Source organism: Neopelma chrysocephalum, unplaced genomic scaffold (assembly GCF_003984885.1).
Source record: "Neopelma chrysocephalum unplaced genomic scaffold, ASM398488v2 Primary Assembly neopelma1_43, whole genome shotgun sequence".
In the NCBI taxonomy this organism is placed as follows: domain Eukaryota; kingdom Metazoa; phylum Chordata; class Aves; order Passeriformes; family Pipridae; genus Neopelma; species Neopelma chrysocephalum.
In genome coordinates, this window is record NW_020897702.1 from 22,735,861 (window position 1) to 22,807,651 (window position 71,791).

Consider the following 71,791-nt stretch of genomic DNA (forward strand, 5'->3'; position numbering starts at 1 on the left):
TATACCATTTTCCTACACAACCCATCCTGCATGGCCTTGGAGTTTAGGGTTTGCAGCTAGCTCAGTGTCCCTCATTTACCCCACCTCCTGAGAATCTGCAGGCTGACAGCTGTGGGGTAGGAATAGATAACTTCAGAGACAAGCACATGTCCCCAAAACCTGCAGATAGAATTTTTTGAGAATTCACAGGCTGTTTCATGTGTCAATATGAGAGGAGCATAATTACCAGCTGAGAAACTGCAGGAAATAAGCCAAGATTGAATGAACGAAATGGAAAATAAAGAGAAGCACAGAGGACACACACATTTTAAAACAATTATGGAGGTATGTATTCACGTGCTCATGGGAGCCTGGGAATATATAAGAGATCATGACTGCAAAGGAATGAATTCAAGGACCAGCCTGTGGGGAGTATTTTTTTCCCTGTGACTTCAAACTTCTCTCGGAGCTCACAGAATTTTAGTCAGCTGGCATGCAATAGAGGTACGACTCCCCTAAGGAAACTCTTCCTCGGCTTACTCTGGAAAAGCTACTGGGAGAGCCTGGGAGGCAGAAAGCAGCAAGCAGAGGCGAAACCTCCTCCTCATTTTCCTCGAGCCACGGAACAGGTACGTGGAGATGCGTGTGAACGCGGGAGTGTGGTGGAAAGTTGAGCTTTTGACTGTGGGAGAGATGAGGGCTCCAGTGACTTAGAGCTGCAGCCTTTTAAAATTAACACAGATGAGGAAGTTACACTATAAATAAAATATTCTGTGTTTATGAACAGGCTGAAGAACTGGCTAAACACACTGTGTAGATGGCTTTATCCACACAGCTGTATATTTAATCCATAAGGGACTTGCACTGCAGCGAGTTAGATCCCTTATGTTAAGGAGGCACTGGTTAGTTTATAACAACACAGTTGTCATATGCAGAGTTTTTTATTCTTCTCTGTGCTTACATTAATGAAAAATGGGGACATGTTTGGGTATTTTTTCTTTCTTCACAGGACTTCAGTCTATTTATGGTACCACTGCATTATAGTGCTCTGAACTAGGAGTATTGCAGAGATCAGCATTGTGCACTGATTAAATGCCATTCGCCCATCTCTCCGACACTGAATCCTAATATAACCTTGGGCAAGTCACACAGTCCTGGGAAAAAATGACCAAAAGGCTGTTTGGTTCATCTGCTCTTCTTACTATCAGCACTGACATGGAGCTCTCCCTGTTGGGGCAAGAGGTGTGGGATGGCAGGGTTATTTTGCTACTCTTAAGATCCTGACAGTTTGAATGTCACCTTGGGTGAATGATGACTTACTGAGAGGGTTCTGCTGCATCTGGACTGTTATCAAGGCAATTAACATTTAGACAATACTTGGAACTGGTAAAGTTTTAGAAAATCCTAATTTTTATAAAAGTCACAGATAAATTTATAAAGCCAAAGCCTCTTGCATTTTTTATAAAAGTGCAGATATGTTTCCCTTAAATAGAATCAAAAGTTTGACTTTCCACAACAGTGGAAATCTGTTTGTGGTTTGTTTGTTTTTTATTTTAAATAAGATGTTATCATTTCAACTTTGAAATCAACTTATTACTGTAAAATGCTAAAATCCTTTCATTTTCAATAACAAAAATTCACAACTAGTCATCTCTTTTTAAAGCAGATGGTTACATCTCATTGACTGTATAGTTGCTTGACCTTTTACTAATACAACGATGGATGGTTTCAATGGGGAATATCAGTATTGTGCAACCAAATCTATCAGAAATAATATTTCTCACCTCCTTTTGTCTCCTGTCAGGTCATATAAATTAAATACACCTTTTCCCAAACACTGACTTAACTGTCAATTAAAATGAAAATGCTGAACTAAAAGCCTATTTTTCTCTTTTTTTCTGCACTAGGATAAGATGGTAAGAAATTATTCTGGTTTAGTTCCTGAATTTGAGTTTCCCCAGGAACTTTGGTCAACAGGGAAAGTATTTAATGGTCAGATAGTTTAATCTGCAAGTGTTACTTTTTGCTGATGTGTCTTCATTTTCCCATCTCCTGCTATCCCTTCACCCCACCCATCATTCAATAAGTCTCCAGGCCCGTGGGTTTCATGCAATTCTGGTTCATTTAAATTTTCTTTCCTGGAAAGAGGAGTATTAAAAAATGGTAATAAAATAGGGAATCTGGCTAAACTCTGTGTGTCTGATTAATTGAAAATGTTAATTTTTAGTGGGGAAATGCTGTTGGCTCAACATCTAGTACAGGTGCAGATGAAGAGAGGACAGAGAGAGAAAGGAGGAAGGCAGCAGCTTCAGAAAACAGAAGAAAAGCCATGTTGGGGTTACAAGAGATGTAGAATGCCTTATTTTGACATGTGGACTTGACATCAGAGAGGTATGAGGCTGCATCTGCCCATGAGACACTAAGCAATGGCACAAGCAAAATGAACTAGGAGAAGCAACTCCTGGAGATGTTGTAGGGTCTCAAGAGCTGGAGCTGTGCCTCCTTCTCAAAGGCTGTGGCTGAGGATGACATCAGCTATTTACTTTTTTTAATAGGACTAATATTGAAATCTCCAGCTCCCTGGTGGGACCAATCACCAGGGAGCTATTCCAGCTGAAAGGCAGGAATACTCATAGTGCTCCTGCTCCTGCAGTTCAGACCCACTTTCTGAGGCAAAAGCTTGTTTTTTTTACTTAACTGATTGTGAGATACTGGATCCGAATCTCACTGAATTATTGATATGGGTCGGAACCAACTCATTCTGTGTGTGTGTGTGTGTGTGTGTGTGTGTGTGTGTGTGTGTGTGTGTAAGGACTGGGCCTAGATCCGCAGGTACATGATAAGTCCTGCACATCAGGCCTGCTGGGAGCACATGGCAGAGCTGGAAGGCCTGTGGCCGACACGGCTGAGCCCATGGAAAGCACATGGCAGAGCTGAAGGCCATGCAGCTGAGCTGTCAGTCAGGGCAGACCTGCCTGGTAGCCCACGCACACACCATGCCCCTGGAGCCTGTGACTGGCTGCAGCATCCCTCATTCTGGCCTGGAAGGCACTGGAAGGCCTGGGAGGGAAAACTAAACTGAGACTCCATGTGAGCTCTCTCCTTTCTCCTGCAACCTGCACCATGTGAATCATCGAATCTTGTCAGTAACCGTTTTTTCTTTCCTCTGTCTCTTTCTCTCTTTCTTCTCTCTTTCTTTACCCTTTTAATCTGTTCTCTTCTTTTACCCTTTTCTTTCTCTTGTGGGTAACTTAAAACCAATTAATCGTATTTTACTAAAGTTGGTATATTGATTTGGTGAAATGGGTTTTTATGCTGGGTGTTTTAATGCAATGCTTTTTCTTGGTTGTATTTTACTCCTTAAAAACTGTTTGCCAAAATATCTTATTTTTCTCACTAAATTGAAATAATTTCTCTTAGAGAAAAGTGTGTGATTCTTTCTCCGGATGCAAATTCGAGGTTATAACAAACCAAAAAGGCTTTTTAAAAATCTTAAATAAAATGTATCTACTCTGGGCAGCTTATAGTTTAAAATCTGGAGCATAACACTGATGTAAACTCTTCTCTGAAGAGTTTGATTCATATGGCTCGACACAGGACTCAACCCAGAAGCAGTGCCCTAGAAAACAGCATTGTTATGGATGGACAGACTCTAAAAGGTCTGGAGGTTCAAGACACATAATAAACAAGACATATTTTTGTTTCTCTGAAACCTTTAGGAAGCTGCAGCAAATTACAGTCCAGCTGGTGAGAGTCAGTGGCTGGGATTTGCTTTTCCTTCTTGCTCTGGGCCATGCTGGGAAGAGGGTTTGGAGGAGAGGAGAGGTAGGTCTAAGGAGGTGCCCTTGTCTTCATGTGGCATAGGGTGTAATTCAGCTGATGTTGACAGAAACCAAGCAGGCAATGACTACTGAGGAGACCACTGAAAAATCAGGAAGGACCTGATTTCACACAGTAAAGGTGCAAACCCTTTGACATCAGTGGAATGGGAGAGCCCTTGCTATTTTGTGGGCAAAAGCTTGATTCTCCACTCTACCTGATGGAGATGAGACTGGCTGGCTGGGGCTCTGAGCAGCCTGGTCTAGTGGAAGTTGTCCTTGCCCATGGCAGAGAGATTGGAACTAGATGATCTTCAAGGTCCCTTCCAACTCAAGCCATTCTATGATTCTGTGATTCTATGACCCAGTCTGTCTCATGAAGGTGACACTTGTTTTGCAGACATGGCTTACCAAGCCCATACCATGCTAATATTTCAACACCACTTCAAGGTGTAAACTGTTGGGTAGCCCAAAGTACAAAAAAAGTGAAAATTGGAAATCAGCCAAATGCTTCAGGGTCTTTGAAACTGGTTGCTGTCAGATCCCCTTTAGAAACGGACAAAGATGGTAAGGGCAGCACTGATCTTTCCCAGCGCGGCTGGTGTCCTCTGAGGCTGTGATTTTAATGAAGGAAAGTCCTGAACAGCAGAATCAGTGCATGCCCTTCCCTCCTGCTTTGGCATTTGTTTCTGTCCAGGCTCTTCTTCACAGTTCAGCTGGCACAGCTGCTTGGCCACTCAGTAAAACAGCTTGAGGAACAGAGTTGGCTTATTAAAAAGTACAACCAACAAAACCTCTACTATTTTTATCCCTGCAAATCCAAATTTCCCAAAGTGCTCTGAACCTCCATGTGTAGAAAATGTGAAGTTACAATCATCCTGGTCACTCGCTGCTCTTCATTTCAGGCAAATTAATACTCCAAATAAAAATATCCTATTTAATTTTTTTTTTCTATTGAAGGCCTCAAATAATTGAGGTTTTCCTTGCGAAAGTGTCTGTGCATGTCAAGTGCTATTGTACACTGCTGACAAGGCAAACTCTAAACACAGAGCATCCAGAAGGAACTTAAACCTCTGGAGACTAGTCCTCAACTTTGATGAGAGTTTTCTGCTTATCCCAAGGGGATTGCAGATAGAGAGCTTAACTTCAGGAAGCATGCCAAAGGGATCAAGTGAAAAACAGCACTGCAGCCAGCTGCAACCTAGGGAAGCTCAAGACACAGTGTGCTTGGGGGAAGGTGATCAAAATTAGTCTGGTGAGAGTCCAGTCAAGGACAACCAGTCTGGGGATTGTGATAATCCCACTGACAGGCTGTTCTCCTGAAAACTTAATGTGGATTTGTGCTGGTTTAAAGGTAAACTGGCAGGAGAAATGAACCCAACTCAGAAGAGATTGTAAGTCAGAATTATAATTTAGTAAAAATAATACAATAAATACAATTATACAGATGAACAATTGGTTTTAGCCCACAAAACCCAGATGTATAACCCAGCATCCTGGGGCACTAACAGAATGGTGTTCATTGGCCCCCGTGCTGAGCCCCACATGATCCCTTGAGTCCAAAAGTAAAAGGAGAGGAAAAACCTGTTGGTGCAAGTGATGGCCGCAGTCCGGTCGAGATTCTGGTCTTCCTCTGGATCTCATGAGTGGTACCAGAAGTCCTAAAACCCCAAGATTATATACACTCAGGTTCAGGCAGGAATGCCCAGTACCTACCCCAGGGCAGGGAGTTCCACAATGAGTGATTGTGAGTTGTGAGTGTGAGGACAGGAACATCCTCCTATCTCACAGGCCTCTTAACACCCAGCTTATAGCCTGAGGGCTCAGGTGTGCTCTGGGCAGCTGCTGCAAATGGTCTGTTGTTAACAGTTTCTGGGAAAAGACATGGAGAGTGTAGAAGACACAGTTTGGGTTACACCCACACAGTGATGAACTGGTCCCAGCTGTTCTAACTAGGACAGGATTTTTCTGTCCATTGCACATAATCATGCCCTAACCTGTTGTTTTTTTCATAGCATCTTCATAACTAAACCAGCGACCTGGTCTAGAGGAAGGTCTCCCTGTCCATGGCAGATGGGTTGGAACCAGATGATCTTTTAACCCAAACTATTCTGTGATTTTATGATTCTATGATTTATGTCTCTCATTTCAGAGTGCATTGCAAAGCAAACGAGATGCTAAGAGCCCATCTCTGAACAGAAAAAGAGTTCTTTAGTCCAGGTAAGGTTTCTGAATTCTGGGCTTTATATTTATCAGCCATGAATTTTAAACTTTTAATCCTCAAGTGTTGTTTCCCTAAAAATGCAGAGAGAGATTTAGGTTTAGGAGGCTACAATGCCCCCAGGAATGTAACTCATAGACACAAAACCCTAAAGTAAACACATTGCTGTGCCTCACACATGCAGACAGACAGTGGCAGTGGCAATAACAAGTCACTTATTCCCCCGCGAAACCCATGGCCCAGTCGTGGCAGTTCCTCTGGCAAAAATCTCCCCGTTTCTCAACTCCTGTCCCAAGGAAGGGCTTCAGGATGTTGCACAGCAGGCAACTCCATTCAGAGAGGAGTGTGGAGAAAGACAAGCAGCATAATTAAAACAGACACTGTTCCAGTTAAGGTTATTTCACTAAAAATGCCTCTGTTCTGAACTTATGAGTGAGTGTCTTGGCATCCTGAGAAGCTGAAGAACAATTCCATTGGTGCCAGGACTGAATCCATTTTGAAGATCTGATATGGTTTTTAAAGAGATAGGAAGTGGTGTTTGAGGATGCAAGAAAACCTTGAAACAAAGTAGATGTGAAATATTCCATCTTTTTAGCCCTGAAGGCTCTAACTTGGCAGTTAAAAGTCTTGTATGGAAAAGGATCAAACTCCTGGGGAGTTTGGTTTGTGTTTTGTGTGTTCTCTTGTATTTAACTCTCCTTGGCACAGGAGGACATCTGTGTTAATTGTCTAAGCAGTAACAAAAATTACCTGTGGGAGAAATTTGGAAAGTGCTGCTGTTATTAGCTGCAAGCAACATCTATAAAGTAGTTTCAAGGTTATTATTGTAGTAGGGATGGAGACAAGTATTGTTCTGGAATGGGAAATGGGAAAACTGGGATTAAACCCTAGTTATTCCATGGTTTCAAATGTGTCTTGGGGCAAATGACTGTTCTTCTCTGCCTTTGCCCTCCATTTGTTAAGCGGACACGCTGACGTGATTTGCGTACCATGCTTTTTCCAGACATTAAATTGTTTCACACACTTAATAAGACTCCTTGGGGATGATGTTCACTGACCCCACTTATATTTTTCAGCTGGGGATGGGTGATTTTGAAGTACTGTGATGGAAAGCAGTGACACTGAATAGGTTTCAGAGTTCAGTCTTGCTCTCAGGTATGCTGGGATTTTTATCACAACTGCCAGTGGGAGCAAAGGGACACTGAGCAAGAAGCTGCTTCAAGTCTGGGAAAGCCTTAGAGCAGTAAAAGCTCCCTTAGGTTGAGCTGTTGCTACTGCTGCTCCCAGATTGTTTTTGTAAGCTGTGGTTACAGACATCAGTGCGAGCAGGCAGGGCTTAGTGGTGATGCTCTCTGACACCAGGGTAATGCGGGCCCTGTGAGCCCTGAGCTCCACACTGGGGAAGGGGGGGCTGTTCAGACCTGCCCAGAAGGTAGAGAGAAGAGGGACACAGTGCTGTGCCACACTAGGTGTTACTGAGGAAGGTCTACATGTTGTCCAGAGAAAAGCTAATCAGGAAAAGCTCCTCAGCTGGACAGAGAATTGAAAACCACTCTGGGAAGGGAATCTTCATGTTCAAGGAGCTTGGGGTCTATCATGACAGCTCAGGGGGAAATAGCCTTAAAAGATGTGTAGATGTGGCACTTGGGGACACGGTGTAGTGGGGGTCTTGGACGTGCTGGGTTAATGGTTGGACTTGATGATCTTACAGGGCTTTTCCAACCTAAATTATTCTATGAGGATTGGCTTACTTTACTCTGGTCAGAGTCCATGTGGTCTCATGTTGGAAGAGACCACCATGTCCTAGTGCTTCAGCATGTGACAGTCACCTTAGAAACACCTTGAGAGACAGCATCCTTGCTTACTACAGATCTGTCTTACACAGCAAGCCATTACATCAGATTTTTGTGTTTAAATACATCGATTCCCCAGTTGCTTTATAAACTTGAAATGCAGGAAATTTCAAAGCATGTTAAGACCCTGGAATGTGTCAGGTTTACTATTTAAGAAGCAAAGGGATGATTTATTTCTTTTTTAACTGATGGTGTGACAAGAGAAGACATTGCAGAGTGCATGGGTCACATGCACCAGCAGGGTGGTGTCCTGTTGCGGGTAATATCCTCAGCTTAATTCGTTGCATCTGAACAGAAAGCTTTTCCATTTGAGGGCTCTTAGTAAAGCCTTGTAAGCAGTGGTATGTTTGTCTTTTCTCTCCATCTCAGCAAACTAATACTCAAATGACAAAACTAATTTTCTCCTCTTTAGGGGGCATCCTCTCCTCTAAACATGGAGAATGAGGAACAGAGGGGGGAGACAGACAGTACAGGTTGTGGCATCAGCAATTCCTCCTTCCACAGGATGATTTCAGCGTATTTTGCAAACATTAATTGAAAGGTCAAGAATTTACATCATTGGTGTTGTTTTAAAGTGGAGGAGCACACTTCTGATACCGCTACTGACAACCAAAGACAAACTCCAAGTTCTTTCACCTTGGGGTGATGGATTATCATCCATCACTGGTTGTCATTGTGAAATGAAAGGAGTTTGCAATCTGCAAATAGAGTCGCTGCGGTCTAATCCTACCCAGTTTCTCTATTCCTAGTACACAACTCTATTCTCTGGCTGGGAAGGGGAGGAGTGGGCAGGTTCCCATTGTGAACCTGTTGGCAGTACTGTTCAGCAACTGCCATTGCTGTGAAAGACCATGGCCATCTACTGCTTCCCTCAAAAAGTGACTAAACAGAGGGATTTACACCAGCCAGGAATGATCCTCTCTTTTGTTTTCAGCCTCCTGATGCTCTCCAGGTAGAAGCCACTGAGTAACAGTCCATTGATGCAGGACTTTTCTGGCTCATGTACATGGGACTGGTACGTGTTTGGAGCTTGCCTGATCCAGGCTTGTTCCTGGGACAACTTAAGAGCTGTGCTAGCTAAGCAGTGCTGCATGGTTTCCAGTTGTGAAAGGGTGTGTGTCTCACTGGCTCTGCATGCAGGCAAGACCAGCTCAGATCTGTCAGCAAGAAGCCGTACAAATACAGGCAGAGTCCACATGTTTGCGACAGGCTGACATAAAGAAGTCATATCCTGAGCTCACATCAGTGCTGACCACAGCAAGAGACCTCATTAGTGTCTGTCTAGAAACAAGCTGTTTGGAGGAGGAATGCTTTCCTTTGGCTTTGGTTGTATTTTTCTCCCATTGCCCAGTGACAGGCCTCCCAATGGTTTTTACTCCTTTTGCAGTTATTTCTACGCTCTTTCCTGGAGTGTTTTCCAAACAATTAAACTCTGTTGAATCCGTTGATTCACACAAATCCATTCTATTTCATATTTGTCTCTTTGTAAAGCATCTGTGCCTGCCCATGGCAGAGGGGTTGGACTAGATGACCTTTTAAGGTCCCTTCCAACCCAAATTGTTCTATGATCTCCTTTCAGATGTACTTAAAAACCTGCCCTTACCTGAGATGTGTAAAAAACCCTAAGCTAGAAAACTAGTAAAAATGTTAGAAAACTAATATTTGGACAAAAAGTTCTCGGGCCATTCTTTAAGCTGCTTGTACTAACTCAACAAGGATGAACATGTGTCCTGGTTAGAACGGCTGGGACCAATTCATCACTGGATGGGTGTAACCCAAAACTGTGTATTCTATAGCCTTCCATGCCATTTCCCAGAAACTGTTGTCAGTAGAGGCCTGCGAGGTGGGAAGATGTTCCTGTCCTCATACCCTTTTATGGAATTCCCCGCTCTGATACCCTTTTATGGAATTCCCCCTTCTGAGGGAGGGACTGAGCATCCTCATGCCCTTTTATGGAATTCCCCGCTCTGAGGGAGGGACTGAGCACTCCCACCTGAACTGGAGAATATATAAACTGGGAGTTTCGGAACCTTTCCGCCACTCGTGGGATCCAGAGGAAGACTGCAGACCACCACTCTCAACCAGACTGAGACCACCACCCTCAACTGGACTGCAATCACCACTTTTGACCAGACTGCAACAGCTCTCCCACCAGCAGGTTTTTCCTCTCTCCCTTTATTTTGGACTCGGGGGGGCCAAGGAACACCACTTTTGTTCATGCCCCAGGGTGCTGGGTTATACATTTGGGTTTTGCAGGTTAAAACCAATTGTCTGTCTGTATAATTGTACTTATTGCATTATTTTAATAAATTGTTATTCTGATTTATAATCTCTCTTTTGAGTTGAGTTCATTTCCCCTGCTGGTTAACTTTTAAACCAGCACAACATGTAAAAGCTCTTTGGCACCCTGGGACTAGATGAGTAGAAAATGTTTTGGATGGAAGTGGAAACTGTTCCCAATGGTGGTTGTTTCTGCGTGGTGCCTGTTCACTTTGCTCAGAACTTCAAAAACCCCAAAACTCAGAACCCCAAAACTTCAGCCCAGCAGAAAGCACCTGAGCTGCCTCCATGGGGAGAGTGTGGGTAACTCAGTCTTGAGTGGTTGTTCTTCTCCATGATGCCAGACACACTGCCCAGCATGAGCATCTGGACTTCATTGGGTGGCCTGAGTATCATCTAGGCAGCAGCTCAAATCACACTGAGGCAAACCCATTAAATGCCTTGGATCTTCCTTTCAAGTGCTCACATAAATCTCTTTTCCCACCAGACTCAAAGGAATGCAAGGCTACACAGGTAGGTTGTTAAGCTCAGAGATGGGTTAATTTATTGCACTGCTTGTCTGTCTCCATACTTGATGATGATCTAGTGCTGGCTTTTGCATGTGTTGACCACCGTGTCCCAGCTGAAATCTAACAGTAATTAATTTTACCTGCAGAACCATGAAACTGTACATCATCATCACCATGGCAGTGGCGAACACAAGAATCACAGAAGGGACATCCTGTGAAATGGTAAGGCTTTACTCAGGCCCCTTGAAATCCTGAATGAGGCTGAGACCACCTTGTTACAGGCATTGTACAAACAGCTATAGTCTCTGAAAATGGGAATCCCCCAGGACCATACTGTCCATGATGGCAGAGATGTGATTTGCAGGGTTAGGGGATGGTTAGCAGGCCGTTGTTGGGCTGTGTCCTCATTGTAGGGACAGCACATAAAAGAGGTGGAGTGGGTGAGGTTGGAAGAAGGGTCATTATCTCTGTTTTTCTCTAAGGGGGAGCTGGCTAAAAGAAATCTGACCTGATTTCCCCAGGACCAGACAGGGATTCTGTGACTGAGACAGAGAAAGAACTTAGACCTAAAATCAACTCCTTTATATCAAGCCCATGTTCTTTGTGCTTTAAATAAAGTATCTTCTGTGAAATGCATCTGTACCAGCTCTTTCGTAATAACAGGGAGACTGACCTCCTCTGCCCTGACACAGCATTGCTGCCAGGAAAGTTGTACCTGACTTCTGCTGGAGGGAAATGAAGTGACAAAGCCTCTTGACCTAGTACAAAATTTGTTCCTTGAATTTTTGTGAGCACCTGGAACAGTACCATGAATGTTATTCACAGCTGAACTTTCGCCCTTCCCTATCAAAGTGCTTCTGATTGTAACAGGTCATTTAAGAATAACTTTTTTTCCTGAACATTGAAGCTGTTCAGCACAAATCCTCAAGAATTTCCAAAATAGGGAAAAAAATTATTTGCTAACTGTACACAACTCCCTTATGGGACTCATTCCATTCCTGTCCACCCTGACGTTTTGCCGCACTTCCTGAATTCCAAAGGAATTAAGACCTAGTGTATATAAAAAGATCTTGGGAAGGTGTCTGGGCAGCTCAACTCATTGGCTGGAGAAGGAAGACTGATGAAGCCACTGTCAACATGTCAGCTCACATCCCATGTATCATAGTCATATGAAGGCTGGGCAAGACGTGCAATAACCCAAGCAGATTTGTCCCATCTCATTTCTTGATGAGTCACAGACCAGGCTGACTGCTGAGAAGTAAACACATGCTTGTTTCCACCACTCCTTTGCTTTCGTCAAGCCAACAATCCAGGGCTGTGTGCAGCTAAACTGGGATAAATTTAGCTGTGACAGAAAACACTGCAGTCAAGGTCTGGGATGCTCATCTAATATAAATTAACAGCTCAGCATTGCTAATATCCTTTCTGATTGTCTTCCTTCAGACAATGTTTGGTCCAATGGAAGGTGGGTGTAAATCCAAACACAGCTTAAAGAAAGAGGGAGCTACTGGATTAGCTGATGGTCCATTGAAGTCCTGCATTATCGATTTTCATCACAGCCTTACAGTTTTACTTGGTACCTTCCCTGTGATGACACTCCAGAATAGCAAAACTCAGAAATGGAAACTTTCATCCCAAGTCTCCTGGAACAGGGATGAATCAGAAACTTATACCCTTCTCTGACTCACCACTGGTGCTCCTGTCATTGAACTAGAGTCCTAAAAGAGGAATTGAACACTCCCTACCAGACCTCCCCCCACAGGAGTGAGATGCACTGATTGTACCAGTTATGGCACATCTACTTATTGCAAGACAACAAGGCACAGCTTAAATGTCAGGAGCTTCTTCCCAACTGATGTTGCCTTCCACAGGCAGGTAGGGCTTCAACTAGATCATGTTTAATTCCCAAAGATGTTTCTGCTATTTTGTGTCAACTGGCAAAGGATAAGCTTTGAAAGAATTTATAGAAGGGAGGGGATTTTAGGGAATTCTATTTTACCTTGCATTGAGGTGATGCAAGAATACGAGCATAACTGGTTATCATAGGTCAGCTGATGTGGGGTACCTGGGCAAACTGCTAAGGTTTGGTTGTGTAGCTGGGGAGTTCTTCTGAGAACAGTCATGGACACCATTCAAGCACAGGTCATTGCCAAGTGGCTCCAGCTCAAATTCTTTGGTTCAAATGTTCATGAGTTGATAACAGAGAACACAAGTGAAGGCTTGGATCCAGTCACTTTTCTGTAGGGTTCTTACTAAGGTGGATGACAACTTCCACACAGTGCTGAGCAGTGAAGAATTGGAGTCAGAATCCAAATGATGCTCAGCTTTTGAACTGTTGGGTCATTTTTTGCCAGCACATGAATGGGACAAGACCCTGAAGGGGTCAAGTGCTCCTCACCCTGCAGTACTTCTTGCCAATGGATGTGGAATAAACTGATGACAGCAGTGGAAAAGATGATGAAGTCAGAACATGAGGAAAAAAAAGCCTGAGACTTTTTCAGTCTCAGGCTGCCAACCCATTGGGCTAAGAGGTGAGAGGAGGGGAGATACACCAAACAGATGCTGTTTGTTCCAGTCCACTGAGATGTACTTCATCTTTTCTTTCTACTGCTGATGAGAATGACATTCATGCTGTTTGAGTCTCAGGGGAGAAAAGGTGGTGCAGAAGATAAGAAATTTGGTGAGGATCAAAATAGTCAGTGAAAAGGAATGAAACAAAAAAAAGTAATGGGAGGGGAAATGTTTTAAGAACAAATATCAGACAGTGGGAGGTACAGATTTGATCAGTCTCTTTTATCACTGGGAAAGTTCCACGGATGTAAATTAAAGGCCAAATCCTGCAAGATACTTGGTGATCTGGGACATCGACTTCAGTGACTGGCATCAACAGGAGTTGGATCAGGACTCTGCTAAGATGCTCATTGCCCACAAGGAGTAGAGGGGGTTTAACACTTGTTGAGATCTGGCTCAAAGTGTGGGAAGAAACTTGGCATCTGCCTTAGGCTGCAAAGCACCTGTTGCTTTCTCACTCTGTATTTTTGTATCCTTCTGGTTTCTCCCTCTTCAACAAACCAAACAAGAAGAGGCTTTCTTCTTGTGCCTTGGAGCTAAGCCAACTCAGGGCATATTTTAGCTCAAAATGAGCAATTCTGTGGAGGCTTTGCAGTAAAGAAATAATTTCAGGGAGAAGCCAGAAGATTTCCTTCTTTTTTTCCTCATTTTTTTACCCGGGTGAGATTTAAGTGACTTGGACGGAAAAAATAAGGAAGGGGTTCAGGATTTAATAGTCAATTACTTGGGATCTTTGGGAAAAGATGTATCACATGAAGGAATGCGGAGCAGTCTGTGTATATCTAGAGTTTGGATAAGCACTTAACGCTTCTCTGGCATATTTTTGTGTGGTCTCCAAAATTCAGATGAAGCAAAAGAGATTCACAAAACACTGACTAGTGCTCCACTTCTCCTAAACAGATCTGCCACTTAATTCACCTCAAAGTTCACATGAAACAGAAGGGGGTTAATATTTTTGACTTTAAATGTTTCTTTAATGTCTGAAAAGCATTGTGTCATGGAATCTGGATTCTGCTTCTCCACTGAAATTAAGATTCAACAGATTTCTTTCTTTACTTCTTTCTTTTCTGATCTTTTCACAAACACTACATGCCCCAGACACCCAAATATATTCATAACAAGAGTTTTCCTCCAGTGAATTAAATGCTGCATAAGCCTTTCACATTCCACTTCCTCACACTGCTGTATGTTCTCCTTAATAACAAAATATAGCTTTACATTTATGCAAGGATGGTCATGTTCATGTTTCTGATCTTGCTGATGAACACACACTCTAAACTTTGGTCTGGGCACAGACTCAATCCTAGCTGCAATTAAACAGACTTGCATCTTGAAGATGAATTTGACTTTGATGGTTGTTTTTTTCACATATCTGCTGCTGAGAATTGGCCTGAAAAGGCATGACCCTCACTGCACATCACAGCTTTTTCCCTCTCAAAAGCTGGCTTTACATAATTTGTCTTTTCCATGTTGTATCATGGGTGTCTTATATATCTGGTTTCACAAGGTGTGCTCCCCATGCAAGAAGAAGGAAACTGGAGCCTTAGGAAAAGGGTAAACATGAATAGTAAAAGCAGAAGAGTTTAGAGATTTTCATCAGAAATGCTTCAGTTGTTGAATGATTGATTTGGTTAAAGACGCATTGCTTAACTAAGCCATGGCTAAAAGAAGACATAATCAAATATCTGAGGATGTGAATATGAAGGGGAGACGGGGTTTGGGCTATAGTATCCTTTTATGTTTTTCCACTTCTTTGCTTTGGGACCCATACTGCCAACAGAGTGAAGCTCCTCTAAGTAGTATTTAATATTGCAAGTGGAATTTGAAAAATCTAATAGAGTGACGAAAGTAAGAAAATTAAACATCAGAACTAAAATGAAGAAATAGTACTTGATTGCAATGAAAAAAAAGGGCAAAACTTCTTCACTTGGGACTATTAAAATGAGTCCAGGATAAAGGTACAAGAAGGAGAACAGTAGGTATCACATGCAGATAAAATGCTACTGTTGTAAGTCAGAAGTGTCTTTAAAATGAAATGAGCGCTGTTAGCTGCAAAGAAGTGTTAGGATTGTTGTTCTTGCTGTCTGAGTGCTCAGAGAAAGTGGTGTGATTGGTATTTCAGAAGAAAGATCTGCCTGGATGCTGAATGTTATTTTCCTCGTATTTACTGCAACCATATTTTTCATTTGTTGCGTGACAGCCCCTTTTCTCTCTTTTTCTGGCAGGCAAACTCACAGGCATTTTGCCACAACAGAGACCTCCACCAAATCCCTCATGAGCTCCATCTGAATGTAAACAAAATAGATCTGTCTGGAAATCTGATTCAAAGTATCCCTGAAATGCCGTTATCATTTTACACTTCCCTCCAGTGTCTGGATTTAAGCTCTAACCAGATAAGCTTCATCACGCCTGGAGTGTTTGCACACATGATGAGCTTGCTGGAAATAAATTTAGCCAATAATCACTTATATGAGCTTGCTCAGAATGGAACAGAGGGGATTGGACTCTTACCCAAGGTGGAAATGATGGACTTGTCCCACAACAGTCTGTACAATGGGATGGCTGAGTATTTCATTAAACAAGCTCCAATGCTGCAGTATCTTTCCTTGGCAGACAACAGTATTGTAATGATATCACACAAGATGTTTCAGGGATCACCCAGTCTTGTGGAGATAGATCTTCAGAGTAATATCATCATGGAAATAGAAGAAGGTGCTTTTGAGACTCTAGTGAACCTTTCCAAACTCAATCTCTCCACAAATTCAATTACTTGCATCTCTGATTTCAACCTCAGGCAGCTGGAGACACTTGACCTTAGCAGGAATAGCATTGAGACCTTCCACATCACAAAGTCAGATGATGAATATAGCTTAAGATGTCTGGATCTGAGTGAAAACAAATTGCTTCACTTCCCAGTCTTCCCTCAGGTAAATAAACTGGTAACTCTGAATTTATCAAATAATTTAATCCAGCTCACTGCTGAATCCCCTCAGAATAAAAAAGATTACATGGAACATGAGTGGCTAGATGCTTATTTTCATCTTCTTGATCAGAAGCAAAGGCGAAACATAAGTTCTCCTTATTTATCCCAGCTTGTATATTTAGACTTAAGTTATAATGAAATCAAATCCATTCCGGATAAATTCTTTGAATCAATGTTGTCCCTTCACACCCTTAATCTCAGTAAAAACTGTCTCCAAGCATTTTTAGTAACTTATGACAACGCGTTAACGTCCCTAACTGTCCTTGACTTGAGTTACAATGCTTTGCAGAACCTTCTCCTTGATGCTGGTGTGTTGTCCAATCTGAAGGAGCTTTATATTCAAAGCAATCATCTTCAGACCCTGCAATTTGACATCTTCTCTAGTCTTCCTAGCCTCAGACTGCTTAATCTACAAAGCAACAACATCAGCCTTTGCAGCATGTACTCCAGATTAGCTAAGCAAAGACTTGCTGGAGAGGAAAGTGGTTGTGTATCATTTGTTGATTCTCCTACTCTTCAGTACCTGTACCTAGCTGACAACATGCTGAACACCCTACCAGCACGCAGCTTCTACAGGACTTCTCTGATTGTCTTAGATCTCACCATGAACCCTGGATTGAAAATAGAACTTAAAGCACTATCAGGACTGGAAAAGTCTCTGGAATATTTGTATTTACATGGCAATAGCTTGGTGGATTTAAATATTGACTTGCCTTGTTTTAGTCACCTTAAACATTTAAACCTCTCTGAAAATCAGCTGAACTGGCTGCCTAAGTGGGGTAGTGACTCTCCACTGGAAGTTCTGGACCTACGGAACAATAAGTTCAGTACATTACAGAACAGCAACATTTTAGCATTAGAAAATTCGCTTAAAAACTTATATCTCACTGGGAACCCACTCGACTGCTGCGGAAACATCTGGCTTTCATCAATGATACAGAACAAAAATGTCCAGATACCCAACGTGGAGCACTTAACGTGCCAGTACACTCAGAACTTCGGGTATCAGGAAGAAATGTACATTTGGAACATTAGATCAGAAGACTGTGAAAAAGAGGATCTGAAGAAAATCAACATCCTTATTATATTAACGTTTGTATTGGTTTTATCTGTGATTATCATTGGTGCAGGTTCATTTTTTTGCTTCCGCAGGCAAAACTTCAGCCATCAGTTCAAAGCATAGAAACACAAAATGCCTTGAAAATTGAAGAAATTGGGTGCTACACTGGCAGTGTGTATAAATAGAGGATGAAACTCTCATCTTTGATTTTTAACTGTGGATTTTAAGATGGTTTTGAAGTGCCCCTGAACTGCACCACTGTAGTGGTCTGGGTTCCAGGGACCAGAAGGAGAATTTGCCATGTTTTACACTTGCTTCGTTCACATGCAGATCTGCTTAACAAGTTCATACAGTGGTAGAGGAGACCACTGTAAAGTGCTGCTGTTGTTTTGAGGGATGTGCAATTTAAACCAGACTGAAAGAAAAAGCCCTCTAAGGTCTTGAGACCTGAGACTTTCCACTAAGCTCAGAGCTCATTGATTACATCAGCCATGTAGGAAATCCCTTCTCAAAGTTATGTGCCTCCATCAGATGTTTTGATTTTGTCTGGTCTGAGCTTTGTTTTTTTCCTAAGTGGTTAGCTCCTAACACTTCTTAATCTGAAATCATACCAAAATATACCGGAGTGGGTCAAAACACAATCTTCACTCCTTGAGGTTGGTTGCAAATTTCCCAAGAGTTCCAAAACAACGAGAATTTAGCTAAAAAAAAAAATATATGGAAATTACAGTTGGTGTCTGTTGTGCTCGTGGCTGTCATCTAGAAAATCTAGAAAATGTTTGTTAGGATGTTGCTCCAGTCACAAGGGCAAGACATGAGAAGTATATGAGGTCAATTAGTCCTGGAATTTACTACCCACGAGGGATGTAGAAGAAGTCTCAAGCATGAAACAACTGCACTATATGTTACCCAGATCTGCTCAGAAGCTCACAGGTCCACAGTTCAACTAAAAGAGGAGAAATTCGCCCCTCATGTGCAATGCGTATTTAACTTGGTTTAATGTGAAGAAATTAATCTCCAGGGTGAACATTTTTTTTAAAAGAAAAATCTTGGAAATGAATTTCAACAGCTATCATTGGACTGAAATTTTTATATTTCTGAGGAAAACTGTTGGCAATTCGCTACATACAGTTGCATTTCAATGCAGAAGAATAATATATCTATTTTTAAGGGTCACAGGATTTAGTCTACAAAAAGGTACTTTAAAAATACCATTGTGAAATGATACACAGGGAACCTAGTCCTGAGACATTATTTAGATCAGATGTCCACTGTCTCTCCCTAAAGAGATATTATGGTCTATAGGATGGGCTACAAGAAAAGTTATGTAGATACTCATTCTATGATGGGTTTAATGTGGCTAACCTGTTCTGTTGCTAAAAGTTGACACTGACATACCTTGTGTTCTAAACCATGACAGAAAATTCACCATTTTGAAGTTAAGAAAAGCTCATCAACAGGGGGAAACTGACCTGCTAACAGGGTTCAATGGCTTGAAAGGAACTGTATCAAGTTTGCTTTTAATGCCAGTAAATGTACATTAAAACATACAAGAGTAATAGAGGTCAAACTGAAACCTGTCCAAGTAAATAACTCAGAGCCAAATTGCTGCTCCATACCTGTTCCTTTCAGCTGGTGAATGTCAAAATTAACACACTACGAAAAGGTGTATAATTCTATTTTAAATCATTTATGTAAGAAACTGGTTGGTGATTTTCTCTGTGGAATTTTGTACAATAAAAAAAATATCTTCGAACTTTGTAAAAAGCACAGGCTTGAGAATATATTAAAGCATCAGCTTGGAATGCACCATAGATTAAAAGAAAAGCCTTCATATTTTTCTATGGTATTCAGACTTTCACCTTTTACCTCCTGGTCTTGAAGCAGGGACAGCTGCTCTGTATCTCAGGGTATGACCAATGGAGATCAAGGAGATCTACTGAAGATGTAGGCAAAAGTTTGGAACAGGTTTTCCAGAGAAGTTATGGCAGCCCTATCCCTGGAAGTGTTCAAGAGCAGGTTGGATAGGGCTTTGAGCAACATGGAAGGTGTCCCTGCCCATGGCAAGGGGGTTGGAACTAGGTGGTCTTGAAAGTGCCTTCCAACCCAAATCTGTGATTCTGTGATTCTACAAATTTGCACAAACCATCAGCAGTAGTGAGGCCTGATCAAACATCTACAAAAGCCCATGCTAATCATTGGCTAAAGACCTTATTCTTGTAGGAAAATGTTTGCACAAGCAGCAGCTGCAAGGAAGCCTGATGCTGAAGTTAATGAGCTTTTCCTTTGGTGTGAAGGCAAGCTGAGCTGTGTGCCCAGATGTGGGCTGATTTGCCATACACTGAGTTCACAGCTTTTGTGTCGAGCATGGCAAACTTATATGTCCGTCTGAGAGCCAGTTAGCTTGATTAGCATCAAGTTGGAATTAGTTAAATACCTGATGACAGAGCCAAACCCATTTAATCAATGATTTTAACACTACTTTTGTTTGGGTCTCCCAATAGGAAATGCTTGTTATTACTAAACATCTGGGACTAATTACACTTCCATTGACTTCCTTGGGAGCAGAAACAGTTTTCTTAAGAGTAAGTCTCAGGAGCAAAATGCAACACGGCTTGTTTGTGTTTCTCTGTTAGCAGCATAATAAACCAAGAAGTGACATGATCCTGCTCCATCTAATGCTATTATTTTGGATGGGGTGAGGAGCACGAGAGAAAGAAAATATGGATAAAATAGAGAGGAAAAATGGGTAGAAATGTGACCTCTACATGGTATTAATCCCGAAAATAGGGGTATGTAAATGACAGCTGCAGTCTTGCCTTTTCGGTTTGTTACTGGGTCTGCAAAAAGCCCAAACACTAAAGTATCTGATCCTGCATCAAACACAGCCTTTAGTCACACATTACACATCTTTCTGCCAGTCAGCCCCATTTTCCTAATAGGTTGGCGTAATGGTTTAATGAAGAAGAAAATTAACTCTATCCCAGTCAAAATGAGGATAGTAGGCAAGATACAGTCTGTTTTGACTGTAACTTCGCAACAAAAATTTTACACCCTCAGTCATTACTTTTTCATAAAGTCCTTGCAACAAACTCTGTTGATGCAAAAAGAGCTCATGCTGCTAAACCAAGGATATCCTTCTGGGATTCTGGAATATGTAATAAAGTGTTTGGGATTTATGCAGCCAGTGCATTTTTCTATTTTTTTTTTAAATTGCTGCATACAACAAATGCCTTCCTCTCTGCAGGTGTTTGCATAGGACAGGACAATAGAATCATAGAATTAGAAAATGGAAAGGGACCTTGAAGGTCATCTAGTTCCAGCTCACCTCTGCCATGAACAAAGACACCTTCCACTACATCAGGTTGCTCAAATTCCCTTCCAACTTGGCCTTGAACTCTTCCAAGGATGGGGCATCCACAACTTCTCCAGGCAACCTGTTCCAGTGTTTCACCACCCTCTGAGTAAAGAATTTCTTCATAACATCTAATCTAAACGTGTCCTCTTTCAGTTCAAAACTGTTCTCCTTTTCCTGTCATTATCTGCCCACATAAAAAGTCTCTCTCTCTCCTTCTTATATGGCCCCCTCAGGTACTGGAAAGCCGCAATGAGGTCTCCCCAAAACCTTCCTTTCTTCATGCTGAGCAGCACTAGATGACCCTCAAATATTTCCTACCATGGTTTGCTGTGTTTTTTTCCCCAAAACAATCCTCTGCAGTGGGATCAGGTAGAGCTAAGTACTGGAAAAACTAGAAACACTAGAAATTCTAGAAACAGAGAGAGGCCCTGAAAGTTCAGCAAGTCAGGACTCATATTGACCATCCATGGAAAATCAAGTCTCAGTTTCCAGAGGTATTGGGTTTTTTTTCTGCGAAGCCAAGACAATACCCTATTAGAGCACCAGAGCCTCTGGCTACAGATCTCTCTGCAGGTCCCCTGCTCAGCCCTGAACTACCCACAGTGGGTTAGTATGCAACAAAAGTAAGGGCTTCCTAATATTTTGGGAGCCCAAAGCATTTGCTTTCCTGTTCCTATCTTTTCCCCATGCCATTCAGCACTCCTTTACTTTTCTGAGGAGAAACAAACTGATATCACAACCCAAATCCCCTGTATCTCCATGAGAAAGAAAAACGGGTCCCACCTTGCACAGCAAGGTATCCTCTGGCCATATTATTTTCTATAAACAATTACCAATTCTGTTTGTGCACACATGTGCAAAGGCAGAGATGCACGCAGGCTAGTCTAAGAAATACATCACTTCAGGATTAGCTTTGTTTGACCTAAATTAGAACAGCCTGGGCTAAATGATCATCTGTAATAACAAACAGCCTGTGGTGCTGGTGCCTGTGGATTCCTATTTCATGCCTGTCCATGTGATCATTTTGATCAAGATTTTCAAAAGTGATCCGTGATTGATTTCAGATGCCTAAATTTGCAGCCTGCATCTCACCAACCCTAAAAAAAGTCTCATTTTCCAGAAAACTGGGTCCATTTCCTCTCAAAATGAAGGCTCTGTGATATGTCTTATACAAGCCTCAGAAAAAAAGCTGTTTGTCCAGATGTATATATAATTATTTCACTTACAGCTTTCTAATGATAGCTTCTGCTCCTCTAGAGTTGTTTTGAGCATCTGAAGAGCTGAAAAACAGCAAAGCTACCACCAACAGCTCCTTAGCCCTGTAGTCTACCCTCAGAAGGACCATATTAACGCAGCTTAAATCTCTCTCCACTCTCACTCCCACACCCAACTACTATTGTTGCATAATTTGAATGACAAAGGAAAATTAGTCATAAGGAACAAACAAAAATTAGGTGTAGGGTCTGCAGCTTCCTGTGAGTGCTGCAACTATGCAGCCAGATCAGATTTTGGTCTCATAGGTCCTGGGTTGGTGAGGGTCCAAATAGATTTTGCCAAGAAAAAAAGAGAAATGGAGGATGAGAGGACTTGAGAGCCATCAGAGCACTCAGAGTGTAATTCACTCTGAGAATTGAAGAGCTAAAAATACTCCAGAGGAACAGACAGTAGTAGGTACTTTCCCACCTCTCCCCAAGAGTTTAGAGAAGATCTGTGAAGCTTCAACTCCTCTCTTGAAGAGGAAAAGTGAGAAGAGAGCCAAGGAGACCAATAATACAGGAGCAGAAATGAAGGATGATAAAAGGAGTGAAAGATGAAAGGCAAATGGAGTAGAGGAGTTCAGTACAATTCAGGTCTTCATGGTGGGTAACTGAGAAGTGTAACTGGAATTTGAAGAGCATTCTAAAGAGAGGGATGGGAAAAGCTTGGTTAGGCAACATGCTGCTTGCAAATATGTGATCCATGTAAACAGAGGAGGACATCAGCTCACAGGGCTGACAAACAGAAGTAAACAAGGAAATGGGGTAAATATGAAGAGGAAAAAGAGACCATATAAGCACAGAAGAATTCTGTAAGGAGTGTCTGTCAGACTGTGCAACACCCTTTCAGAAGCAAAGGCATTTGGAGGCTGACTTAACATGATACCAAACAAAACTTTGGCAAATATAAGTGAAAAGGTCTGCAACACTGAGAGAATCACTTTCCTCCCAAGCTATAGTTCATGGAAGGTCTTCTGCATTGCAGAGCCAAGATAGTTCCACAGATTTTCTCCTCCTGTCCATTTCTAGCAGTCATTGCATCAAAGACACATGTTTGGGAGACATGTCATTGATGCCTTTCAGTACTTAAAGGGGGTTTATAAAAGAATAGAGCAGCTTTTTAAACAGTCAGATAATGACAGGACAAGGCGGAACAGTTTTAAGCGAAAAGAGAGTAGATTTAGATGTTAGGAACAAATTTTAACTGTGAGGATGGTGAGGCACTGGCACAGCTTGCTGAGAAGCTGTGGATGTCCCATCCATGGAAGCCAGGTTGGATGGAGCTTTGAGCAATCTGATCTAGTGGGTGGTATCCCTGCCTATGGTGTGAGGGTTGGAACCAAGTGATCTTTAGGATCCATTCTGACCCAAAACATTTTGTGATTCTATGATTTTCCGGTTCATAAGCAGTATACTTTATGAAGAAACATTCTGGGAGGTGACTACAGAGGAGATTCCTCTCTATTATTCCTGACTTTCCCAGAAAATGGAGGGGAGAAAGGAGTCCAGGATCCTGGAGACAAGACCAGAGAAGGAGAGGGCTCCATTTTTGAGTAGGAAACCCAACAAAGAGAAGAAGGTTTGGGACAGGTAACTGGGCAGGAGGTGTGGCATGAGAAGAACAGAAGAGGAATAAGAATAGCTAAACAAGGATTTTGGAATACAAATCACAGAGTCAGAGAACGGTTTGGGTCTGAAGGGACCTCTGCAGATCATCTAGTCCAACCCCTCTGCTACTGCAGGTTCATCTAGAGCAAGTCATACAGGATTGTGTCCAGGAGGGCTTTGAATATTTCTGGAGAAGAAGACTTACCAACCCCTCTGGGCAACCTGTTCTAGTGCTCTGTCACCCTCAAAGTATAAAATGGGGAAGGAACAGTCAGGATGAAATCAGAAGCAGAGTGCAGCAATACAGGGCAGAATTAAATGAAAAGAAGGCTACACACTGCTTTAAGCTACATTTCTGCATTTAAGCTGATGGGACAGAGCCTTTACTGTGTTAGTGGATGACACTAAATGGATCAGTGCTTGGTATGTTGGGGGTAGAGCTGTTATTTAGAGGAAGCTTCCGCATCATAACAATGGTCAGAGAGAAGCTTCATGATGTTCAGCAAAGGCTTGCACCTTGAACAGAACAAGCTCATATGACACTCCAGTCTAGGGACAAGATGAGTGGAAATTAGCTTTGCAGAAGATGATCTGAGGGTCTGAATGGACAAGTTATCCATGAATCATCATCATGCCCTAGTGACAATGAAATACAGCTACATACTGAGCTGTATTTTCTAAAGCTTAGTTAGAAAGTCAAGAAATGCTGTTACTCCCCTGTATTTGGCACATCTAATACCACAACTGATTAGTGTGTCAGGTTGTTGGGTCTCACAGTGCAATAGAGAGACTGACAAACTGGACTGAATCCAGCAGAGGCCACCCAGATGGTCAGGGGGCTGGAGCATATGATATCTGAGAATGAGATGGAGAAAACTAGGCTTATTTAGACTGGAGAAGGGGAAGTCTTAGAGGAAAATCTTTTGTCAATACTGCATGGGCAGTTACAAGGAAGGCAGCGTCAACTCGTCCCAGGAGGAGGGAGTACTCAGTTCGAGCACAGGTTGCAACCCCTGAGAGTTACAACTGCAGATGTTCACATTAAACATATGAAAAATATTCTTCATAATGAGGGAGGCCAAACTCTGAAAAATCCTTAGAGACTTTCAAAACTCATCAGGCCCAGAGCAATTCTGACACTGAAGTTGACCCTGCTTTGATCAGGGAGCTGGACTGGAGCTCTTCAGATGCTCCTCACAATTTGAATTATTCTCCAATATTTGCAAAACAAAAATGGGTCATGAGCTTAGGTGAGGAATAGAGTAGCAGAGAAACTGAGCCTGTAAATGGTGTCTACTGCCTGCACTGAAGCTGTGGAAGAGATTTGGCAGTAGAAGTGTCCAGAGAGATGGCAAAAGTGGGTGCTGATGTCATATGGGGGCAGAGCTAGTCAGATTATGGAAGTCTGAGTTCACATAATTTTTCTGTATTTTTTTCTTTTTTTAATTTTTTTTCTTTTTATAGCTCAAAATTAAAATTATTCTTTTCAAAATTTTCCATGAAAATTCTGAAAAATGTGTATTTGGGAAATGAGTCCTTTGTAAGGACAGACATTCAATTTGAATTCAGATACTCCTACTGCAGCAAGAACATTCTCATACAATAAAATAATAATAAAATAGTAATCATTACAACATTCAGTCTGCTTTTACCATCTTTGTTCTAGAGAAGATGAAGAAATATTTCAATCAGCTAATGCTGAATAACATCCCTCCCAGCTGTCACTAAAACAAAACAAAGCAAAATAAACCAAAACAAAGTAAAACCAAAATATTAGGCTGTTAAAACTATATAAACGTTTTAATATTTTTCACTTCAATTAGTTCTGGGACAAAGGAAGAACATAAAGTAAAATAATTGTAGTAACCTTTTCAAATCTTACTTATCAGGTAAGAATTTAATTGAAAAATTATTTTTATTGTTAAAATCATTCCTTCCATCATGAGTACTTACATTGTAATTTGCGATTTTTTTTATATTTATAAGTTTTGTGACTCCACTGTCTTTCACTTTAAAACGTTGCTACAAAAAATTCTGGCAAGAGTTGTAAATTGAAGAGTCACAAACTTTCAGCTTCACTAATTGTTGTTTACTCTTGGAAAAAGCTCTTTGTAACAGACCTTAGCATATGTTTTTTACCTTACACATGTGATTCACAACCATATGTTTCCTCTAATCAGTCCCTCGTGTTTCATCACAGACATCAGGCAAATTATTGCACTGCTGAACTGGACCCATCACCAAGAAATCGAGTTTCTTTCCTGTTTAGAGAGAAGGATGCCCAATGAAGTGAAGACCCAGGGAATGATTTTGGTGCTTTAATTGCCACTCCAGATATTTAAGTCCAGAATATAAATCTTTACAGTCCTTGTTCGGTTGCTGATTCTTCCATCTGGTGCCTAAAGTCTGCAGAGAACCATGTTTAATGTTGAAATTACCAATGAATTTCACAGTCTGCTCATTAGCATATTCAGAAATACCACAAACAGCACAAAACCATTTATATCTGTGTAAGCCCCAACAGGACTCTAATGCTGAGCATCCCTGTACCACATCTAAGTGGGTTAACATTGCCAAAGCATCACTGCTGGAAAAAACTCTGTAGAAAGTGTAACTGGAAATGTAGCTGCCATAATAACTCCATGCCTAATGACCAAACCATTTTACAGGACAGAGCTATTCTTGGCTATCAGCTGGAGGCCAGGCTGCATACCCCAGTGTATCTCAAAGGCAACTGAACACCAGTTTGTGGGTATTCAGTCAAAATTACCGTTGGGTAAGAAGTCAGATTTAGTTTGAAACAGACACACCAAGTGCTTTGCTTTAACTGGTTGATATGTTAGATCTGATATCTAAAGTCTAATGTCAGCTTACCCTCTTAAAACAGTAATCAAAACCAGAAATCAAGACCAGCTTTCAATAAGGAAAATTTTGCACAACTCTGCCTGTGCACATCCAATGTCATGTTGTCTTCTTTTCCCACAGTGTAACTGTTTTTCCAGCCTCCTGCTTCCTTAGACTGCTCATGAGGAGGCTTCCAAGTAGATGCAATAATAGTGCAATAATATCACGTTTGTGCACTACAGAATGTTTTGCTTTGTTTGGTTTGCATCGTGTACTTCCTACTACTGTTCAGTAGACCTCTGGATTCAGCCACACAAAGTATTCTCAGGTGTTTCCTAAAACAGTTCCTGAGTGATGCATGGTTAAACAAATCACTTACTGCTGTCTGTGGAGCAATGCTTTCAACATCTCATTGACCAAATGGTGTTTTTTCTTCCCACTTCTTATTTCACAACTTGCCTGTTGGGATTTTGGTCTTGTGCAAGAGTTTTTATGGGAATAAAGTCTTATCTCAAGGAAAGATCTTGCTGTATTTGGATGAAACTGAGCAGATCTCCCTATCTTTCCTCCTCCAAAAATAATAATAAAAAAAGGTTTATTCAAGTAATAATGGCCTAAAAGACATACCTAAGATGTAGCTAAGTTTTCCATACAAAACTCCAAATCTGTCTTGCTTTTACACTGCACTGTTGCAGACATCCTACAGCTTAGAAATAAAGCCACAATGTGTTATCTGCATTGGAAAGGTATGGCAATTATTTTTCTGGTTAAACCAGTGCTGGTTTTGAAGATGTCTCAGCTGTAAATGAATGAAGTCAAGTTACAATCTGTTCACCAGCCAAGTCCTCACAGCTCTCTACACCTCTCTTTGCTTGTGAAGTAGTTTAAACCATCTTCATGTTTTACTTAACAAAGGGGACAGAATAAGACTATTTCGAGTATCATTAACATAACATCCTGACTAGAGGTAATTTATTGGGACACAACTCTGTGGCAACTGGTCCTATCCACCTTGTTCTATCTTGCTTTGCAGAGCTCCCAGATGGGCTTCTCAAGACCCCTGGTCTCAAAAATGAGATTACAAAACCTGGCAAAGTTTTCCAGCTAGACACTGTGAGAGAATTGAGAGGGGATCCAGCAGCAGCAGGGAAACAGGTGTGAAAAATGGGACCTTTGCAGAAAGGTTATGACAGTTGGTTCACAGTAGAAGGGGGAGAATTAGAGCATATAAACAGAAAGGGAAATTCTGAATCAGCAGAGAAGAAGGAAGAAACACACAGAAAATATAAGTCAAATGTTAGGTGGATTTTTACAGTCTCACTGGTGACATAGATATAAATATCTCTTTGGATCAATTCAGAACCCACAGAACACAGAAAAGTCACTTCTTTGAAGAGGCTTTATGCATGGGGAAGGGAGTGGATGCTTTCCAATCAGTTTGGACTTACTCATGTTGAAATGCTAATTATTCAGGATTTCTGAGTTGATTGTAATTATCCTGAATGGTTTTTAGATCAACCTGAATGCCTGAATCCCTCATGTTCCATGAATGAAAATTGTCACAGAACAATTAAACCAGCATAACCAGGTTCCTGCTTGGAAGCAACCCTTTGGCAGGATAGTTTCATTCACACCAGTGAAGGCAAGCTCCCTTGGTGTTCACCTTTTTGCTCTACAGACATTTTACTCTACCAACATTTATGGGACTGGTGATGACAATAGGTGATGCTCAGCAGGTTCCATGTACCCAGCAATTTTTTGGACTATGCTCAGAGAACAACCTGGGTGAAAGCCAGTGACACCATCAAAAGTAAGGTTTTGTACAAAATATTCATTCTTTTAATGCATTTCTTACTTTTTCTTCCCCAGCTGTTCTGTTTACTCCATCCTGACCATTGACCCCTCCCTCTGTTCTTCACTGGATTCCTGCCATCTGTTTCAAGCTGTCCGTCCAAACAGGACATAAACTCAACAAAGTTTGATCCCAAGCTAAGCTTTTGAACTGTATCATGTTTGAATGTACTGGAGATTATGTCAAGGGAATTTAGGCACCCATATTTCATCAAGAGGTGAGGCCTCTCTTCCTCATTTCTTATTTCTAGAACATTTAAATTTTTAGAAATTATATTACTGACTAGAAAAATAATCTGCTGTAATAGAAACAATCATTTCAATGCATCAAAATATTATAGTATATCAGTCAAGTCTGTGCTCCAAAGGATGAAGGAAAATATGAACTGGGGGCTGGAACTTGAAAAAAATGCAGTTATTCTCAAAAATAGGATGCAGACTAAGAGAAAATGGTGTATAGTCTTGACTGTTCATAGTACAGGCATAAAAAAAACCCTGTAATTCTGTTGAAAAGGTGGAAGGTCAATTCTTCATGGGGAAAAAAAATTTTATATATATGTTGATTTCTATAGTGAAGGGGTCTGGATCACCAAGAAGAGCTGAAAATATTTTTTTCATGCAACATGTCATGAGTGTGTTATCCATAGCACATGCAGAAGACTTCAAAGCAGTAATTGATCACTTACAAATTTGGAAAGTTTAAGCCAGATTTTTAATCAGAACCTTAATTTAATTAATTTATGAATCAATGCACTCTTTGAACCTAAAAGAAGAACACTTTTTTCACATTACTGAAGTGAGAACTTGTCCACATTGCAGTCACACTGAGCGTCCTGCAGAGATCAGGACTGCACTGTGTTACCTGTGTATCAAAATATGTCTGAAGATCTTCCAGTCAAACTCAACCAAAAATGGTTGAAGACAAGCACAGCCTGGCTCCTTTCACAGATGGGAGTACCTAAATAAGTGCATCCAAGTACACAGAGCAACTATACAAGGTGACTCCATTTGGAGCTTCCTTATGCAGTAAATATCTACTTGCACACAGTTCTCACGTTGCAGTGTGCATTGGTAACTCACACACTATATTTGCAACCAAATATATTTTACATTGTCCAAGGACTAATTTGTGCACAAGGCAGGGGCTCTGCACTAACCTCAAGGCATCTTTACTGAATTTCCTTGCAACAGCCATTCCCCATCTCTTCAGGTCCCCCTGGGTTAGAAGATAAACTTGAGGCTTTCAGGTTAGCAGCCAGACCAACAATCTGCTACTTGGCCAAAGCTCCGCTGAATGAGACTTCCCTGTATTGTTCTTCTATCCAGATTGCTGCCTTCCTCCTTCCCTTGGATCAGGAAAACCCGTGTGTGGCTCCCAAGAGGGATCTGGATCCTAGGATGTTGTGAGAGGGATCACCTTTCTGTTATTTAGCAACACTTAGCTAACATCGAAGAGCATCTCCTCATGGCAAGACAGGGAAGGAGAGCCCAGGGATCTCAGCAGAAGACTTGCTGCCTCTCTATGGTGCTTTTGGATACAGTGGTAGGGAATAAATCAAGCTCTCCCCAGACCAGCACTACTTGGTGCTACTGTTTTCCTTTCTTGCAGTAACAAGTATTATAAATTATGTCTTTATAAATCCACATTATATCAGGCTATGAGTACATTCCTCCATCAAGGAAACAGACCCTTGAGGACAGTTGCTCTAGACAAGTCCTATGACAGGGAAAATGCTTCTGGGGAAAGGCATTGGACAGCCCTTGCCAGCAGCTCCATCTTTGACCTCCTCAAGGGTACATCAACATGGATGGGTGCAGACAGCTGTATATTTCCTCCATCCTAGCACTCAGCCAGTTGGCCTCATTCCAGCTCTGCTTGGGATCTCCACAGCTTCATGTGCTTGAGCTCACAGCTTCCACCAAGGAGCTTTCATGGGCACAGCCCCAGACAGGTTGGCTCATGCCCTACCACGCTCTATATTGACAATTCCAAAGTGAAATCAAAGGCTGAAGATCCAGGAGGTGAGGTAGCTGTCCTACAGTATTCCACTTTAATAAATTATGAAGACTGATAATAAAACTGCTGCTATCCAATCCCTTGGTCCACTTGGGCTGGCAGCAATGACTCAGCAGTCGGATAGATTGCTCTGATGCTTAGTGCTGCTCTTATCCAATGAAAGCTATCCATGAAAGGGCAGTGCAATGTACTAGCATATCTCCCAACATCTGATTTGGGGAATGGTCCAAAGACTGTTGCTAACATCACAAACCCAGGGTAGCTGGACCGATGGGCAGCTAGGATGTGGGGTATGAGTACTTGCTATATATCATGCATGATTAGTCAACACAAGCAGCTCATTTCCCTTTAGGGTCCTGGAGAAAGCTGTGACACTTGCAGCATAGAAATGCCCCAAAGAACTAGGTTTAGTGCCTGTGAAGTAGCAAGTAAGGATGGAGCTAGTTTTGCAGCCTAAGGACTGCACTGGGTGCAGTTCATTTCTTCCCAGTGAGGAAGAGTGGCCCAGACCTCGCCAGGCTTTGCATTGTCTCTGCAATATTATGGTTACACTCCAGCAAACCAAAGAGGTAGATGGGACAGACTTAAGCACTCCCTGGGAGCAGATCACAGCCCTTTGCTCACTGTGTCCTGGAGAGGGGAGATAGGCTGGGAGAGGTGTAGAGGGGCCATACAGGAGCCCATGGGAGGGTTTTTTTGGCTGATCCAGCAATGTTACTCATGCAGAATCTCTGGCTGCCCACTCCTGACTGGAATGATTAACAGATAAGCCATTCTCTGATTATCAGCTGCAGAAGTGATAGTCAATTTAACAAGTCAAATATTACATTTTTCTCATAGTGGGACAATTGTCCCTATTGAGGTGGCTTGGAATATACCCAAATGGGCATAAGAAAAACAGCCAGGGTGCAGGCAGAGGTCATGCAAGGTAGTAGATCCCCTTTTCCTGGGGTACTTCTAGGTTTTCATCCTGTACTTCCAAAGTACCAGCTAGTGCAGAGACAGTCTGAGCAACTGGGGTGCATGTGAACACAGGGGCAGGACAGTTTTTTCACTGCTTTTCTGTTGTCACCATTTTTTCTCTACCCAATCATTGGCAGTGATTGCAAGGCAAAACAAACAGCCTTCCTTCTGACATAGCTTCCCTCTGGCTGTGTACTCACTCCCTGTTCAGGTGGGTGGCTCTCACTGAAGAGCTAGCAGGATCTGCATAATTTTTCCCATAAATTCTGGCTTGAATCACAGTTCACTTAAGTTGTATTGATAGGAGGGCAGAGATCTGAAGGAGAGAAAGTAGCTGTCATTGCTAAGTAAGAATGGAAATCACAGCCAACTAATCACCATTATTCATTCATTTACAGTATTTAAATTAATGGTCACTGATTGAATATCTAAGCCCCTTTCTTCTAAGGTTGCCCAAACCACCACGCTTCTGTACAATTAGTGGGCTCTTGTAAAGTATTGAAAATGAGCCTTGGAGGAGTTAATTGGGTGTAGCAGTGTCGGTGGAAACTGAATGTAGGAGCTGTGACTCACAGCCGCTTGCTCGTATCCCTGTATAGTTTACATTGCTTGTACTTTTTTCAGAGCTTCAATTTCTGAAAACTGGCAGCTTTATCCAGCCTAGTAGAAATAAACAAATCTAGAATTAAAATTAGAGAAATAAATACCCTAAAGACTAACCAATACATATAACTAACAATTACCCTATATCCTCAGTATAAAAGGTTCTATTTGTTGGACAGCTGCTCTTCACAGTAAGGTTAATTAAAAGGATAACCATAAAAGGGCCACTGGGGGTTCTAGTTGTGTATCCAAACAGAGGGTGGCAAGAGTCCAGCCAGGGCACCACTGCCAAGTTAGACAGGAAATATGAGAACCCATTGAGGAAGCTAAAGGAGCACAAAGGGAACTACAAATTAAAACCAGACAATAGGACACTGTTCATGCAGAACGGGGAAGAACAGTGCTTGTATACACACAGTACTTAAGATCTCCTAAGCCACTCATGCTGATATGGCATGAAAATATATCATAGAATGGTTTGGGTTGAAAGGAACCTTAAAGACCATCTAGTTTCAACACCTTCCACTCTACCAGGTCGCTTAAAGCGCCATCCAACCTGAACTTGAACACTTCCAGGGATGGGGAAGCCACAGCTTTTCTGGGCAACCTGTGCCAGTGACACTCCACCTTCATAGAGAAGAATTTCTTCCTAACATCTAATCTAAACCTGCCCTCTGTCAGTTTGAAGCCCCTTGTCCTATCACTCCATGCCCTTGTCCAAAATTCCTCTCCAGCTCTCTCGTAGCCCCTTTGGGTACTGAAAGGGGCTCTAAGGTCTCCCCAAGGCCTTTCCTTCTCCCAGCTCTCTCAGCCTGTTTCCGTAGCAGAGATGCTCCAGCCCTCTAAGCATTTTAATGCCCTCCTCTGGACTTGCTCCAGCAGGTTGACATCCTTATGTTGGGGGCCCCAGAGCTGGATGCAGCACTCCAGGTAGGGTCTCACAAGAGCAGAGTAGAGGGACAGAATCCCCTCTCTTGACCTTCTGACCACACTGCTTTTGATGTAGCCCAGGACATGGTTGGATTTCTGGACTGCCATCACACATTGCGGAGTCATATCAAGCTTCTTGTTCATCAATGCAGCCAAGTCCTTCTCCTCAGGGCTGCTCTCAATCCATTCTCCACCCAGCCTGTATTTGTGCTTAGGATTGCCCAATCCAGGTGCAAGACCTCGCATATGGCCCTGTTGAACTTCATGAGGCTCACATAGTGAGTCTGTCCAGGTCCCTTTGGATGATATCACTTCCCTCCAGTGTGTTGACAAGTTGGTATGGGGACCAGAGAAAACAGGTAGATATCTCCCATTCCATGTGAGATAGAAAAATACAGTTTCAAAAGACTTCAAAAGCTTATCATCCTGAACTCAAACTGCAGAAGGTAGTTTTTAGTGGGACAACTATGGTATTGTATAGGAGGTTTTTAAACATGACATCATACATAATTGTGTTGCATATGGTCTTTGTTGAGCATTTGCATATGGGTAAAATATCATCAGTTTGTGAGAGGTTACCATGGAAATGAGGAGAAATAACAGCCTCAGTCATCAGCTCTACTGACTTACCTCAACCCTACATGTCAACATGATCCCAGAAACACTTATGTTGCTTCACATATGTGTCATTCAACAAAATCAAGGGAAAGGTCATTGTACATTATCCTTCTCAGCTGGGACAAGAGGAAGTGGAATGGAGCTTCGATCACACACTCTTGCAGACTTGAGAAACCTCAGTGTACTGACACACAGCTCTAACAAGGCTGAGGAGATCTTATTTCCTTTTTCTCTAAAAAAACACATCAGGCTGACCCAAAATCGTGGCTGCACCTGGGCTGTATGTCCTACCAAATCTCAACATGAAAATTTGCATGAATAGCCATAGGGAACCAGCATAAAGCTGCTGATATCACTGATGACTGATGATGACACATGTGACAGTTTCCCTGACGCAACTGACGGAGGTGCTGTCATGAGGCTGTCTGGTCCAGGGATCCAGATCCCATGCCAAAGAATGGCACAGAAAAGCAGACACAGCATCTCAATGCTCATGTCTCATCTCCAAGCATAAACCCAGACCACTGTGCACAGCAGGAGAAGACTCCTGAAGGAGAGTTTTTTGAAGGAGGTTTTTGAAGGAGAAACCGAATAAATAAAGCAAAACTTGGATCTGTAGTTGCATTCCAGAGGTATGTAACCCACGAACCTCCTAACCATGATTATCCGATGGGGAAGAGGTTGGGATGCTGCCTGGGTCCTCCATCCAACTCAGCACAGTGAATGGCACTTAGCACTGAGTACACCCCCAAAACTTTGGAGTGGGGATCCCTTCACTAAAAGTGGCTTGAAGGAATTTGAATCATTGTTCTCTATTCCAGGGATATTTTTTTTATCTGAAATTGATATAGAGCTGTTCCTAATCTTGTGTTTCATCAATGACACACAATCCTTGCCTTTGTTTCTGCTGATTTTTGATCTAAATATGTCAAATTTTGCAGCTCAACCCAACTGTTTTATTTAAACACTCCAACAGAAAATGGCTTTAAAATTTCATTTCAATTTGATGTAATTTACCTGTTTACTTTCCAGTTTGGCAATTGAACCAGCAATGTGTATGATAGGATTAGTTTTCACCAACCACAGTTCCACCAGCTCTATTCTAGAGAGAGACAGTCACCCTTCAGAGTAGCACACACAGTCTTAGCCAGACCAAGGAATTATTTGTTTGCTAGCAAGATGGCACTTACATCTTCCATTTTCTGAGAGGGAAAAAAAAAAGGTCACTCTAAATTTATAGCTGGAAACAATTTTGCAGTAGTCTCGATGAAGTATAAAGTAGATGCCTTCAAGTAACATAAACAGAGAAACACCTCCTTGATGCAGACTACTTTGATCCATATTTCAAAGACTGAACTGTGCCTCTAAAATTGGTTTGTGATTCTTTTATATAGGAGATACCCAAAACATTGTATTTGGATTTGTTTTCTTATAAACAATGCAAAAGCCCTACTGATTGTTCCTTATAATAATTTCTCTTTGACTTATTGTCTGTACTTGGAAATGTTTGTTCTGTTTTGACTCCTAGTAGATATGTCTTTGATATTTTCCTGAATGAATTCAGATTTATTGCATTCTAGTTTTGGTGTTCCATTCTTAAGATGTGGCATTTTACACTTGAAATATCTCTTACTTCTAAAGCATTTCCTGAGATATGAAGGAGATCTTGGACTCATACAAGCTTAAATAAAACTGGTTGAGGACATGTAAAGCACTAACAGTCAGTCTTAAAATGATCCAGTATAAAGCATTGCACCATTACTACTGGAGAATATATTCGGTCTCAGAGTTTCCAGAACATATGGACAGTGTTCTGATACCAAGAGAGACAAACATATTACACATTACAGACATATGTTCGGGCTTCAGTAGAAAATGGGAAAGTATTAGAAAACAGTTTTGGGGAAAATTATTTTGGTTATCAAAATTATACTTCCCATTACAGCAAAGTGTTGCCTGTTCCATGATATGTTGAGCTGGAGAAAACATGAAAAAGGAAAAAACTTCATAGATAATTAATGAGTGCAATACCAGCAAAAGTAATGATGCACTGACGCTAGTAATTAGAAACACTACCAAGCACAATAAAATGGACTATCAGCAAAAGAATCTTATATTAGAAAAATATGCAGATTACAAAGGGAGACTGTTAATGATACATAAAAATTGCATAATAATGTAATGCTTAACAAATGGTCATCTGAAATCCTGTTTTAGACATTTGAGTAATTTCCTTATTTACATAATGGTTGTCTTCTTATTCCTTTCCACGATATTTACTTTCCTATGCCCTTTGCATAGGCAGTGATGTAACCAAATTCAAAAGGATTTTCTAATTCAGCTTACCCAAGTAGTCCCTTTAAGTGCCCATTAAAGTTTTGATATGACAGCAGTAGCACCTATAACCCTGAGAATCGAGAAAATATCCTAGTGTCCACTGCAAATGACAGAAAAGCTCTTCCCATTGTCATTGGAGTGGAGTGCTGAATTTTTAACATGCATTTTATCCATCAGACCCTGATTGAAAAATAATAATAGCAGGTAAGAGAGAAGACTAATAATATTCTATCATTTAACTCTTCCCATTTGGTTTCACCTTGCAGGAATTTTTATGACACTTTTGAATCAAGTTAATCATTAAGGAGCTCTGATCGTAGATTTTCATTGGCAGGCATTTTTTTTATATAGAGCTAATCTCTTCCACCTAAGCTGTACGGGCTCACATTTTTCAGAAACATGTTTTAAGTCATTATTTTGGTAGAGGCTACTTTAAAAAAACCAACAAAACAAAACAAACAAACAAAACCCCAAAATCAAACCAAAACAACAAAAAAAACAACCTTGCACCAGTTAGCTCTGTAATCTGAAGATCTTCAGGGACATCCTATTAAAATCTTTTTTCAGATCTGTGCTCTGAGTCCTGATCTGATGATGGTCAGCTTAATCCCATCTCACTCCACCATGCTTAAAGCTGGGCAGCTAATTTGAGGTGTTGATCTATAACCAAGAGAGAGACAGAGACACCTCCAAAAGAATCAAATCTCAAGAAATGATTTTCCATATTTTCAGGCAGAAAGGGTGTTCTTCAGATTCTTTTCCCTCTCCATGGCCAATAGTAGAAGAGAAGTTTAAATCAGGTACATAACTTTTCAGAAGGTGAAATAAAGTGTCAAATCCAAGCAATCATCAGTTAGTGTGGGATTATGCCATCACTGTGTGTCCTTTCTACTGAAGTCAACACAGTACCTGGTCTTTCCCTTTTATTAGTAGCAGCTCAGACAAAGTCTTCCAGAGTAAGTTCCAGGAGTGCCTGATCCACCCTAGGAGACTGAATGGGGACTCAGATGACTTCTTCCAGACCCTGGAAGGAGCTGTTAGCTCCCTTGAAGGCAGGGAGGTCCTGCAGAGAGACATGGACAAATTAGAGGACTGGGCAATCACCAACGATGTGGAGTTCAACAAGGAGAAGTGTCGGATTCTGCACCTGGGATGGGTCAACCCTGGATGTTTGTACAGACTGAGGAATGAGGAGCTGCAAAGCAGTGCTGTGAGAAGTGACCTGAGGGTCCTGGTCAACAGCAAGTTGAATATGAGTCAGCAGTGCCCTGGCAGCCAGGAGGGCCAACCGTGTCCTGGGGGGGTATCAGGTAAAGCATCACCAGCCGGTCAAGAGCGGGGATTGTCCTGCTCTGCTTTGCACTGGGGCAGCCTCACCTTGAATATTGTGTGCAGTGTTGGGCACCACAGTACAAGAAAGATTTTAAATTGTTAGAGAGCATCCAAAGGAGGGCAATGGGCATTGAGGGGAAGCTGTATGAGGAGCGGCTGAGGGCACTTGGTCTGTTCAGCCTGGAGAAGAGGAGACTGAGGGGAGATCTCATTGCAGTTACAACTTCATTGTGGGGGGAAGAAGAGGGGCAGGCACTGATCTCTTCTCTGTGGTGACCAGAGACAGAACCCAAGGGAATGGCCTGAAGTTGCATCAGGGAAGGTTTAGGTTGGATATTAGAAAAAGGTTCTTCACCCAGAGGGTGGTTGGGTGCCGAAACAGAATCCCCAGGGAAGTGGTCACAGCACCAAGCCTGACAGAGTTCAAGAAGCATTTGGATGATACTCTTGAACACATAGTGTGACTCTTGGGATGATCCTATGCAGGCCTAAGGGTTGGACTCGATGATCCTTGTGGGTCCAACTCATATTCTGTGATTCTGTGTGATTCTCAACCTGTATCTCTATAATATTATATGGAATAAAGACCCATTGCTGGATCACAGCCCTCTGCAATCAGTCTCTAAAAGTGCCTTTTTCTGTCCAATGGCAGAAAAGTGAGCTCAGACACAAACATTAACATCACATATGTCTCTATTTTTTCTGGCAAATCCCACCAATATGGTTCAAATAGAAAGCAATCTAGTGTCCAATTTAGTCTCAAATATTTGCAGAGCTGATAGTAAAACTGGGTATCTCCTACTTTCTAGCAAAGGAGATAGATCTCTGAAACCATTGCAATGCATACAATGTTTATTAGAAGTAAAACTTCTCTGATATCTGCTATTGAGTGATAAAGTGAGAAGCTGAAAAGCAACCTCACAGTTTATATTTCAGTACACTTTCTGGTTGTCTAGACACCAGATGTTTAAGCAAGCATATGATTAGCACTGAGCAGGCAGAAGGTTTGAGGATGATAATATAGAACTGAAAATTGCACATTGTCCAGAATCTTATGTGACTATAAATCAGAGTGGGCTTCTTCAAACTGCATCAGAAGATAAATTCCATGTATGCCCTCCATCAAAATGAAAATTTGTAGAAGTAAGAATAGTTATGGTCTGACTTTGACAAGCAGTAGTTAAAAACTAGTGGGATGAAAGCAAATACATTTGAGTTTCAAGGTAGCATGAATTTAAAAATCAACTGGAGATCACCTTCTACCACATTGTTACAGTGAATTTGAAAGGATAAATGAGTGCAGTACCTAATAGTCAAAACAATTAATAGAATTAGTCTTCAAAGAAGGCAAAGATTTCTTCCTGTGTGTATGAAAAAGGAGTTAAAACCCTGACCACCCATTCATCAAAATGCCAAATTAGGAGTTAATACAGCATACTTCTTCTGCCTTTGTCCTTCACAGTATTATGCTAAATGGGCCTCTCCAACAGGAGCAGGGATGGGATAGGTCAGTCTCATCCAAAAACGGGTGACCACTTGCACAGTTTCAGGCGCCTGGTACCTCTTGAATTACAAATGCCAACCATTTCTAGGAACAACAATCTACACTTCGACATAGTTTCAAAGAAATATAACTCCTATTCCACCTTATTGCTACGTTTGATGACATATTAACTTTATCCTACAAGTTGGCAACTTGATATATATTTATCTAACAAGCTCAAAGCCAATGCCAGTGGTAGCATTCTGCTATCTGTAGGGGCAAGAGTTTTGATTCAAATGTCATAAAAGTTTTCCCCAGTGCTGGAAATCTGGACACTTCTTCCCTACTCTGGACATTTTTGAGCCACCTTTAAAGGTTGTGGAATGAATTCTACCTAGGACTGGCTGGCTCAAGCCCTCAGACAGTGTTCTCCAGCAGTCATCATGAGCCACAGCAGCAGCAGCAATGTTGTTGGGCAATAGCAAAATGATGTGACAAGAAGAGATTTTCATAAAGTATGGATTTACAGACAATAGATTATTTTCCTTTAAAGATATGGAAGATATAAACAGGATCAAAACTTCCTTCCTGCAAACATTTACGTATGTTCTATGCTTCATTTATCAGACTGGGCTAATTGACATCAGACATTTGTATACATAAATATGTGTACAAATATTATCAGCATGGGGGTCAAAAAGTAAAAGAAAGCCCTTAGGCAAACAGTTATATATAATCAGGTGGGTGGTTAAGAAGTTACAGGTACTCAGCTTAGCTCTGGTATCTGGCTTGTGCACATTCTTACTTTGCAAGAGCACAAGTCCACTTTGACACGACCGGCAGAGGAGTGATTTAAGCACTAGCATTTCATGGCGCAGTCGAGGTAGACTGAGGGCAGGAACAGGCACAGCAGTGGCAGCTCAACAGCAAGCAGCATTTTGCTAAAGGTCAGCAGAGATTTGTTGTCAAATCTCTGAACCATCCTTCTTCCAACCCACTTTTCAAGGGTCATTGTTGCAAGTGATAGGAGGGCTTGTGCAGAGGATGAGGAGTGTATTTCCATTTTAGCTGCACTAATCTTGCTGTAGGTTTGGGGAAAGGTCCTGTAAACCCTTAAAAGATAAATCTTTCTTTTATCTCAACACTATCTCTTTCAAGAAGCAGCAACACTAGAGAACTGAAGTGGGGAAACTAATATTATCCATAATTTTAAGCACCAGACAAATTATTTTGTTCATCTCTGAACTTATCCCAAATTTTGGCGTAATTTGCCAAATAGCTTCAGTGGGAAGGTTTAGGGCAGGTGGTGAAGGCAATCTGACATCAACCTCCCCCCCTTAGCTTAAGATCATTCACCCTGTCCTATCACTATTTGTCCTTGTGAAAAGTCCCTTTTCAGCCTTCTTTTTACATACTGGAAGGTGCTATAAGGTCTCCCTGGTGCCTTCTCTTCTCCAGGATGAACAGCCTCAACTCTCTCAGCCTGTCTTTGTAGGGGAGGAGTTCAAGACCTGTGATCATCTTAGTTGCCTCCTCTGGACTTTCTCCAGCAGGTCAATGCCTTTCTTTTGTTGGGGGCTCCAGAGCTGGACACAACACTCCAGGTGGCATCTCACAAGAGTAGAGTAGAGGAGAAGAATCACTTCCATAAATCTGCTGGCCATGCTGATTTTAATGCAGCCCAGGACATGGTTGGTTTGAAGAAAGCAAACTTTGCTCTCCTGAAGTCCAGGGAAGGGAGCTTGCTTCTCACCCTCCTCATTACCCCAAGGATCCTGAACTCACTTGGTCACACCTAACACAGCTGTCATCTGCCATCCTATACCAGTCCCAGGCTCTGGCACTCCCTGCAGCCTGAGAACTGGATGGCTGCACATTTTTGCATGACCTCCGTCTGTGTCATCACATCTTTTCTGGTGAGTGCTGAGGACATGTCTTCCTGTCAAGCTCCATATGTGGGCTCCTCCTGAGAGGGCAACGAACACCAATTGTGCTCTGGATCAGTAGGGTGACTGTGCCCTCCCTACACACCCTTTCTTGCAAACTGTCATGCAAAGTGGCACACCATGCCCTGCTGACGCACCAAGTCCTGTTTACCCAACCCATTTGCAATGCTCCTGGTCAGTCCCACTCCCTGGAGCCATTTATATTTCCTGCAGTAGCCTTTGGCAATGCCTTCCCCACGTCAGCCTCGTTCACAAGAGCTGCTGGTTCCTAGCAGGTCTCTCGGCTCTTACTCAGGTTTCCCTGACTGAAAACCTCCTGCTCGGCTCAGTCTAGTGCTCAAATCCTAGAAATTACTGTAAGTGCCACTGCTGCCACTGCTGACGCTGCTTGCCTCGCCATCTGACTGGTGACTGATGATTTGGTAATGTCATAGGTGACTGAAGACAGGGCAGAACCTGATTGCTGGCTTGTACAGCTGCTAGTGATCACAGATTCACAGAATCCCAGAATCCCAGAATGTGCTGGTTGGAAGGGACCCAGATCATTGAGTTCAACTTCTAGACCTGCGCATGACCATCCCCAATAGCGATGTTCAGATGGAAGTGTAGCCACTTGGGTATGATCGAAAATCCCGGCTTTGGCAGGTGTTAGTGGTCTAACTGGTGGCTCTGTTGCTACTATGCAGGAGCAGGAAACAGGGATCTGCCATTTTGGTGATGTCATAGTTGATTTGGTAGATGGCAGGGCAGAAGCAGGCCACAGTCTTGTACAGCTGCCTCTGGTGTCCTAGTTGGCATAGTAGCTGCTTGGGTATGAATGGAAATCCCAGCTTCAGCAGATGTTCCTGATTTAACTGTCATCTCTGTTGCTGTAATGTGGGAGCAGGAAGCAGAGATCTGCAGTTGTGGTGATGTCATAGGAACTGAATAAATGACAGGGCAGAATCAAGCATCCTACTTGTTACAGCTGCCTGTGATGCCCTAGCTAGCATGGTAGCTGCTTGAATAGGAATGGAACTCTTGGCTTTGGCAGGTGATCTTGGTGTCACTGGTGTGTCTGTTGCTATTGTGAAGGAGCAGAAATCAGTGATCTGCAGCTTTGGTGATGTCCTAGGACACCCAGTAGATGACAGCGCAGAAGCAGGCATCTTTCTTGTGCAGATGACTGTCATGTCCTAGCTGGCATAGTAGCTGCTGGGGTACAAATGAAAACCCTGGCTTTTTCAGGTGCTCTTGGTGTCACTAGTGCCTCCGTTGCTATTATGTTCAGGAAATGCAACTACACAAAACGAGCCAGCCTGAAAGCTATTGCTGGTGTTCACCTTCCCCTTGAAGCCTTTGCAACACAAACGCTGACGATATGTGGTTTCCCTCCCACCTAGATGCGCCATCACATTATTTACTTGCGGCAGATTCCAAAACTTACAGCGACTGCTCCCACGAGACTTTCATGACCGAAAGTTGTTGCTGGCGTTTACCGTACCCTTGTCGCCATTCAACGTAACCACTAGATGGGGCAAGGCACTTGCCCAGCAAACTACATGTACCCTGATGTTCTCCGACCACATGGGCAGCTTCAAAACTGAAAACATCTGACATTGCTCCCACAGAAAATATCCAGACAGAAAGCAGTTCTGACCTTCACTTTTCCATTGCAGCCTATAAACTGCTCTACCAACACTGGGGCTATGTGCTTTCCCTCCCACCTAAATGTACTATCACATTATTTACTCTCAGCACATTCCAGCTCAGAAATTGAAAACATCTAGGGACTGCTCCAGCACAGAAGGTGCCAGTACAGAAAGCTGTTGCTCACATTTTATTTCCCTGTACCACCTATAAACTGAACCACCGACACTGGGGCTGGGCTCCTTCCTTCCCCCTTAAATGTACTATCATATTCTTTTACTCTAGTCAGAGCTCAGTTTAAAAAGTGAAAGTGTCAGGCATTGTTCCTGCACAAAAGGTGCCAAGACACATAAACTATACCAAGCTATGCATTTTCCTTCCAATCTAATGTTACCGTCACATTCTTTCTACGGAACCCAGCTAAAAACTAAAATGTCCATCAACTGCTTCCACCCAAAGGATGCCAGGACTGAAAGCTGTTGCTGGCATTCACATTCCCCTTGCAGCCTATCAATTGCACACTAGAGCTATGTGCTTTCCTTTCCACATAAATGTACCATCGCATTATTTACTCGTGCTAGATTTCAGCTCTAAAATTGAAAACGTCCAGTGCCTACTCCCCCACAAAAAGTGCCAGGCCAGAAAGCTGTTGCTTGCTCTTTCTTTCCTCATGCAGGCTATAAACTACACCAGCAACATTGGGGCTATGAGTTTTCCTTCTCACTTAAACCCCTATTTTTGTAACAGCCAGCGACCAAACTTTCAAAATGAAAAAATTCATTGATTGCTCCTACACAAAAGGTTCCAGGTAAGAAAGCTGTTGCTGGCTTTCATTTTCTTATTGCAGCCTGTAAACTGCACTACCAGCACTGTGGCTATGCATCTTGGTAAACTGCACTACCAACACAGACTAAGATCTCAGGTGAACTCAGCCTGCAGCTGTGTGAAACAGTGAAAAAATGTGATTGTACACTTCAGTTGGGAAGGCAAGCACATAGGCCCAGTATTGGTGCTGCAGTTTTCAGGCTGCACAGGGAAAGAGAAGGCTACAGCAGGAAGGTAAAGGCCAGCAACTTTCTGATCTGTCACATATTCTTTTGCAGCAGTCATGAATATTTTCAATTTTTGAGTATATTTGATGCAGATAGAGTGTGTGATGGTACATTTAGTTGACTAGGCAAATGCATAGCCACAGAGTTGCTGGTGCTGTTGAAAGGCAACAGGGGGAACATAAAGTCAAGCAACAGCTCTCTCTCACCTTTTGTGTGAAAAGAGTTGCTGCACCTTTTCAGTTTCAGAGCTGTGCTTGGCATTAGTTAGTTTGTCATGGTATACTTACTTGGCTGGACATATGCATAGTCCTGTTGCTGGTAGACTTATTGAAAGGTTACAGGGAAAGTGAACACCAGCAACAGTTTTTTGTCCCATTTCCTTTTGCGTCAGAATTGATGCTGGACATTTTCAATTTTGGAACTGGGATCTTGCTATAGTGAGAGAATATTATGGTAACTTTCATGAAAAGCAAGCATATAACCCCAATATTGGTGGTGCTGTTAAAAGCCTACAGCAGAAAGCTATCTGCAAAAGTTTTCTGTCCTGTCACCTTTTGTGTGGGAGCACTTGATGACTGTTTTCGTTGTTGGAGGTCTATCTCTTAGAGAGTATGATGGTACATTTAGCTGGCTGGGCAAGTTCATATACCCTTCTGGATACGCTGTTGAAAGGCTACAGGGGGAAGGACAAGGCTAGCAACAGCTTTTTGTCCTGTCACATTTGGCGTCAGAGCACTCACTAGACATTTTCAATTTTAGACCTACACTTGGGGTGAGTTAGAGAGTGTCATGTTACAATTAGGTACTTCACCTTCCCTTTGTAGCCTTTCAACAGGCTCAGCTGATCATGATGATTAGGTGTTAAAGACAGCTCTGGTTTGGGTGGGACTGGGAATTAGGCTGCCAATGTCAGTTCATGGCCAGCAACACCTTTCAGTGCGGGTCACCTCTGTGGAAGGCGTATCTGCTGGGTTTATGTTTTGTTACTGTGCACTAGTCCCAGTCAGAGCTAGGCAGTGGTGTGTGATGAGAGTCTCAGTGTTAGTGGGGCTTTGATACGGCCTGCTAAGTGAAGGTGACTGGCAGCAATAGTTTTTGGCCCTTGCCTATAGTGTGTGATAAACCTTGCTGTGTGCTCTCCATTTTTGTGCTGGGCTCTGGCAATGGTGGTAGTTAAGTATTAGAGAAAAGTCAGTCTCAGTTTGGTGGCTCTGTGAAGGGGCTGTGAATGGAGGTGCAGACAAGCAACAACTCTCAGCTGTAGACACTTCTGTGTTGGGACCCTAACTAGAGGTTGTCTGTTTTCTTGTTGGTGATGATTAAGTGACAGAGCCCTAGTTTTGGTGGCACAGTGAAATGGCCTGCCAAGGGAAGCTAAGCTTGTCTTTGCATCTTGCACCACACCCATGGCCACCACTCCTGATTCCCAGGATGGCTGGGGACGTTCTTTAAAGAGCTGTGCATGATTGCTGATTAATTACTGGGTAATCATTCCCAGACCATAATGATACTACTCCTGCACACCTTGTAAGTGTGGTTCAGCCTGGTCCGAGAGAGCTAGGTGAAGATTTCATGGCAGCAGCATCATCTCCAAATCAACTCTGCTTTGGACTGTGGTTGGAGGGCCTCCTTCCCTTCTATGCAGAAGAGTCCTAAGCTATGTGACTGGACTTGTTCTTGTATTCCCTCGAGAACTGCCGTTTTTATTACCTCCTATAGAGCCTGAACAAGGGTCAGAAGTCTGCAAGACAGCAGTGTAATCCAGGATTATAGTGAATATACATCTGGCATTGACAGGAGCATGCAGAAACACAGTCCTTGTGCTGCAGCACCAGTGCCAAAGGAGACTGGTTGGAGACTGGAAGGTGACATAGCCCAGTTTTCAGGATATTCAAATTTGAAAAAAATTTTTGCCAGAAGGCGTTTGCTTTTAGCATTGATCAGACTGTATTCACTGCTTTGAGAGAGAGATGATTTGTTCCTGTCAGATTCAGGCACACAGAAAATTAGAGCGATTACTAACCTAGGAGAAGGGTTTGGATCTTGTTTATAAGATTAAATATGCTAAAAGTAAAGATGCATACAATAAAATGTAGATTAGGGCCACATCTAGACTTATTCTCTTATTCTAGCTGTTGCTGCAACAGGTCTGAGGTGTTTCTCAGCCACAAAAATGTAAAGCCCCTCCTTTGCAATATGCTGCCTCCAGAGACATGGTTTTCAGAGTAAGGACTCCCTATATTCAGTCATGCGTTATGTGTGAGGATCTCTAGGAACACTAAACACAAACTATATTTCAAAGCATTTATTTGCTAATTCATTGACTTTTTTTTTGCATTATGGCCTTATTTTTAGGAACTCAGGAGTGCTAATAAACTTCTAAGATTTTCACTGTGAATAGAGAGAGACTGGGACACTGGTGCTTCTGCTTATTTTTTTTCATCTTGGGAAAAGACCTGAATAATGAGTTTGCCAAGAAGTAGTTCTCAAATAATGTAACATGTTTTTAAGCTCTGTTCGTGTCTTCAACATGCTTTCTACTGAAATGTCTTCCCTAATCAGATAGCAGACAGAGCCCTCTGCTTGTGCTTGAGTCCTTGAATGTGTCTTATAAAGGACAGAGTGCAAAAGATTCTTAGGGAGGGCTGAATTTATCAGCCCAACAGAGGTGAAATTGCTGCAGCTCCTTGTTCATATATGCAACCAGCAGCAAGACTGAGCATGTTATTCCCAGTAGGCACATGCACAGTCACCCCACAGATACCCATACATACCACACAGGTCTACACAGACACACAGAGCACTCCCATGATCCCAAATGACATCAACAACTGTCAGGGCTTTGTAGCATCTAAAATGGTTCTCTTAGAAAATGCAAGTTCCTTAAAGGAATGACCTACCGTGTGATCTTACTGGTTGGAAGCAGTGAGATGACCACACAAAGTGATTTGATCTGCAGAGACTTTGATCCCTGGCCACTGGAAGAGTGACTGGCTCTTCAGACAAAATGAGGAGGAATACAAAAGGCTTGTTTGTGCTGACTGAGGAGTCACTCTTAAAGGCTTCTCCAGCATCCTGTTGCTTACAGATTAGTTCATTGAGTGCTGCCCCTTGCAAAATTACAGTAGGTAGCACAGCACGTGCATGTGGCCTGAAGCTGTATGTGGCAGTTGTTTCCTATCACCAGGAAGAAAGCCTATAAGCTTTTGTCAGATGAAATAACACACCTGAAAAATGTTTTGCACTACATAGAAATCTTGGAGTTGCGAGACCTGTCTTGGAGCTATTACTCATGCATTGTTCAAAAGGCAGAGAAAATGAGGTCTTAAGATACAAAGAGGGATCACATCACTCCATACAAGATCTCTTCTGTCTTTAAACTACCAATTCTCCTGAACAACTGGCAGAACATAAGACCATGTTAATTAGTTCTCAGGTTATCCATGAAATCATCTGGTCTTTGTAGTGTTTATGGTTTGAAGTTTCATGGTCAAGATGCCTGGCTACCTGCATGTAGGAGTCCCCTTGTCTTTCTGTTTCATTGGACCATGCAGCTGGGGAATAGTTGCTCATAGGTGCTTGTTCCAACTCAATTCTAGCTGATGCTATACAGTGAGCAGTAGGACTTTTTCCTAGCTCATGGACCAACTACAGCTTCAACCTGAGCTGATCTTGTGAAATGTTTATTGACAAGGATGATACAATCATTAAGGTTAGAAAAGACCTCTGAGATTATTGAGTCCAGCTTTTGACTGATCACCACCTTGTCAACTAGACCATGGCACTGGTCATGTTAAGTCAGTTCTTGAACACCTCCAGGGATGGTGACTCCATCACCTCCCTGGGCAGTTCAGTCCGATGTTTAACAACCCTTTCCATGAAGAAATTCCTCCTGATGTCCAATCTGAATCTCCCGTGGCACAACTTGAGGCCATTTCCTCTTGTCATGTCACTTGTTGCCTGCAAGAGGCCAACTTCCACCTTCCTATAACCTCCTTTCAGGCAGCTGTAGAGAGAGAGAAGGTCTCCCCTGAGCCTCCTTTTCTCCAGGCTAAACAACTTAGCTCTTTCAGCCCTTTGTCATAGATCTTACCCTCTAGATCCTTCACCAGCTTTGTTGTCCTTCTCTGGACACTCTCCAGCACCTCAATGACTTTCTAGAAGTGAGGGGCCCCAAACTGGATTGTTTCAGAGAAGGAAAAGCGGCAATATTTTGGGGGTATCAATCTCACTTTCCCATGATTGCAAACTAATGCTTTGATTGTCAGAGTGTGGATGTTTACAAAAGGGTAAAATGGGAGGTTTTTAAATGAGCTAGTGTGGAGGCTTGTGTATTGCTGTCATCAGAAAACAAAAAGATATGAAACCCAAATGAACTCTTTTAGCCACAGGGACCGGGAGGTTATTCAGAATCTGAATCTGAAGTGAACTGATTCTATTTTCTTTGTAATAGAATCCAAAATTTGAGATGATAGCATTTCAAAAAGGAAGCTCTCAAATATGTTTCTTTATTTTAACTCAGTTACTTTCTGACTGTTTTAAAGCCCAGGCAGTCAGTCAGCCTATGTCTCCGTAAAGTAGCAGAACAATAAGAATAAAGGAACTAGAAAAATAGTGACGACAAGAAAATTTTTCTACTGAAGGAAAAATTATTTTTACCCTTTAAAGGGCTAACTGGCACGTATTTTTGTCCTTTGTGATAAGGTGAAGTAAATGTTCATGGTTCCTTATGGTGAAGGTCTGTAACCACCAAATCTAGGAGTTGAATCAATATGGCATTTTTTTCAGGATTTTGAGCTAATTCAAAATGTCAGCAACATAATTGCTTCATAAAAAATGCCTTGTCTATAGATTGTTGGGCATTTTATTCTATGATAAATGAAATTTTTATATCAGGTGCTTAATTTAAATATAGTAATATTTAATACTACTTAGATTAACTAAAACATTAAGTAACAATACTGATTGTTTGCACTGCTCCTGCGCTATTCTTGGCCTCATCTTCTATTCTTCTTGTTACGTCGCTCTGTGGATTCTCTGGCAGGCTTCCTATTTCTGTTGTTTCTGAAGAAAGACTGATGATAGTTTTGATTGTCTTTACTAATCTTTTTTAAACTTTTTTTTTCCTTGCCCTGCCTTGCTATGTTTACACCCTTGTATATTCATCATTTAGACACAGCAGGTTTTTTTCAAGGATCTCTGTATATATTACACTTTATAGATAAACAAAAATGGTTGGTATTTCAAGTGTTTCATGGCATATGAGGTTGCAATTCTTCATTTGTCATGGGCAGGGCTAAAATATGTTCAATAAAGTTGATGTTGACAGCATAGTTAATTTACTATCAGTCTATCTGTAACAAAGACCTTTCAGGGACTGATTAGTGTGTGGCTTGCTCTTCTCAATATAACAGTGTTACAATGTTTAATATTACCTGATATTTAGTATTACAGAAAATGAGTAATATCAGAAAAATATTCCATCCATTCAACATGAAATGATACAGCATACTCTACCAAAGACACCATGAGTTGGCTGTTGCCACCAAACATCTAAGAAATACTTTCACTAGCAAACCTTGCAGATAAGGATGTGCCTTGGAAGAGTAGAAGTCTGTGTAGGCGAATTCATCCAAAATATGTAAACTCCAAGACACACATAACACTATTCAGAGATATGTTGGCTTTTTAAAACAAAATGTTTTCTCACAGTGCATTTGATAAATGTGTTTCGGGAAAGCATATCTCAGATATCAATTTCAGAGAAAATCACAGGATAGTAATTAGCCTGGGACTGTTGCTAAGTGAAATGGGAGCTGGGGCTCTGCTCCAACATCTACCTGTGTTAGATAAAGAAATCAGGCAATAGAACAGGGATTGTGGTGTGTGGGGTGTGGTGGATTGTTTGCACGTCATCTCAGGTGAAGTCACACCTTAGAAAGTACTCACAGTCCTTGCAATGCAGTGTTATGCAAATATAAAGTGGAGCCATAGAACAGAAACAAATAATTATATATTACTCACTCATCTGGAAAGTCCAAGGCTTCTCTGCTAAAAACTGCTCACATTTCTACTGAACTTCCTTTTGACAAAAAAGAAAACAGGCATGACTTAGATCAGTATTGACCAAGAATTTGAACATCTCAACTCCACATTCAGGCTATGCAGAATTCTGCACCGCAAATGAATATTCTTTGATGGTTTTATTTTCTAATTTGTGAGTAAAATAAGTGTCTAGATTCTGCACATACCAGGCATTTTGGGATTGTGTAGGGATATTTGAGATGATCTACACAACCTAATTGGGGTATTGGATGTGGATTAGTCACAACTTCATGGAAAGCTCTGTTGTCAGAGCAGTGTATGTGATAAACACTGAAATGCTCACAGAAAGTGAGTGGGATAAGTTTTGGCTGAAAAACTTCACATTGCCTTGCCGAGTGTGTGTGCCCAAAGGAAAGAGAAGAGGGCAGGTGCATCTAATATGATAAAATTGATTGGCAAATTCAACTTTATTTGAAAGAAAATTAACTTGTGGAAAAACATGTTTCAATGTAACTACAACAATTATTAGCTTGACTCATCCAGAGAAAGAATGGGGGAGTGGAGGGGTGGAAGGATGTGTATATAAAATTTCTTAATAACAGAGAGCTAATGCAGTAACTTTCTGAAGTCTGGACTGAATGGGTTGAGGACATCTTGATTTTCTGCTGTCCAAAAAGCATGTGACATGATTCTACTTTGAAAATCAAGTATACATCTGTATTTGTGTTGCTTTCATCTTGAAGCTGACACTGTTCCTCATTTCATTAAATTTTTAGCCAAACTGTGATGTTCGATTACATCTCTCCTTATGCAAATATGAAGCAGGCACACCTTAAGGTCCCCAGATGAGTTTATGACTTCCAGGATCAAGGCACCTTTGATGTGTCTTTCTTGTAACCACTGCTCAGTGTGAAGTTCATTGTCTCTCCATGTTAAATGCCAATCTTTGTGCTTCTAGATGATCAATCCCCTCTAGCTCCTAGCTTCTTAACCATACAACTGAAAACTTCTTCTTTTTCCCTCCTACAAAAGATAACTGGAATAATTTTCCCCTTGCACTGGGATCTTAAGAGCTATCCCTGACATAGTACTGATGTGTTTTTATCACAAAATTGCTACAATACCAAGAGATCCTCTGAAATCAGTATTTTCACTAAAGTAATGAGTTCAATAGCCTTTTTTCCAGAGAAAGGTGTACTTTTCAATTGATCTGAACAAAATGTCTTCTAAAATTTCAGTTTTTCAAATGCTTTGTCTTTTTCTTTTCTGTGTCTCTTTATCTTTTTCTGTTCGATTATCAAACAACAAAGCCCTCTTATGTTCATGCTAAAAGCACACTGCACTTAAATAAAAGGTGAGCTTCCAGAGCAATTTGTACCAGGACCCTGGAATTGCTTGCTGTTTCCTTCTCCCTCTTTAATTTCTTTTTGACTGTAACTTCGTACCTGTTTAAAGCAAGAGATGGGGTTGAAGCACTTCAAAGCTGCAAATACAAACAGGTCCATGACATATTCTTAACTGTCTTCTGACATCATTACAACTAATGCAAGCAGCTTCCTTTGATATGTGACTGCCCTGTTTGCACAACAACTACCTGCCACTGAAGCATTGGCACTATAAGCTCAGGTCATTCCAGGAAGCTTTATGCTATATTTCTCACCAGTAATGCACTGGGAAAAGACTGTCACTCCAGCAGCATCCAGGGCAGTTTTCTTTGTGTCCCAATTTGGTCATCAGAAAGCTTTTGGGAAAGATGGGTAGGTAAGCTGGTTAAGCATGGGTGGTTTAGTGCATCACATATGCTGATGGAAAAAATTCCCATATGACTGAATCATTAGCTACACAGTTGCAGGAATGTATTATATCTTGAAAAGTGAAATGGATAGAATCTGGCTTTCAACAGGCACATATCTATTTGTACACCATGTTACTATATAGTCCTCATTTCAATCTCATGCCCTTTACCGCTGAAATAACTTTGGGCCCACTCTGCATTGCCCAGTATCTTTTTCAGTACCCCTAGCACTCTTTTGTGTTCCTAATTACTCCTACATTATACTCAGCTTCCTCTTCGCATTCATCACCCGTTTAGCTGAGGAAGACAAATGGGAAGTGAAATTGCCTGTTACATCCCTGAGGTTACAGTTACACACTGCTGTTGATTGGCTACCTTATTTTGTTTCAGGTTGGCTTTTTTTTCCATTTCCTTATTAAGAGTGTCAATGCAGTGCCCAATTACCATAGATTATTTCGTTTCCTTGGTAGTATTACCAATATTTTAGCCAACGCATCAAGGAAATTGATTCTTCCCCTCTATTTAGCAGATGAAGTTCTGCATCCAGATTTAGCTCCCCAGTGCAAGAAAGGCATTGATGGACCAGAGGGAGTCCAGTGGAAGGTCACTGGGATGTTCCAAGACTGTAAGAAACCTACAGAAAAAGACAGTCGCATTTAATTCAGCCTGGAGAAACAAAGGTTTGTGGGGACATAATTTTAGTCTTCCACAATGTAAAGTGGGATTATAGAGAAGAAAGAGACAGATTCTTCCAAGGATTGCACAGCGAAAGGGCAAGAGAAAATGGACACAGGTTATAATATGGGAAATTCTGATTTAAGGGAAAAAATCTTCACAGTGTAGATGGTTAAGCATGGGAGCAGGTGTCCAGAGATGATGTGGACTCTCCATTCCTGAAGACATTAAAAACATGACTGCTTAGAAGGAGAGATTGGACCACATAATGTCAGGAGGTCCTATTCTGTCTGAATTATTTTGTGATTCTATACCTCAATTATTCTGAAACTTCTTCTCAGTCATATTTACTAAAAGTTCACCAACACACTTACAAGTTGTTTAATGGGGGGAACAGGAATCGGGGGGAAAAGCAGACTGACAGACAGATGAGTGAACAAATGAAGTAATGTTATCAGATTCCTTTCCTTAGAGATATTCTTGTCCTGACCACTGGCAAAAATGACAGACAACTAGCCAACACCCTTCCTTGCTTAATGTTAGTGTCTGCAGTAAGAAATCCAGATTAGAATTAGGAGTCTCCTTTAGTGCCATTCTGAATGCAGGTATAGCTGTATTCTAATTGATGCTGTATTTTTAACTGTTGAGGAGCCTATATAGACACACAACAGCACTGTGTTATGGTTATTTCTGTTACGTGACATCTATCTGCAGGAGATTGCTGCAGAATAAGGAAATACTTAGGCAATGGCAAATAGTGACAAGTTGAAACATTAAGGAACCTTCAGCCAATGACATGACAATCAAAGAGGTAAGCTTCAATGAAACAATCATATGGGCAGGAACCGGTTTGGCTTGCAATACCTCACAAAGCTATGTGAAATATGAGAGCTTTCCAAAGCTATTGTTTGAGAGTCCAAGGAGTGTGAGAACAGGCAGTAGGGAGGAAAATGAACGTATGCAAATTTTATGTAGATGTCTTTTATGAGAGTGTGATTGAATCCATGGAGGAGGAGCACTGTTTCAGGCCAATTTAAAAGCCAGAGACAAGCTGTCAACTTGAGATCAGTCTCTCTCCTTTCTTCGCAGGCAGAGATGTGGTCAAGGATTCTTCTGAGTATTCTGTCTTTGAACTGGTTTGCCATAGTGTCTTCTGAAACGTAAGTGATCATACATTCTGTGTTTTTATGATAACATATTTTATTATATTTCCCACCAGTTTATTTCTTCTGGGGCACTGCTATATAATAAACAGGCTGTTGAGAACTAGTTCCTTAAATGTGTCTGAAATGGAAGCAGATGACAGTGAAAGACGGTTTGGAATAATGCTCTCCATCATTCTATGAGGGAGACTGCTATGAAATTTAATTTGAATGACAAAAACCTAAAACTGAAGTAGACAAAGTCTGACGTGCATGGGTAAAGTGGGAAGGAGATTCAAGACTAGACTAGCAAGTAATACTAATGATCAGGATTGATATAATCAGCAGCACAGAGGGAGCATGGTGTACGAGGAGGTGCCAGAGGCCAGGTAATGCCTGGTGGTAGGGACTATGCTGAATGGCAATCCTAGCATTATTAGTATCAGTATTTATATTAGCAGTCAATGTCCTTGTCTTTATACAAACAGAAGATTTCAACCGCAATTTTCAAAAATGCACCAACATTAGAGCTTAAATCCCCTTCTCAAAAGTTCTAAATGAAAACACTGCGAAAGAGAGTTTAGCTTTCTCAGATACACTGTTAATTTTATTAATTTTATTTTTGGTCTTTGAGTTTCATGCAGCCTGAACTAAGCAAGTGAAAATAACAATAAAGGCAATATGAGCTAGCAAAGCTGTGGGAGAAAAAAAGGGAAAGGATCAGATTAGAATGAAAAGATTGTGTGATTCATGTTGTGCTACAGAAGTTAATTCAGTCATACATTATTTGGAAAGACCAGTTTGGGTAGCAAACTGATGGACAGCAGCAGAACTTTGGACAAATATAGCAAATATGAAGAAATGCTTTTCAGAGGAAGAATCTGGGGAAGGAAGGCTGTCTTAAATATAGGGAGCAGTATAAATTAAACCGTTCAATAGAAGAAAAAAACAAAGGAAAGAACACAGGGAGAAGTATGGAAACAGAGGCATGGAAACACAATAGAGCATACAGATTAGATTGAGCATTCTCTGAAATATTCTGTGAAATGGAAAAGAGGGGTCATTTCGTGTGCATTATGTGAATTGATTTACGTCAGTTCTCATCTGAGAGATATCCAGAGAAAAAGAAATTTAAAAATTGTTGCAGCAAGTAACCAGTATTTTTGTCATTGATCGCAAGAAGAAGCTAAATATCACTTCTCCTTAAGGGATGTTACAGAGGGAGGATAAATGCAGATATGCTTGTCAGGTGTTTAGTAATCAGAGATGCATAAATACATGGTATGGAAAGATTCAGTATCATGCTGGATAAGACACTCCATAGAATGATGCCAGTCTCTCAGCACAGAAAGAACTGTGAGGGGTTAAAAAGTTGGCATTTGTACTACTTTAGCATATTATTTAAAATTCATCAAAAGAAATGGAGATCCATCCACTGATTTGAGCAAGCTTCGGACCATGTCTTCCATCACACCTTTCAGTGGTGTTTTCCTCTCCTGTTTGCTCTGACTTTCCTCCATAACTGAACTCTCTGATCCGGTCTTACCTTCTTACAGACAGTATGTGCTGCTGGTCCCATCAGTTGTGCGGAGCGACTCCCCACAGACTGCTTGTGTGCAGTTCCACAACCTCACTGAGCCTCTCTCTGTGAACATTGTCCTGGAATATGGCAGTATCCGAAAGACTCTCTTTGAGGAATCCGTGACAAAGAATGATTTCAAGTGTGGTGAATTCAAGGTATTTTCTCTTTTGAAACTACTGAAGAGGGTGTAGAAGCTGGAAATACTTCTGATTGTGACTCTCCTTGTCAATGAGAGAAAGAATATGAAGTGCAAAAAAAAAGATAAACTGCTGGAAAGACTCATAAAATAGAAAAAAGAAAGACATATGGACTGTAGGAGCAAGGTAGAAAAAGACTTTCCATTTCCATTCACAGAGTGAACAGAAAAAAGCTTTAGATTGTCATGACAGGTGCATGCTCCATTTGGGACTGTCTAAGGGTCAAGCTGGAGAACCCAAATGGGTGATGCTCATTCCCTTTCCTGTGATTCTGCAAGATCTGTGCAGATAAGACAAAAAAGTCCCAAGGTTAGGTCTTCCAGAATGCAGCAGGAGAAAACACTTCAAAATTGAGGTATATGGCTGCAGCAACCTGCATGTAAGCAGGTAGCTACATGAGCTGAGGAAATGCACAGGACAGAGAATAGCTACAAACCTTAGTATCTGGTGACAGGTTATGGGACTTCCACAGCAGAAATTATCTCACTGCCATGATAGGGCTTCTCATGACTTTGTATAAAGTATTTTTGACTCAATTGACTGTCAGTATCTTACTCAATAGCCCTGGGCATCAGGGAACATCAACATATCTCATTTATCACTTTTCCTCTGGGGTTTTGTTCCTCTCCAGGTCCCACCAGCTACTTCTGATCCTGTGGCATTCATTTCCTTCTCTGCCAAAGGCACCACAATTGACTTAGCTGAGAGAAGATCAGTGGCGATTCAGAATGTGGATAATGCTGTCTTCATCCAGACGGACAAACCCATCTACAAACCAGGGCAAACAGGTGGATGATGAGTTTGAGTCAGCTAGAGAAGTGAGAAATTGAGTGCAAGGGCAGGTCTAGGACAACAAAAACTTCCTCTTGTGGAATAAAAGACCTCATCTGATGTTGAGATCACCAAAAGTTAGTGAAAAATAGAACCAATTTACAAAATTGCTACAAATTAGTAGAGTTCATGTATTTTTACTGAGTTAATTTTATTTATAGGACCTTGAGTTCTGTCAGGTTTACTTGGGGCCAGTCATATAAAAAGTATCCTTAAAAATACAGAAAATAATAAGTCAAGTTTGAAACTAATAAAATTAATATAAAAATGAATAAGCACCTCGTTTCCTGTCAACAGCTCTTTCTATTTAACTACTGATCTATTACAAAGTGCTGATTCCATCACAGTTTTTAAATGACAGTACTAGCTGTAGTGTAGTTAGCTGTTCTCTCTAGCATAATTATAATTCCATGCTGCACAGACTTTACTCTTAGAATAAAGACAAATTCTTCCTTCTCTATGAGTTTTATATTGAACTGGTTTGTATATACTGTTTTTTAGGAAATGCTCCAAAGAACAGAGTCCTTCAAGAAGGATTGAAGGCAGAATAGAGTAATTGTATTTACTATAGAGGTTACTTTAGTCCCAGTGGGTCATAATTAAAGACATTTCAGCTGACATTTACTTTGGTTTTCTTTTTTCACTGGCTAAGATAATCAAATCCTTTCTAGTTCTCTGGGGACTCTTTAGTTCTCCCAAAAAGCCTGGGTAAACTTTGTTTTAGTTGTATATTCAAAGTGATTTATCACTACCAATAAAGCAAATGACAGAAGCATCTGGATGTGGCAGTTGGGGATATGGTTTAGGGGTGATTATGGTGGTGCTAGGTTCATGGTTGGACGAGACAACCTTTGAAGTCTCTTCTAACCTTGACAATTCTGTGATGCCTTTTTGTTCTATGTCTTTTTCAGTGTTGTTCCGTGTGGTCACTTTGGACACCCAGTTCAGACCTGTTCAGGAGACAGTAAGTATGATTGATAGTCAAGACTTTTCAAGCACCCTCTTGAGGTACCTGTTCACTGAGACTCTATCACTTAGAAATTGAATAAGAAGGGCATGGCATAGGCCTCCTGATATTTTTTGAGAACTGTTTTAAACTCCTTAGGTTCACACTCCATCCTTTCCCTGCCTTTAGAGAGGGCAAAGGGTCTGAAAGCACTTCTGGAAATCTCTCACAGTACACAGGTTTTGTAGTCACTTTACCTGGCCCAGGTATGTAGAAAAAAAATTGATGTTTTTGTAGAAAAGATAAATTCCAAAACAGTTATCCTTTTAAAATTACAGACATGCGTTCCAAATTATTTGCTTTGCCCAGTTTTCTCTATCCAGAGAAAGCCATTCAGAGCCTTCTTTATGTTTTAGCATTTCTCAACTTCCACAGTGAACTTCTTGATGTTTTGATAATTTTTTTCTCTTCTTTTTTTCCTCCTCCAGTATCCAAGAATCATCATTGAGGTAAGAGATGCCACAAGTTGCTTTGGAGAGAATGCTTCATCATTCCCCATACAGTCAATAGCTGAGGGAGTCTCATCCAGAGCACTCTTTTAAAAGTCGGTGGACTTGGAGTTGAACAGTGGCAGTATCCATTATCAAGCACTAGAGGAGAAAAAGTCAGCACAACTGGAGCTGTTAGAAACAGCATGAGATTGTTGCTGTGTCTGTCATTAGAATTCAAACAAGAGTGTTCAGTCCAGTCTTACTTTGGTAGGACTACAGTACATGGGGTGGTGAAATAGCCTCATTCTCATACAGGCATAAGAATAATAACTTTCTGCCATGTTCTGCTAGGAACAGGCTAACAATTAATCAGTCTGCTGCCACTTTTCAGCATCACTAGATCTCAAAGTGCTTTCTGAAGGTGGCCAGCATAATATTCTTGTTTCACAGAAGGAGTTGAGTCAGAAAGATTTATGCTGGAAGAGTTACGAAAAAGCAACCAGTGTCCCAGTCAGGGAGTATTTCTGGATGATCTGAGATCATCTGCCAGTTTAGCTGATTCACAGTTAAACTTAGGGTTGTTTAATCCAGAAGTGGAGATGGAAAATTAATGGGAAGTCAGAGCACATGTAACCAGCCCTGAATCACATTCAACCTGTGATGCACTTAGCCAATAAATCGGGAGACAACACTTGAAAGAAGGCGAGAAGACAAGAAACAGGGTGATAAAGGCTTGGCTATATCTCTTTCTTCTCCTCTCCAGGATGCAGAGCAAAACAAGATCTTCCAGTGGTTGGAGGTAGCATCTAAGCATGGAATTGTCCAGCTCTCCTTTCCACTAATCCCAGAGCCTATTCTGGGGTCCTACGACATCACTGTGGAGACAAAGTCAGGTGAAAAAGAGTATCACTCCTTCAGAGTGGAGGAATATGGTAAGCAAAGGCTTACAAACTACCCTGTGCTAGCAATAAGGCTGACTGTACCTAAATCAGACAAGATCTACTAGTGCAGAGTTTAAGTCCTTTGAATTCTCCACCTCATGTCTGGAAAAGAAAGATATGGAGAGAACTGGGCGGACAAAATGAAGGCAGAAGGGCATTTCATTTTCAAAAGAAATCTGAGAAAGGCAGTATTTCTCAGTGATTAAATTAGAAGTCTGATTCCTCTCTGGGCTTGGCACAAAGTTACTGTGTGACTCTGGGATCCACATCCTATCACTCAAGCCTTACAGTCCCCATCCGTTCAGAGGCAAAATGAAAATCAGGCCTGTCCACTTTTGTGGATGCCATCACTACATGAAGAGCACTATGCAGTAGAAATCTGAAGATACCTATAAAACAGTTTACAGGACAGGTACCAGCTTGTTACTGGGGGAGGGTGGATAGCCAGTGGAAGTGCAAGATAGAAAGCAGTGGGTAGTGTGGGTGCCAAAGCCCTTATAATGATTCTGGAATCGACCATATCAGGGAGTTGCTAAAATCACTTTGATCTTACAAGTTTTCTCATCTTACAGTGGCTGGTTTTCCTTACTAGTCCCCAGAGAAAGCTTGGACAACTCCCAGTTGTGTGGTTTTTTTTAATAAGGGCATTAAAGCAGCTTTCCTGTTTACCCTCCAGAGTGCTTTCACACCTTCCAATCTCCTGTGCACAGGTGCACAAGAAAAAGGCCTTTTCCAGATATGTTGCCAGTATTGCTGGTGACCTGGGATAAAAAATAAGCTGAAGAGAGACAGTGTCAGTGATCTTTAATATTCCACTCAATCTGTTGCATTTCTCCTTCACTGGGGCTGGATTGCATAATAACTTTTGTTCTCCAGGGCTTAAGTAGCATTACTCCCACCCTTTTCTTTAAGAAAAGAGATTAAAGTGATTTATCACAGTTTTTACCGTGTCTATTATAGTTATTAGTATGATTATTATTTAATTTTAAAGAAGTTATTCCTCTTACCACTGAAGGTTATTTTTTCTACTATATTTTCTACTGTAATATCCTACAGTTCCTAGTTAGACTCTTCTTTAAACCATTTCCTCTCCCTTGTTGGTGAAACTGTCTTTGGCAACAGTTTTTTTGCTGTCCTACATACATACACACCCCTGCCTGTGGCATGCAATTGCTGATTAGTCATATTCATATTGCATTCTCAGTGCTGCCAAAATTTACAGTGACAACGGCTGGGCCAAAGAGGATTTCTTTCTTTGATGAAGAAGTCAGTGTGAACATTTGTGCTTTGTAAGTATCTGAAGACAACACGTTTGTGCACAACAAACTTAGGATAGAGGATAGTGTGGTGTGCTGGCAAACACAGATTCTGCTGCCAATTCAGAGCATGGATTAGAGCAATTCCTTTAGCTATGACTTCTGTGATGTAAAATACGATAAATCCTCTCCTGCTGCATAGCAGAATAAAAACCGAAAGGGTTTGTCTGTGTCTAAATCAAACATTACACCCTTGTTAGCTGTTGTTTTTTATTAATACAGAAAAGGAGAGTCTACCATTAAAATTGCTGGCTGTGACACTGCCAAAGTGCAGGGTGCTATGAGCTAACAGGGTGAATAGGGATCTTTCTGCAATATGACCTGCTTTGTGCAAGGCATTAGTGAGAAATAGCAAGCAGCAGGGAATGACATTCCAACCCTGAGTGAAGCACAGCTTTCCAGCTTCAGACCTTGAAGAATGACTATGCAAAGACAACAGCAAAGCAGGCTTTTTTTAACAAGATGTCAAAAACAGCCTAAAAATAGTAGAAGGGACTTCTGCTAGGGCTAGCAGGCCGTAATTCCCAGCTGATCTTCTATCTGTGGTCTGGGCAATCTTGAGGGGTTTAGAATTTGCACTGCTGTGCAATTTTTGCAGGTTTCATGCTAAATCCACATAGTTAAATTCTTGTGTCTCTTCTTCTCCTAGGTACACTTATGGCCAACCAGTACAAGGGAATGCCCAAATCAATGTGTGTCAGCAGCACTTTTATGGTCCACGGTGTGAACAAAACCAGAAGAAAACCTGTGAAGCTGTCACTGGACTGGTATGATACATGACAAGTCCGTTCTTTCCAGTCAGCTTTCCTACCTAACATGTAGCAGAGTATTTGATGGCCTCATTCATTCCCAGGGGAACACCAGAGAGACAATCTCAGAGATGTGTTTTTTCTCACCATCTCACAGGGAATGCTGAAAGACCATGAATGTATCTTTTACCAATGACTTCATCAGAAGACTTTGATTTTCCCCTCAGAAAGAGTCAGTAGGAAGGAGGGCAACATGAAACTGTAAACTTGTGATCATTCCTAAAATATCAGAGCTGTGTTCTTACCAAATCTAATCAGCAGACCTCTATTGGGAGTCTTTGAGGACACTCAAACAAATTATTAATTTCTCCACTAGCTCAGATGTGGTCATAGAACACAGGCATCATGCAAGATGGGTTTAAAAAGGAGCATGACCATAGAGAAGACTAGGGGAGATAAGGAGAGAAGTTTCCATGTGCTGGAGTAAATGGTATTGAAACAGTGATCTGAGAAGGGAGCTGGGGAGTGAGAAATATAAGGTAGGAGGGGAGTTCTTCAAAGTCCCACTAATACAGATTTAGGAGCAATTTTCCAAACCTTGAGAAAAATGGTGTTTCCCCTTTTGCTGCTTTTTCAGCTGGGGAAGGATGGCTGCCTCAACACTGTCATCTCCATCAAAAAGTTCCAGCTGTACCGCAGCTATGCCAGGATGTATGCCAGCCTCAACATAGAAAGCATCGTCACTGAAAATGGGACAGGTAAAACCAAATGCAGGTTGGGAGTAGATGATTAAAGCTAATAAATGGAAATTCCTGAGAGGAATCCCCTGAATCACAATCTGTCTGGCAAATAATGAACAATCATCATTTTCTTTGTGTAGCTCTCCCTCCTGAGCATCACCCCTCCATATAGCTTATCAAAAGGAATAGCTTTCTTCCCATGACTGATTTCTGTTTCCTCTTCTTTATACTGGGTGTGTCTCACAGGTATCCAGATGAAGGGCCATGACTACATTACAGTCAACAATGAAAATGACGAAGTGCTGTTCAAGAATATGGATTCTTATTACAAGAGGGGAATTCCTTACTATGGAGAAGTGAGTGCATAAGAGGATACATTTAGACCAAAACTCTCTGAGGTCCAGCATGGTGATCTCCATGTTACCCCATTTATGGCTGTCCTCTAACTCTGTGCTGTCAGCTTGCCATGATAGTGCCAGATAACAGGGACTTCATAGTTCCCTTGTTACATTAAATATTCCTTGAAAAAAAATAAAATTATATCATACCTGAAGTGTTAGGGTCTCACTTCTACCATAGTCAAAGGATGCCTAAAAGGCAACTAAGTGAAAGGTCATATGAGTGGGGAAGAGGAGTGTTCAAGAAAATGCTTCAGCAATAGTTATGCCTAAACTGAAGGTAGAATTTACCCTGTGTTGCATCACACAATCCCAGGGATGTTTACTTAAAGCAGTAGAGGTATTGGAGCGCATTCTGACTTCTTAGCGACCTACACATGAAGGATAAACTCAAGCACAAAAAGGAAGATGACCTGTACAGCATCATCCAGACATGCAATGGGGACAGTGGGTATGCACAGATGCATAGGAGCTGAAAGACGCTGCTATGTTCCACAGGTTACCTGTGGCCATGAAGTCATCTGGTTGCTTTATGTTTGTTAAACATTGTTCTTCAAAGAATATTCCTCCTCCCTCTGTAGCATATATTTTCTTCTACACTGATGGGAATTGCCTGTCTTTGCCTGTCACAGAACTGCTCCCTCAAAATATTGAGGAGTGTTTGCCTCTTCAATACATTTCACTCTTGATTTCTACTCCCTGCAATTGTCCTCAGTGGTTAAGTGAGCATCCTCTAGTAAGCAGAGTATTTCTTTGTTGTTGTTGTTAGGTTTGGATTTTTTCTGAATCCCTTGTTTGTTTGTTTTTTGTTCAGATCACTGTGACAAATGTGAATGGTGAGCCTGTTGCCAACAAGACTGTCCTGCTGGAGCTCAATGAAGAATATCTGGCCAACTATACCACTAACAAAAATGGCACTGCTGCTTTTTCCATTGACACGTCCAACCTCTTTGATCCCAGTTTTAAGCTGACAGTAAGTAAATACAGGCTACAGTCTAATTCATGAAGAAAATACTTTGTTGGAGAGAGGGATTAGAAGCAAAACCTGCAACCCGTGTGAAACTAATATGAGAAAACACCAGAAACTCCAGTGTCTGAGAAGAGGCTGTCTGTACCCCAGCCATGTTTTTGGGTTGTAGTGGTCTTCAGCACCTCCCTGCTTTTCTCTCCCACCGGAAGCTCTTTCTGCCTCCATCTTCCTTCTCTTCATTCTCTGTGCTAGAGAACTTTCCTCAGAGACTACACTGCCTTCTCCATCCAGCCTGGATGCACACCAACATCTTTTTACAGCTGCTGCCTGCTTCCCTGCATTTCTGCTCTCAGAAACTCATGCCTGTTGCCATCACGTGGTCTTCTTGTGTTGTCATGCCTTTGCTCTGGTATGATGGGAAGAGCTAAGAAAAAGCAAATTGTTTGAGAACGGTGCCATTCTAATTCACAGTAAATCCTAGCAGTTCCCTCAACTGGTTCCAAGCCTGAAAGAATCTGAAATAACCTTCCTACTGCAATAGGCTGCTCTGCACTGGTGAAACACAAATTTTTCACGCCAGCTCTTGCTCTTGGCTTAAATAGCCCCACAAAAACAACTTCCCAACAGAGTATTTTAGAGGGAAGGTGCCTTTGCCTCTCACCTGCCTCGCATTTTTTTATTTTCCACACTGTTGATTTTCCATGTATGATTCTTCTATTTCACAGGTCAGACAGGCACCAGATGACTGTGCAGACTTTATCTGGGGGAGTCATAATGAGCCCCAAGCCTCATTCTTTGTCCGGCGTTTCTACTCACGGACCAACAGCTTTTTGAGAATTGAGCCAGTGCCAGAGAAGCTCAGCTGTGGCCAGCAGCGAACAATCAACATTCACTACGTCCTGAACAGAGAGGGCTACAGCAATGCCACACACACAAACTTCTACTATGTCGTGAGTGCTAATGTGACTCCCAAAACATCTCTTTTCTTTCACCTTCTCTTGAACACCATGTAAGGCAGAAATCTCCCAACCAGACAGTGGTTACAGACCATGGCTCAACCTCAAGGCCTTTGAGACTTGTCAGAACACCACTCAAAATCAATGATTTCATTGTGGAAAGGAGGAGGTGCTTTTGCTCTAGTTTCATGAGATTTTTTTTTTTATGCCCAGGTGATGACAAAAGGAAAAATTACTCTCAGTGGCCAGAAGCAAGTCAGCATTTCTGGTGGTAAGTTCCAGACCATATTACTACTCATACTTCAGAGCATCATTCTGAACACCAGAACAGAGTAAGTTTTGTAAGAAGTGATGAAAGCAAAGAACTGTAGCTAAATCGGGTGCTAGTTCCTAAATCCCACAGCCTGTTTCCACACACAGTATCATTTGCTTTTGCTGCAGCATCTAGCCAATCCTCCATAGCATAATCAAATTTATCTTGTTAATTGAAACATGAAAATTTTGTTGTGATCAAACACATGGAATGTAACATCCATTTGTTTTATTTCTTACCAAGGAGTATTTATAGTTATTCTGTAACATCCTAGTCTTCACCAATTAGAATAATAAAACTTTTTAAAGTTTGAAATAATAAGTGTTCCATTTGACAGGGATATTTAGCAGTTAACTCTCAAAATTCATTGCACTTTCAGAAGTCTCCAAATACCTACAAATGACAGTAATCCTATCCTTCATTCTTTCATTGTTTAAAATAACTTTTCTTGCAGAACCTGGCCTATTTCCAGTCTTGAGGAGGTAGCTTAAGTAAGCCTCACTCCACATACAGGACTGGTTTCATATTTACCATCTTTGGTCTTAAGCTTAACTTCCTGTCCATGCACTAGTAGTTTTCATCCATGTAGACAAGAACTTCATATTTCTTAGTGTTAAGAGAACTGCCCTTTAAATCGGGAGACTGGTCTATTTTCTCTGGTGTAGAAAGTACCAGGTTTGAGACTGAAAGGCAATATTGTGCTCTTCTCATAACAATCATGCATAGATTTCCATGTTCAACTTCTTTTCAGTTTAGACCCCTCTCTGCAAAGCACCTTGGTCTCAGAATCCCCTGTATCTGTTGTCTTGCTAATGGGAGCTGTTCCTCAGCCACTGAGAGATGAATCTTCCAATATCCAATTTCCCCGGGTTTTATAGGTGTTAGCAGGTTATGAAGAAATATGTGGTCCTTCCACCAAAGCTGAGGTTTGCATAATCTCTTTTGCTGGCTTGTCTTCCTCTGTCCATCTTCCTTCTACAGCTTCCAGAGGTATATTCTCCATCACACTGACTGTCACTGAGAAGCTTGCCCCCAGCGCCAGACTGCTGCTCTATACAGTGCATCCCCATGGAGAGATAGTGGCTGACAGCTCTTGGATACACAGTGATGTATGCTTCAAAAACAAGGTGAAAAACTTTACTTTCTTAGTAAGGGAGATATATATATATATACATATATAAGCTGCCTCTTTGCTGAGAGAGCAGTTAGGAAATTACTTCATGAAGAGCCCTGCACAAGGGATGGCCTTTAGGAATGGAAAAGGTGCAGATGGGGCTGGAATCGTGAGAAGCTGTCCCTGGAATTGACACATATGGTCAAACTCAGACAATAGAGTGGGGAGAGGGAGGTGGCTAGGGGATTACAGAGGTGGGGAATTTTTACAAACAGGGATTCAGAAGGGCCATCTAGCGGTAGGAGCTTTGCTCCACAGGGAATAGAATGAGTGCTGTTGAAAAGTGAGATTTAGATCTATATGCCAATCTAATTCTCGTGCTTTCCATGTAATTGTCTTGTATTTATTAATTTCCAGGTCCAGCTCAAGTTCTCTGAGAAGAAGGGTCTTCCAGGCTCTAAAGTTGGACTCCACCTTGAAGCTGCTGCCAACTCCTTCTGTGCCCTGCGAGCAATTCAGAGTGTCCTGCATCAGTCTGGGCATGAGTTTTCTGCTGAGAGTGTAAGCCACATCCACAGTCCTGTGTTCTTTTGAGCTAGGAACATCCAGAATAACATCCAGAGTTCCCACCTGTGATCTCTTTGCTGCTGACTGTATTTTTATTTTATCTTTGCAAAGAAAATATCTGTGATTAAAGAAATGTCTAAGGCAGTTGTACATGTCAAAGACAGAAATTGATAGCAGCACATTGCTTTTGGAAAGCATGACAGTGTAACACGTATCCCAAGAACATGCCTAGTGTAAATCCTTGACAGAATATTTCCTCACTGTGGAGTGATTATGTCAAAATTGAATTTTTATGGCTCAAATAGGCCTTGGGCCAAGAACAAAATGGTAGATGTCATCCAGTATAATGTAAAACTCCAGTCTCCTCTTGGCTTAACTCAGGAGTGTATCTCTATGCTTTTTGCTCAAGTTCACTCCACAAAGCCATTTCAATTCAGAAGGAGGACAGTACAGTCCAGTCATTCTTGTGTTATCACCAGCCAAATTGCTTACTCCTCTCTAGGTAGGCATCAGTAGGCAAGCACACCAAAATTGACAGGATTGCTCAGGGACCACCACAGGCTTAGAATATATGTGATTTTGCACCTACCTGAGACCCTCCTTATGTTTACACTCATCATTCTCACTTCCTAGGTGTACTACCAACTTAGCGTGAGGGATTTATATGGCTATTACTACAATGGGCTCAACCTTGAAGATGTCAAGCCAGAGCAGTGCACCCCAACCAAAACCATCTTTTTTGATGGCTTGTACTTTGAACCTGTGAATGTCAGTCGTGATGGCGATGTCTACAGCCTTTTCAAGGTATGTGGTTTCTGTGGCTCTTTAAGTGGGAGGTGTTCCAGAAGAATTCATGTACACTAGCATTCAACTTTCTCAGGTTCTTACTGCTAAGAGAAGGCAGCTGATGCCCGAAACAGCCTAAAGTCTCCAATCATCCAGTTTCTGCTTTCTTATCCCCATCATTTACTCAGGAGGACTGAAAATCACTACTAGATACATTCACTGGGATCCTGCCTGTGCTTCTCAGTAGACATGTCTTATAGACATTTCCTAAGCAGGACCACGGCCTTGGCTCATGACTTCAGGCATTCCTTCTAAAGATTTGTGTCCCTGATTCAGGCCACTTGGTTCCTGATATGTTTGATTCCATCTCCCACTGGTCCCATGGCCTAGGACATAAGGCTAACATCAGACCAATTATTACTGCTCTTTACAGAACACATAAAAAATGCACAGAAGGTTGGAGAGGTAGAGTTGTGACAGTCAGGGCTGAAAGAATGGGATGGGATGTGATGAGGGAGGAGAGAGATGAGGTAAGGTAACCAGTGATATGCACTGGTAGCTAGTGTGTCCCCTGAGTGATTTGACAGATTCTTTCACATTTAGGATATGGGTCTGAAAGTCTTCACCAACTCTGTGCTACGGAAGCCAGTTCTGTGCAATGAAGAAAAATTAGATGTGGAAGATTACCCTCACCTTTATGGTGCCCACGCCAATGCCAAGGTCTCAGGTAAAAGAAGGTTAATTCTGTATCTTCAGTCTCAGCCTACCTGGTCTTCAAAACTGTTGCCTGTATAAAATAACAGCCAGTATGCTGGGGTTTTTTTGGGGGAAAAAGTCTATGTGTTCCGGTTTGCATCTAGTAATCTCTTTCTGACAGTCCTTGCAGTAGAGTAAATTCTCTCTCGCTTAGGTGCACAGTGCATGTAGAAAAGACATGGAGTACTGGGATGCTGCTTCTTTCATAAACTGATATTAGTTTTCCAGGGTTTTTCAGGTCAGAACCTTTCATCAAATCATAATTCAATTATGTATTTAAAACGAAATGTCAATTCAGAAACATAATGGCAATTCCCAATGTCAAGACTTCACACAGCACTTAGCACACTTAGCACATAGTTTCCAAAGCCTTTATAGGACAGCAAGAATTATGATTATCTTTCTTCAAGTCAGATTGCTCAGCAAAAGAGCAAAAGTAGCGAAATAGGTTGCTACAGGGGAAAGTATTATTCAATACTAGGAAAAAGTTCTTCCTTATGAGCATTGTGGTTCACTAGAAGGTGTTCTCTGGGAGATTCTGGAGTCTCCATCACTGCGAATCTTAAAAACTGAGCTGGACAAGGCCCTTAAGCAACCTGATCTGCCTTTGAAGCTAGTCCTGCTTCAAGAAGATTGGACTAGAGAACTACAGGGATTGTTCCCAACCTAGATTTCCTTCAATGATTCTGTGGTTCTGTGATTCTAGGTCCAGCAGAATGAGAAAGTATTGTTATTTCCATGATACAGCCATGAAATCTGAGGTACCTCCATACTAAATTAGTTTTCAGACATCACAAGTGAGTCCATGGAAAACTGGAGAGAGGATCTTTGTTCCTGAAATCAAACCTGTAGTATGATTATAAGAACAAAAGTAGTTTTCCAATGGACTTGAGAGTCAGCTCTGGTTTTAACTACTGAATGGGGTAAAAATTAATAAATTTTCAGGAAGGTTTGTAAAGCATTATAAACTTTGATGGCAATATTGGTCACTGTTGCCCATTTGCAAATCAGCGAGCTACTGGTAGAGGATGCCTTTCTAACTGGATGATGAGACCTTTCAGTACGAAATGAAGTGAAATGTCTTGTGAAATAGCTAATTTTTCTAGGTTTTTCCCCATGGGAAAAGAGAATAGGTAAGAAATTGTTGTTTACCGTACCCTTGATCTGTTAGAATTTCCTTTTTTTGATGGGAAAAAGAATGAAAAAAAGCTTAAACAGAACACTTGGTGTTCATTTTTATGGTGTCAAGCATGTCTGACCAAAGTTTAGATTCTTGTGTTCTGACCTCTCTAATATTATACTTTAACCATAACCCCACTTCTAGATGAGTCAAGGATTATTGGGGGTGGTGTTAGCATTGTTCGAAAATTCTTCCCTGAGACCTGGATTTGGGATCTGGTTCACACTGAGTGAGTATGTTCATCTTCATTGCTTTCCTCCTGTGTGAATTTTTGAGTTGATTCATGTAGCTAAAATGGATTCTGTGAAGAAACTATGGAACATATGTTTGCTTTGTAGATGTGGGCCTACTTTTCCCATGTTGATCAATGACCACTGAACTCCCAACCTTGTACACAGTGACAAACCTACTTGAACTATGAATGACAAATATTCTGTGCTCTGTCCCTCATCTTTCTGTTGGGGAGAAATAAGGCCTAAGAGTAACATAAAAGTGTTTGTTAAGGAGAGAGCAGGAGCGAAACTTGTTATTTTTCAACCAATTTTTAATTCAGCAGCAGAAAACTTGGGTTATTTTGTTTTTCTTTCAGGCAATCACAGCATCTGGAATGAGAATATCTCCATCTTAACTGCCTACAGGCACTTGTCTAGAACATTAGTCTAAATTTATTGTCTCTAATCTGTGTGTTTGGGCATTCTGGTTTTTCAACAAATGATATTTCTAAATTTAAAAAGTTGAGTATTTGAGTGCTTTTTAACATGTAGTTCACCAGCACCTTGATCTTTACTTCAAGAATTATAATTTTTTTAAAAAATATGGAGAAGTATCTTGCAGAAAGTGAGATGAAAACAGAAGTACTAACTCCAGCAGAAAGCCTATTCTATTATTTGTCTTGAAAAATTCCTAAGATCATTGCCCATTCCATTCTTTTTATTCTCTTCAGTTCTAGAGGAGAGGTCAATGCCATTTACACCATTCCTGACACCATCACAGAATGGAAAGCTAGTGCTTTCTGTGTGCAGGATGATGCTGGATTGGGCATCACCTCACCTGTTTCACTGACAGCATTCCAACCATTCTTTGTGGATCTCACCTTGCCATACTCTGTTATTCGAGGGGAAAAATTTAATTTAATAGCCAACGTCTTCAACTACCTCAACAAGTGTGTCCAGGTATATCAAGTTCCTTTTTACTTCCTATATGTTTTGCCTGTTTCCCAGAGACCCCAGAATTCCCCTGCATAATACAACAGAAATGCAGAAGTGTTTAACTTCCTCTGTATCCTCTGCCCGGTCCATTCCGTCTGTGGCTGGTCCATGGATGATAAGAACTTGCTCTTTATCCCTACATAACTTAGCTCTTCTTTTTGCTCTTGAAGGAGGAACTTGAGCAGAGGGTATGGACATGTACTTGCAAAACACAATAAATATTGAGTTATGCAACAGTCACTCAATAAGGCAACTCAGCTGATAAGCACAGACACCTTACTGTACTTCTGTCAAAAACAGACACTGACAGTGGGCAGAAAAGAGATGGGTTTGCCACTTCCTCAGAGAAATGTCTCTTCCCTCTGTTCTGGTACAATCCCACAGATGCAGATGACAAATAACTTCTTCAGCAAGTTTCTCTTGCTCTGCAGCCTAACTTTAAGGGCAGTTGATTTCATTCGTAATCTTGCTCCTTCTTTCTTCATCTCAGATCAGTGCCATACTAGCAGAGTCGAGTGACTACAAGGCAGAAATCCTTTCACCAGAGGGTAACACAGCAAGAGTGTGTGCCAATGAAAGAAAAACCTATATTTGGGCTATTAGCCCCCACAAACTCGGTAAGATTGTCTTTTCATCACCTTGATTTGTCCCTGTTTGATCTTTCTACTTCCACCCTTTAATGCAGCACCAATAATCCACAAGCAGGCTTTTCTGGACAACTCCTCCGCAAATTTAGTACTGTACTTCTGCTAAAGCTTCCTTAGATGCACTGAAGGAGCAATGAATTGTTCTGGTATTTTCTCTTTTCTGATTTTTGGTTAGTCCATTTCCTGCCCATTTTGGGACAAACTCTTCACTTGCCAGATGTATGAAACGCTGTCAGTTTTTCATGTGCATATGATCTTCCACCTAACAGTTTTGTATCTAACCAAATGTATTCAGTAAGAATATAATCTGCTAATAATTTTGGACTGGATTCTCAATGGGCAAAGAGGAAATTGCTCTTATCCAATTCTACAGCTGTGTTAGCTCACACTGCCTTAAACTCAACGTTGCCTTTTTTTAAAAAGCGGTTACAATGACTTGCATGTGTAAGTGCTCCAAGAGTTGTAACACAAATAAACTTTTAATTAGCAAAGACTTTCTGAAAATGAATCACAGATGGACCTTTTCTTGAAAGGGTTGTTTCTAAAACTCTGTATGACTGAATTATTTCAAACTTGCTTGGAAAGTTGCAAAGTTACAGTGAGATGAAAACTGGATATGCATAATAATACTGCAAAGCTGAAAAAAAGAAGGCTACTGTCTCACCCCGATAACTCTGATAATTACACATTTTGCTCCAAGTAAAAAGCTCCTTTGGATTTCCAGTATGCAATGATATCAGAGGTGAGAGATCAACTGTGCAACTTCAGGGTTGGTCCTCAGTGCTGCTGCAGCACTGAGGCTGCTCCTCAGTGTTGTCCCTCAGTTAATAAATTCCATCTGAAGGAAAGAGGCACAACTAAAGCATAACAGAGCTATAACCAAATTGTTGCAACACTGCTCTAGGCCAGAAAAAGCTCAGCAAAAGGCTAAGAAGAGGTGGAAACTGGTAGTGAGAACTGTCCATTTTTTGGCCAGGATCACTCCTATTTTTTAACTCATACTATGACCCAGGCAACTTCTCCTTGCCACTAGTGGACAGATGCGGAGCCTTCATGCAAGTTGTTTCTGCTGAACTGTCTTTAAAGAAAATACATTTCTCAGAAGTTCATTAGCCTAGAAAAGGCAGTGAAAACCAGGGGTAATTGTAGACATTTGAAGATAACTTCCTTTTCTTGCACTGGTGCGTGGCTTTCCAGGTGAGGTGAAATTCGTGATTACAGCTGAGGCCAAACTGAATACCAGAGGTACTGAAAACAGCACATCTTCAGAAGAGGAAACAATTTACAGGGACACCTTGATTCAAACCCTACTTGTTGAGGTATGGTAGGAGATCTGCATGTGCTTTCTGCCTCATGGAAATTGTAATTCCTATCTATAGCTGTGGGCTAGAAGCAGTCATCTAGTGTAAGCAGGTAAGGCATCTGATGCAGATGGAGCTGTGTACAGTAGGGTTCTCCTTATGAAAATGAGACTGAAAAATCACAGTGGTGAGTGTCATCCACTGTCCTCCTTCCACTGTCTCCTTCTTGGGAACATGAGCACACATACCCTGACAACCCATGGATGTCAGTAGAGATGTTGCCAGAAGGGAGGAGATTCCATACCCGCTTTTAAATACCCTTAGCCTGTGACTTGCAAACTAGGGAGGGGGTTGGAGGGAAGACATAAAATGAAAAGGATCTGTCTTGAGCATCATAAAGCAACAGCTACATAGGATTAGTTGGACAGAGTCTCTCTCAGAGGCTGGAAATGCCTATTTTATAACTGCTTTTTAAGAAGGAAGGTGCTCTGGACAGGATTTTGGATAAGAGAGAGAGAGTCATGGACCAAGAGATAGCGTAATGGAGATAGGGCAGGACTGGGTACAAGCAGTACACTGTTTGGATAGTCACATTCGCATATTGATTCACATCCTTGAATTGTTGTGGTTTCATGGTAATTTTCTACACTTTCCTTCCTCTTCCTGACCACTTCCCTGCAATCAAACAGCCTGAAGGTGTTAAAAAGGAGTTGACGCAGAGCTCCCTCATCTGTGCAAAAGGTAAGGCGAGTTCATTCATTCATTCAGTTATTTATTCATTCATTCATTCCAGGGAGTCAGTGGAACTACTTCACTGTCTTGTAGATCTTGTCTCACAAAACCAGAGACCCTTCCAGGAGAGGAAAGAGGTTCTCAGGGTCATGGTGCTAGGCTAAAATTCAGGGTTTTCAGAGATTCCTTTGACTTTTTGGGCAAGTCTCTGTGGCATTTTCTTTACCAAGACTGTAGATTCTAAAAGTCATTGTGATTATGCTTAAGAAGTGAAGACTTCTGGAAAAAACCCATGGGTTTAACAATTCTTGT

At 41.5% G+C, this 71,791-nt stretch overlaps 2 protein-coding genes across 3 annotated transcripts in view; both read left to right on the forward strand.

Moving 5' to 3' along the window:
• The first annotated feature begins 504 nt into the window (after positions 1-504).
• On the forward strand, positions 505-19,033 carry LRRC32 (leucine rich repeat containing 32). 2 transcript variants are annotated; one of them, XM_027677617.1, is made up of 3 exons: positions 505-608; positions 10,807-10,882; positions 15,457-19,033. In XM_027677617.1, the coding sequence occupies exons 2-3, from the start codon at positions 10,811-10,813 to the stop codon at positions 17,395-17,397; spliced, it is 2,013 nt and encodes a 670-aa protein (XP_027533418.1). In that variant the 5' UTR covers positions 505-608; positions 10,807-10,810; the 3' UTR covers positions 17,398-19,033. The 2 variants fall into 2 exon arrangements, with proteins under 2 accessions (XP_027533418.1, XP_027533417.1); XM_027677616.1 differs by lacking the exon at positions 505-608 and adding an exon at positions 2,995-3,125.
• A 33,678-nt stretch (positions 19,034-52,711) lies between these two features.
• The window catches only part of LOC113964864 (ovostatin-like), a 29,938-nt gene continuing 10,858 nt past the window's right edge, over positions 52,712-71,791 (forward strand). The window contains exons 1-22 of the mRNA XM_027677622.1: positions 52,712-52,776; positions 54,315-54,495; positions 55,169-55,325; positions 56,280-56,332; positions 56,803-56,823; positions 57,569-57,737; positions 58,951-59,035; positions 59,712-59,829; positions 60,449-60,569; positions 60,798-60,907; positions 61,764-61,922; positions 62,645-62,869; positions 63,089-63,146; positions 64,170-64,315; positions 64,720-64,863; positions 65,503-65,673; positions 66,259-66,382; positions 67,736-67,820; positions 68,535-68,763; positions 69,290-69,416; positions 70,644-70,765; positions 71,437-71,488. Of these exons, the coding sequence (XP_027533423.1) occupies positions 52,712-52,776; positions 54,315-54,495; positions 55,169-55,325; positions 56,280-56,332; positions 56,803-56,823; positions 57,569-57,737; positions 58,951-59,035; positions 59,712-59,829; positions 60,449-60,569; positions 60,798-60,907; positions 61,764-61,922; positions 62,645-62,869; positions 63,089-63,146; positions 64,170-64,315; positions 64,720-64,863; positions 65,503-65,673; positions 66,259-66,382; positions 67,736-67,820; positions 68,535-68,763; positions 69,290-69,416; positions 70,644-70,765; positions 71,437-71,488 (2,722 nt within the window). The remainder of the gene's footprint in view (positions 52,777-54,314; positions 54,496-55,168; positions 55,326-56,279; positions 56,333-56,802; positions 56,824-57,568; positions 57,738-58,950; positions 59,036-59,711; positions 59,830-60,448; positions 60,570-60,797; positions 60,908-61,763; positions 61,923-62,644; positions 62,870-63,088; positions 63,147-64,169; positions 64,316-64,719; positions 64,864-65,502; positions 65,674-66,258; positions 66,383-67,735; positions 67,821-68,534; positions 68,764-69,289; positions 69,417-70,643; positions 70,766-71,436; positions 71,489-71,791) is intronic.

Bases quoted from the DNA above. Each gene is read 5' to 3' on its own strand.
- LRRC32 (XM_027677617.1), top strand. From the start codon at position 10,811: ATGAAACTGTACATCATCATCACCATGGCAGTGGCGAACACAAGAATC. The intron at 10,883-15,456 runs GTAAGGCTTTAC...TTTTTCTGGCAG, and splicing joins AAGGGACATCCTGTGAAATG to GCAAACTCACAGGCATTTTG.